This window comes from Rousettus aegyptiacus, unplaced genomic scaffold (assembly GCF_014176215.1).
Source record: "Rousettus aegyptiacus isolate mRouAeg1 unplaced genomic scaffold, mRouAeg1.p scaffold_m13_p_17, whole genome shotgun sequence".
Taxonomy (NCBI): domain Eukaryota; kingdom Metazoa; phylum Chordata; class Mammalia; order Chiroptera; family Pteropodidae; genus Rousettus; species Rousettus aegyptiacus.
The window spans coordinates 31,584,292-31,655,793 of record NW_023416292.1 but is presented as its reverse complement, the minus strand read 5'-3'; the positions used below and the strand labels follow the sequence as shown (position 1 = coordinate 31,655,793).

General features: G+C 48.9%; 1 protein-coding gene across 1 annotated transcript; it reads right to left on the bottom strand.

Annotated features, from left to right (window-relative positions):
* Window positions 1–20,799: 20,799 nt before the first annotated feature.
* On the bottom strand, window positions 20,800–69,978 carry NGF (nerve growth factor). The gene is made up of 2 exons (XM_016124409.2): window positions 69,860–69,978; window positions 20,800–21,718 (listed from the first exon to the last, which is right to left on the bottom strand). Exon 2 carries the CDS (start codon window positions 21,704–21,706, stop codon window positions 20,966–20,968), a length of 741 nt encoding a protein of 246 aa, XP_015979895.2. The 5' UTR covers window positions 21,707–21,718; window positions 69,860–69,978; the 3' UTR covers window positions 20,800–20,965.
* Window positions 69,979–71,502: the final 1,524 nt, after the last annotated feature.

Genomic DNA, 71,502 nt, shown 5'->3' with positions numbered 1-71,502 from the left:
AATCTAAACAGGCTCTCTGGAGCTGCTTTCTAAAGTGAAGAACTGTTTTCAAGTAATGTGACAATCCATTTCAAATGAATATCTTAAAATAGTTTGCATTTGCACAAAGAAGTCTTACCTGCCTGACCTGACCATGAGTCCTTTGTGGGGTGACAGAACTGAGCTATGAAAAGCTGGGGACACAGAGAACTGATTTTACTACAAAGGAGGAATGCCCCCACCAGCCCTTTGTGTCCACCCCAGGGGACCTTTCTCCTGCCTTCTCTCATCTCAGGGTTGACCGTATCAGGCTTCTGTGTCCCCGGTCCTCAGTGTTCATCAAGTGAAACAGAAAAACAGGGCCCAGGTCTCAAGAAGCGTAAATTAAAACTCAAATTGAGAAATTGTTTTACCTATATGAAGTGACTCGAGGATAATTGTAAGGTGATTAATAGATAAATAGGCCTGGCCATGGCAAAGATGGAGACAGACCATGCTCACCACCTCACATATCAATGCGATTTTTTGTCCCCCCCCACCCCCATATTATGGCAGCTTCTTAGGAAACACAGTTACAGAGAGGGGTAGTCCCAAAGTCTGTTCCATAAATCTCAGAGTGCCATGGCTAATGCAAATGCTCTACTTGGCTGCCGTTCCTCGGGAGGTAAATCAGAAGGGAGTGTCGAGGAGGAGCTTGGTATGAACTCGCTGGCGGCAGAGCACGTGTGTCTTGCACTTGGCTTTGAGCAGGAAGGGAAGCGAGACTATTTCAGACAACTGCATTCAGCAACCCTGGTTAAGTCATGCTTGTCAGATGAGTTGATATATATTGTCCTTCAACATTCATTTTTCGAGTCTCTACCTTTTATGGGCTCACATCTGCTAAGTGTGCACTGCTCGATTGCATGAGAGGTCTTACTCCTGTGGAGGAGACAGATTTGTGAACAAAAATTCCAATATGGGAGATCTAAAAAATTGACCCAGGCACCCCGTTTTCCAGTCATAGAACAAAAGAGATTCTCCAGGATGGCTGTGTTTGTCAGGTGTTGCAAGTAGAACCTTACAAGTGTCTTAAATTTTTTTTAACTTCTAGTGCATGGCAATTAAAAAGGAAAGGAACAAAGAGAGGAAAAAAATGGACAGGAGATGGTAAACACTGTGTCATTAATGGTTAGAAGAATGAAGAATGTCTCTTCTTTTTCTAGTAATAATTAGCGATTATGTCATCATTTGTCCAATTCTCATGAACTTCACTAATGACAATGCTTTCCATATAGTGAAAATTATGTAAAGAGAGGGAAACTGGACCCAAGACTCACCCTCTTAGCTCGGAAGGCTTTCTGCTGTGTCCCTTGCTTGAAGGGCAGGGGTTGGGAAAGGACGTTGGGTTTGGTTAACCAACGACACGTAACCATTATATTATGTTAAAGATTATAACATTTGGCAGCCCTAATCATTGTGTCCCTATTTGGGCTTCTTCTCCCAGAATTTTTTCCCTTTAAGTTAATGAACTATGATATATCAGTTTCTTTGCTCCCAACTGTGTTTTCACACAAGAACCGATTGTCAAAGAAAAGAGGGCTTTGGGGTGGATCATCCTTATCTGAGACCCTTTGAGTCTTAGTTGTCTCATATGTTAAGTAGATTGAAGGAGTTTAATGGATGTAGAGTTTCTTTAGAAACTACAAAGGCTATACAAACGCAAGGTGTTATTAGAATATTGCAAAGGCAAGAAGTTTGGTGTTTTTTTTTTTTTAATCAAATTCACATTACCTGGAAAACTTGGCGTCGTCCTTGACTCCCTGGTCACCTTCACCCCAAACTCCAGCATCGCCCCGATTCTCTTCTGCAGTGCCTAGTGCTTTTCTTCCCGTTGTCGCCGCCCTGGTCCAGGCTCTCTATTCCTCCGCCGTCTCTCCATCCACCGTCCGCTCTTGCCTTCTTACAGGCTCCTAGAGGAGGGTCCTCTCCTGCGGCCCAGAGAACACCTTACTGCCAGTCCCAGCATTCCCGCCTCTTCTTCCTCCAATGCCTACCGTCAACGGTTCCTAGACCCGCCTCTCGCCACCTCAGTTTTCCTGATTTGTCAACACGTGTCCCTCGCTCTTAAAAATATATGCATTGTAAATATATGTATATATTTGCAACTACAGGAATGTGACTTCAACTGTCTGATTTTGTATTCCTTTACCCCTTCCAGTCAACAGTGATTTTTTTTTTTCCTATTTCAGGCAGTGTGCTCTGTGCCAATGAGCTAAAGCTCTGTAAGACAGATCTTAGTCCCAAGGCAATACTGGGGAGCGCGAAAGATCTGGATTCGAATCTTAGCTCTGACACTGACCAGGTGTTTGATCTTGGCTAAGATGCATCAATTTTGAATCTCAGGTTTCTCATCTGGAGTTGTGAGGAGTAGATGAGATAATGTGCCTGACCTATATCATTGGTCTTCTGTAAATATTGGTTGTTTTTATCATTATTATTATTAATGAGCCAGGTCAGCCAACTCCTGGAATTCATTCACCATGAACTGCTAACTGCATTAAAGGGTGGGGGGGGGGGCTGGTGGCCCTGCCTGTGACAGACAAGAGGACGGTATTTGAGAGAACAGGTGAACTACTTCCTGCTGATGTCATGAATAATGGAGAAGAATTTGGTGAGCAATGCCAGTTAATTCTTGCATTGTGGCTGGTGTGGCTTGGAGAAGCACAGTCACACTCGAGGAGTGGTGATTTTCGTGATCCCCCGGCTGAGAATGTCAGGGCCACCTGTCTGCCTTCCTTCCCTTGCTGCCTGCTCCTACGTTTGCAGTCTGCTTCCCCGTTTGTACAACGTCCTTCTGTTTCTGCAGGGAAGCATAGCAGATTCGACTACGGTGTAACTACAGCGTAACTGTTTTATTTCCTAAGGTTTTGTAAGTTCCTAGAAGGCAGGGAATATTTCATTAATATTTATGCCTCCTGCAATGTTACAGTAGTAGATGCTCCAAAAACATGTTATATGTCTATTTAAACTGGACTTTAGTGATTCCCCATTGATTATCTTTTTTTTAAGTTTTTTTAATGGCGACATTGATTAACGAAATCCAGTAAGTTTCAAGTGTGCAATTCAACAGTAAGGCATATATACATTGCATCGTGTGTTCACCGCCCATATTTAGATTTCTTCCTGTCACCACATATTTGATCCCTTTTCCCACATCTGTCCCCATTGATTATCTTATCAGTTCCAAACTCAGCCCACAGCCAAAATCCTCCATCAGCTTCATCTTCCAGTATTTCCCAGGGCTGCTTTAGACAACTCAGTCTCATGGTTCTGGGAAAACATAATGCTTATTGATTTCCTGTGGTGGAGTAGAAAATTTAACAAGCTTTGGAGCCAAAGACACCTATGCTTGAGGCCCAGCTCTGTTTTTGGGAGAATATGCTTCATGGTCAATCGGAGACTCAGTCTCATTTATAAAATGAGAATCATCGACTGTAAAACTTTCTGTAAAGTACTTAAAACATAATTAGTTCCTTCCCCATTTTTCTCTGTTCTCGTCTCTTCCGGAGAAGGTATTTTCCTTTTCGTTCCTCAGACCTACTCACCTCCCCAATTTTAATGGTATGTCCATGTCCTATCTCTGTCAGGAAATCTTCCCTTATTATTTAACTTGCATGGATTTCTCCTTCATTCTCTAATGTATCAAACATTCATTTAACACTGTCTTCATTTAGTCCTTGGTTACATACTGTTTTATATTGTTCAGTTATTGTATGTATCTGTTATATTATAGACATTAGTCCTACTCATCGGTATTTCTGGTTCTCTTCCTTGTGGGGACGGTAAGGTTGCACTTCCCTACCTCTTGACGGTGGTCATGCCACATGACTTGCTTTAGCCAATCCAATCAAACAGATTTGATGAGTGTCACATTCAGGCAGAGCTGAAGAGTTAGTGCGTGACTCTCCTCTTCCTACTGTTGCAGTGACCTGCCACTCTTCACAAAGATGAGCCTCTGTCAGCCTGGATCCCTGAGGATGATGTGGAGCGGAGTCCTGCTCCCTCCGTAACTTATAAAGACATGTGGCATGAATGAGAATTTAAGCACTGATTGTTTTAGATTTCTGACATTAGCATAACTAAGTGATCCTAATCGACCCAGGTGTTTTTGTGTGAGTAAGGCTAGGCACAAGAACTGAGCCTTCACTTATTTCTGCATGTCTCATGTAAGTCAAGGAGTACAGCGCGCATATCAGGCTTTTGGTGTTCATTAAATAAACATGTTTTAATTCAATCATAGCATCTTGGGATTGAAAAGGATAACTAAGGTCATCTAATGACAATATTTATTTGTCTCAATCTCTTCTATAACTTTCCACCTGGTGTTTAGTTTGTTTGAACGATTCCAATGACAGGAGATTCACTCCATTCAAGGCAAATTGTCCATTTTTTTTAAAAAGAAAATCGTACTAGAAAATTAAGCCTTATGTTGATCCAAAATTGATCTCAGCATAGCATCCTGTCCCTGGTCTGAACTACATCTCAAGCCATAAAGAGAACATTGGCGCATGAGCCCTGCCACTCAGCATGTTGGTACAGAGGGGAGGGGCAGCTTCTTTTTACCTGAGAGAGCTTCACATTAGTGAACTCCATGACCCAGGATGAATTTTCCTCCCTGTTTCCTCAAAAGGCCCCAGGTCCCTCACAGAACAGCTTTTAGACATGTCACTGTGGCACAGACATCACATGAAGGGAGGCTTTTCTTTGGCCATCCTCAAGTTGCACAACGTGTTCGCAGGGGGTTGCGGAAAAGCCGGAGTGCTCTGTGATCACACATTGTGAGGACAGATAGTCGCTGTGTGCGATTACACTGATATTTCTCTCAGATGTAATAAAGCAACCCCAGCTGTTGGCCACAAAACCATGCAGAGATGCTCACTTCACCAGCCCTGACCTCAGCTGTGCTGTGTTTGGCCACAGACCCTACGCTTTCTGCAGGGAAAGTTTCATGACTAATACTGGAGCATAGGAAGGCTTTTGCAAGAAGACGTGGAGGACCCGTTCTCAAGGATGCTGCTGACATGGATCTGAATGGAAGCTGGGGAGACAGTGATTGATTTCTCTGAGCAGCATCGCTGGGCTCTGCGGAGGAGCTGCGTGTTACACACTCAAGAGCATTTGCAGCCCCAGAGCTGTTCCAGCCTCAGAGGAGTTTAGAAAGTTGAAAGCTCAGCAGAGGAAATAATATCACAAATGAAATGGTTTTGAACCATAACAAAATGAGTTTTCCTTGGAAACGGTTTTGTTTCTTTAAATCAAAAACAAAACCTCTCAGACTGCAGAAAAACATGACCCAGAGACTGAGGCAATTTGGGGAGCTCGTGTGCTCCTTCCTGCCCTTCTCCTCCTCTCCATTTGATGGGTCCAGGAGGGATGGGGCAGGGTCTGACTGAAAATGGGTGAGAAATGACTTCTTTGACACCTAGACAGTCCCCAGAAGAGCCTGTGACTTTCTAAGGACAAGAGGTTGAGTTTTTTTTCAGGTAGAAGAAAATAGAAAATATGATGACTTTATTCTGAGCCCGCTGCCACAACAATTTTTTAACCTGTTTACTTTCCAGGCACTGGAGATGTGGTGAGAAATGAGATTCAGTCCTTACCTTCAAAGTGGGAGAAATACCCTCTCGATAAATAAATATTGGTTTTGTTTTGTATATATAAAACAACCTACTTTGCATAAAGCATCTGTCTTAGGGACAACTGACATTCGTAGAATGCCACTATGTGTCAAGAATTCAGTATTTATCACTAAACCCAATGCAAGTGGAGGTACCATTACTGTTCTCTCTTTGTAGGTGGAGAAACCGAGGCATAAAGTATCTAAATAACATGCTCAAGGTCACACAGCAAGAGGTGGCACTATCACTAGATGCAGGCCTGTCTGCTTCTATCACCAATGGATTTTACCATGGAGTTATACACATTCTATTTTATTTAACACTCCTGACAGAAAATGGAGAGAGACAGATTAAGTAATAACTCGCCCAGGGTGTCACATCTAGTGAGTGGGAGGGCCAGGGCTTGCCCCCAGATTTGTTTCCAGCAGTAAGCTCAGGAGGACAGCCCTCGGCAGCTGCCCAGGACAGACCCATTTTATCAGGCATAGATGGGACTTTCCATATCGACCGGCACCCAACACAGGGCCTGGCGTGACCACCCTCTCTGTAGTTGTTTGTTGAATATAATTTAGCTTAAGCTCTACTACAACTTTCCCATAGATGAGAAAAAAACGGAAACTCAGAGAGGTGAGTGACTTGTTTCAGTTTGCATAGCTGGCAGATGCAATTAACTAATACTGGAGCGTAAGAATGCTTTTGCAAGAAGAAGATCAGAGCCTGATTGTTGTAACTGAGGTGAGCAGCATATCTCGTATTCGCCAAGATAGAGATTAAGTTATATTGTGGGTATTTGTGTATGTTTCTATTGATATAACCGAGTTTCAGTGGCTGAAAGGTTTATGAAACAGGTTTATTTCTTGTTCATGCTGTAGGTTAACGGGGGATTTAGCTCAACCTGGTCACTCAGGACCCAGGCTGACAAGGGCTTCACCATCTTACCATTTCACCATCTCAGCACCAAACTTTGGGGTTTGCCGCAGCAGGGGAGGGGAGCACGGAGAACTGCACACTGGTGCTTAAATGCTTCACCAGAACACGACCCACATCACTCCACTCACTTTGCACCGACCACAGAGAGTAAGCTGGCCACTGCCAAGTCACGGAAGCCAGCCATTGCAATCCTCCGTGGTGCCTGGAGGGAGCAGGGAGCTCAAAATCCTGAGGCTTTCCACATCTCCTCCCTTATTCTTTGTTCATTAAAAAATTTTATTATGGCAAAATACACGTAACGTAAAATTGACCATTTTCTCCATTTTAAGTACACAGTTCAGTGGCAGTAAGTGTGTCTACACTGTTGTGCAACAGAATCAACTTGCTGTGAACTCGAGTGCCAAGGACCCTAGTTTCTTTTTCACATTCCCGCTTATACAGAGCCTTATCTAGCAGCTCCCTCCATCCTTCTTGTCCAGGCTGTGGGAGTCACTCTGAAACACCACCCCCTGCTGCATAGGAAGGGGGCACTCGTATTTGCATGAGAGGATAATCATACCAAAATTCTTTCATGGTGATAGAAGCTGGGAGAACAAAAATAACTTAAGATAACAATATAAATTTCTATGGATTACATTTCTCTAATAAAATTGCAGATTAATAAGTCTAAATATTATCATTAAATATTTCCTAAGGCCTCTTGTTGGGAAGCCATTCTATGAACCTGGGTTTCCTGCTCACTCAGCTTTCTAGTAGTTCAGCCTCATGTTGGAATGAAATAGAAAAAGGGAGAAGAGAGGTCGACATGTGTCTGTTTTGGTGTTACACTGCAGTGGCTGTGCCATTGGGTATAATTTTTCTGTTGAGATTAGAAGTTGACATCTCAACAAGTGTAAGGTCTTTACAGCTTCCCATTGGGATGTAACAAGTAGGGTCACTCTACAAATGTGTTCTGTATCCAAATAGAACTTCTTTGGGAATCTAGAGATCATGGAAGGTTGGTGATGTGGAGGAAAGCTTGATTTAGAGAGAATCTATTCAGCCATTTGTTCAGAAAATTTTCACCAAGCACCTTATGCCAAGTTCAGTGTGGGATGCTGGAGTAGCTAAGTTGAATCAGATGATTCCTGCCCAGTAACTCCTGGTCCAGGGGGAGGACTCAGTCTCTCTGGGGATGGATGACCCTGCCTACCCAGATGTTGTGCCTTAATGCAGAGTGACCCCCACATCCTGGCACCACACAGCCACATCTCATGAGAAGATGCTCTGAGATACCCATGTCTGTTTGTGGAAAAAGGCCTAGACCTTTCTATTTCGTTCACATCTCGACCCCAAATTCTTGCTCTTTCTCTGCATTTACTTGGGACCTGATCTCCAATTGGATCATCTTTTCAGGCACAGGCCAGATGCCAGCTTCTTTTCTTGATATTCAAGTATCCTTCTGTGGTCATCGTTTTACACTCATGTCCTGGGTCTCTCCACTCTGCTCTGCACTTGGTCACTCCTCTTTTTGACTTAGTCTCACCTCCCTGGATCCCCTCCTTACTTTGATCATCCTGGCTGGTACTACCTACTTGCCCTGGCTCCTTCTCCAGGGGAGGGTTAGATAGCTGCACAGTCAGTTCTTGAATTATAAATTAATTTCCCTCTGCTGCTGAGCCAAAGTTGAATCTGCTTTCTTTCTACTCTCAGTAGCTGCGTGCTGAAGAGTACCGATATCAGCTCATTGTATTACTAGTCCAAGGAAGGCAATCATGGAAAGAGAAGCAAGTAGCTGTATCTGTGTCTAAATATGTCTTTACTGATGCTTTTTGAAGAGGCGCGGGAGCACTTTCTGTGCTTTATCTCCTTTGGGTTACCTATGAGGCCACTCTACTCCCTATGAATAAAATAAAGTATCATTTCCAATAATATGACTGGCAGATATTTTCCCTCCTACTTAACACCTACTAATACTTCACAGAACTAGTGTTCCATAGAACACACTCTTGGAAAAACTGAGCCAACTCTAGCTGTCTTTCCAGAGATTCTGTGATTGCCATTAGGTTTCGATTTGCTGTCAAACAGATCAAGGTAACACCATATATAAAATGCCAAATGGAGATGAGCCAACCAGTCATCGATGTCAGATGAGCTAAAATTCTTTTTGACTCTTAATGATTACACATTATGCTCCACATAGCTGCCTGGGTGATTTTTCTAAAGTACAAATTGAAGCTTCAGAGGCTCCCCATTGCCTGTGGGATAAAACCTAAATTCTGCAGAACAGTGTTCAAAGCCTGTCATGAGTGACTCCTACTTACTTTTCTAGCATCCGTTTTCTTACAGACATCTTGGACTCTGTCCACGCCACCTTCCTTCACATAGCCAGTACTCCACGCTTTGCTTTGCCTCTGTGCCTTTGCAAATGCTGTTTTCTCTGCCTCGGACTTCCTTTTGCCCTTGTCGAATGTTCTCGCTCAGCCTCTAAGCTCAAATGTTCTTACTGAGCTCAAATGCGCCTTCTGTAAAGGGCCGTCCTTGCCTCCGTACACAGAGGTAAGAGGTTTCTCTCACCTGGTGTTACCAATGTCACCTACCACTGATCGCATTCACATCCTTTCTATTTACTCACTACTTGGATTGTGTCTGGTTTTCCCACTTGACTGTGAGCCCTCAAAGGGCAAATACGCTTTCTTATTTATATTTTTGACCTCAGTGTCTGGCACATAGTAGGAACTTAATATGTGTTTGTTGACAGAATACATGACTAAATGAAAGAATGATCAGAGTAGAGGATGTTACTGCTTGGTTACAGATTTGCAGCTGGTGTTTAATAGTCCTGGAATAAAGGAAAATGGGCTCAGTGTTACTTGGTCACCAGTTGATATTTCTTACCTACAGGAAAAACATAAAACAAATGAAAAACGTTGCTGGATGATGTAATCCTTAAAGAACAGTGGGGCTATTTAGAGAAAGATACTAGGGAGGTGCCTGGTGTTTCCTCCTGAAGGACCTTGTTTCTCCCTCACATCCAGTCTTCTCCAGTACCCATTGCTTCTCCGTCTTTGACTCCTTCCCTGGGCTTTTAAGTATATTCAAACATCCCATGTTAAACAAGAAAGTCAAACAAAAAAGCTCTACTCACGCTTGAAGTTCTAGCTCTTATATCCATGATAAAACCACTCGGAGACATGATACTCAGATCATGTATTTTGATTTCCTAAAGACACTGGACAATGTAGCTCCTGAAAGCCTCGCAGACAGGACGGAAAAGTGGATTAAGAATTATTTGACGATCAAGTTTAAAGAGCACGGGTTGTGGATCGGCATTAATCTGGGGGCAGGTCTCGGTGATGAGCCAAACAGTTCTCTTCCGTGGGCTCATCTTGCTTCCAGCGACCTCCTCTGTATTCTATTGTTGCCAGGCTGGCTTCTTTCTGGCTTCCGGTACTTTCTGGGTTCTCCTCCCCACCAGACCTTTTCCAGAAGGTCACTGTCTCTGCCTGGCAACTTCTTTGCTTTCCTCCTTCCCTGGCCGGTCCCAGTCATCCCTCACCTCACCCATTCCTTTCTCCTCAGCCAGGGCAAATCCCTTGCTTGTGGTGCTCATGGCCCCACACACGTCTGTTTGTAGCACTCATCATGGTTGTAATTTCATTTATTTGTAGATTATCTTGCTCCATCATTGACTGATTTTTCTTGCAAGGTCCTATATAGCCTTTGGCTTAGATGAACAATTAAATGAATAAAAGTGCCAAAGTTTGAGTTAAACAAATGCAAGACCAGGATGCTGTGGGAGGCAGCCTGGGGTCCAAAGGTGGAGTTAGTGCTCAGACAAAGTGAGTTTGCAGTGATTTCCTTGCGCCAATATGCCGGTGTTTCTTTCCAAGGGTCCCGGTTGGTCTGAAGCTTCCTCAAGTCACCATTCTCTAACAGTCGAGAGGATCGATCGGTACGTTGGATTACCAAATCAAATTCAGATAGAAAGATGAGTGGTCATTTAGGTTATTGAGCATCTTGTTAGTCCCATGCTCTGACCTCTAGGGGGAGCTCAAGGCTGCCCCTCCTCCTCTCTCCAAGGTGACCAAAATAGAAGGGGTGGGGCTCTTAGCCTGAGGAATAATGCGATTACAAATGGAGCTGGACTGAGCAAACACTCTTTTATTCACCTCATTTCACAGTCTGATCTTTCCTTTCCTTTTCTTTTTCTTCCCTGCTATGTTTCCCATCAGATGGGCTTTGAATGAGTTCACAAAAGTCCTATAAAGGTCACAGTTCAGGTTGATGGGGTGGGAGACATTATAGGGGTGTGGGGGCCAATGCTATAATTAGGAGTGAAGACCGAGTGTTTGCCTGGTGCATTTCTGGTGCCTTTCATCCTTAAGCTGTCATCGTGGTGGGAGGCAGTGGTAGAAGACACTAAGAACACGTCAGCGAGCCAGGCGCTGTGCTAGGCTCCGGAATACCATGAGTTAGACGTCGTTCCTGCCCACAGAGACTTCAAGTCTCACCATTTAGTCAGCCACATCTCTATGTTTGACCTCAATCATCCCTGGCAAAAATAAAAGATGAAGGAGTCCTGGCTTAATAATAGTAAGAAAACAAAACAAAACAAAGCAAAAAAGTTATAATTTACCATAGACTCAGAATGAAAATCTAGAGTGATGTGGTGGCTGAAAAAGTCTTTATAATTTTAGGCTCTGTTAATAGAAATATGCTAAGTGGATCAAAAGAGTTAATAGTGCCATCGTAATTAGTGCTGGCCAGTCCACATCTGGAGTATCATGTTTCCCTCTGGACACCACATTTGAAGAGAAGAACATGGACAAATTAGAGTGCGTCCAGAAAGGGCTGACCAGGATAGCAAGGGGGGCTGGAGAGCCTCTCGAACCAGGGATGCTTGAAGAACCTGGGAATGATCGGCCTGGGAAATCAAAGACTTAGGTGGGGGCCATCATAGCTATTTTTGAAGATCTGTCGTATGGGAAAGAGCATGGGGCCAACTCCTCGTGCTGTCACAGAGAACACTTCCTAGGGACAGTACTTGGGTGAATGGTGAGATGTTGAGAAAAGGGTTTTAGTTCGACACGAAGAGAAACTTTTTGGCACCCAGGCTGCCCGGCAGCAGACTGGGCCTTCTCTTCTCTTAGCACTTTGCTTTCTTGTCTCCTTTCCTGCCTCTCTTTCTCAGGGTAAGCACTGGTTCTCAGGTTCTTCCAGAACAATCTCAATTCTCTGATCCTAATTGGTCTCCCTAATGGAAGGAAACCCTTGAGCTTATTTCTGTGTGAGTGGAAGGTAATATTGACAGCTACCACTATGCTAAGCACTTTAAGGTGATGATAGTGAATGCTGAACACAAAGTAAAAGGTAGATCTGATTATCATTTCATTTTACAGATGCAAAGCTTAGATTGCTTGCTCAAAGGCACATATCTAGTTCAATGGACTGAATGGTGTGCCCCGAAAATTCATGTGTTGAAGCCCTAACTCTCCATGTGATTGTTATTGGAAATGGGGCCTCTAAAGAAACAATTAAACTTAAGTGAGACTTCAACATCCTGGTAAGGACACTAACCCTCCTGATCATAAGGCTCGGGCTCTGATCTAAGAGGGTTAATGTCCCTATAAGAGTTCTTCCTTCCTTCTTTTCCCTGTAAGCCAGGAAGAGAGGCCTCTCCTAAAATCAGATGGGCCAGAATCTTGATCTTGGACTTCTCAGCCTCCAAAACTGTGAGAAAATAAATTTCTGTTGTTTAAGCCACCCAGTCTATGGTATTTCATTACGGCAGCTGGAGCTGACTAATAAAGCTAGTAAATGTGAGAGCCAGAATTTGAACCCAGGAATTCTACTTCCACAACTTACTCTCCTAACCACCTGCTACACTTGCCTCTCCTCTACCAAAATATAAATTCATGAACAAGATAAAACAAACCAGGTGGATTAAAAGTTGGGACCAAAATGGATTAATAGAGTAGGGTCCTCCTGCCCCGCTCCAGGGAAAACAGGGGCAAAAGCATAGGGCGGAGATAAATATGGAGCTTGCGTGGATGTGTCAAGGGTGGCGGGGCTCAGGGTGTTCCCTGGTCCTGTCACTCCTTGCCACCTGAACTGTGCACAGTGACTATTAAAAGAACACAGTTCTCAGATCTACCCCGTGGTCCAGATGGTCTGCACATGCAGCCAGGCTAAGCCCTCTTTGTTCAGTGGAACAGTCAGGATTCTGATTTAAATATTGCCTACTTTTTCTGACACTTTCCCCTCATTCCACTGGGATCTGAGTATCCCATTTTAATTGTGTCTTTATTGCGTTACGCAGGACAAAGCCTTTTATAATGAATAACAAAATTGAAAGGCTTTTTTTCTTTTAGAAACCTCTATGACTCACCAAATACACACAAACCACAACCCAATAAAGCCATGATTAAAGTCTCTGTAGAATAAATCTCTCAATGAGTAGAGTTTTGCATTCTGTTACCGCAGGCATCCAAACCCTTTGATGTATGTTGGGCCCTCTTGCTCATAGACCTCTGTCATATCATCGCTTTCCCAGCCATGAATCTCATGCCAGTGGGATTTCTCAGTGGAGAAGTCTTGTCCAACAGGAGGTACAAAGGGAAGGCTTCCTGGAACATGTAGGGAAAAGTCATGAAAATGGCCAAGTGAAAGGTAAACCCAGAAGGAGAATTTCATCAGCAAATAGCTTTCCCAGCTGGAATCCCTGCTTGTGCTAAATCCAGAGGCTGCTGGAATAAGTGAGCAAGACTGATTTAGAGGATATTTTGCCCACATTTTGGTCTTTTGGCTCTGTTCTGTATAAGAGCATGTGGTAAAGTAAAAAAAAAAAAAAAAAAATCCAAGTCTCTGAAACAAAATATTTTCCAGATATAAATTTATATTTACCGCCTGAGGCTGCGAGTTTGTGGCACGAAATACCTAGATACGAACCAGAGAGATTCACTGAGTTATCTGAATATATGATTCTGTTATACATATACAGCATTTACTTTGATTTTATTTCTTCTAGCAACTATTAATTCAGAGAGAACTAACTGGCCACCTGTTCTGATAAACTTTAGGTGGCTTGAATTCTTCGCAATTTTTTCTAGAAAAGCTTCTCTTAGTGGGCAGTCGAAAGCCTCCTAGGGGCCAGTCGAAAGCCTCCTTCTTTTGGTGTGTCTATGATATTTTCCTGAAAATAGTGATGTTTATACTTAAGAAATAAAAGAGAGATTGTAATTACAGCAGCAACTGTTGTAGATCCAGAAGGAGCCAACTAAAAAGAGAAGGACCAGAACTGGTTGTTATTTTTAAATGACATTCTTCAAATATGACAAACTGTAAACAAACTGTATATTGCCCTTGAAGGGTGAGAGTCAGAGGTGGAAATTCCACATATGGCCATCAAGGGATCTGGTTTGGGGTTTTCAAATGCTTCAAGACTCCTAACATGGTTTGGCAATGGAATTTATCTCCTTAAAGATGAAGGAAGACAAACTCTGAGACTCGTGGGCACTCCTCGTGTTACACGCTCAACTGTGGCGTTCTTCATTTTTACAACCACTGCTGAGAGTTATATCAAGTGTTATGCAAACTGTCCTGGGTGTAGTAAAAACAGCCCTTCCGGGAAATTTCAGGACAGTCCAGAATGTCCGACACTGCTGAGGGTGACTTGTCATCCCTCTGTTATCAAGATGAAAAAACTGAGGGTCAGAGAAGAAAAAACACTTGGTCGAGTTTATTTTGAGAGGGACAGACTCTGCACCAGGCCTCCATCACAGAGCTTTGCTGTTCACTGGCCCTTTTTCTACAAGTGGGACCGAGCCTGGTGCTGAGTGGCAGACGACTTTCTCTCTGCCTCACTACCAAATATGCCTTTGAGACCTGCCCTGCCCCCATGTCTGGCTGCCCTCTGGGATGAGTCTCTACCTCCTGGAGGCTTGGTTGCAGCCCCATCATGTTCTTCTCAATATTCAGAGAAGTCGAGGCTGCCCTTTCCTGACTTCTCCCCATCAAGGACAAGAGCACTGACCATGTGGGACACTGACCCGGGAGCATAGGGCGGTGGTCGAATTCCTGCCGGCTGGAGCGAGAGCCAGGGTCGTCGTACCCAGTCTGGCTAATCGGGACTTTGAGAACCAGAGGGATGAGTCTGGTCAAAGTTCTTAAGTGAGAACTGAGGCCTAGACATGGGAGGTGTGACTTCCTTCACAAGGAGATGTGACTAGGCAAAGTGGTGTGACTTTGCTACTCAAGAGCACGGTCCCAGGAGCAGCATCGTGGGCCTCACGAGGGCACTTATTAGGAAGGCAGGACCTCAGCCTCCCACTCCCCACCTACTGCATCGGATCCTCAGATAATTCAGGTGATGATTCAGGTTTGAGAAGCACTTCCCTGGAGAACCCAGGGAAGGCTCGGGTCTAGAGGCACGGGGCCAAGAGCTTGAAACTCAATAGGGATGAGGTGGGAGTGAGAGCAGGTCAGGAACAAGCCGGTGGAAGCCAAGGTGGGGACAGGGTGGTTGCTGCCTGGCCGTGCCCCAGAAGACCCAGGCTCCCACCTGGGTGTCGACCCATCAACGTGCCGTTTCCGCCAAAAGGAAAATGGACCTGCCGATTCTTGCCGTTATAGCTGAAAAGTTGGTGCCTAGATGCTGAGTGCAGAGCCTTGCTGCGCACTTGGGGAATCGTTACCGCCAGCCTCTGCAGCACGTCTGGAATGAGCTCTGTTCGCAGCAGCCTTCTCCTGGCAAGAGTTAATGCTAAGGTGCAGCCGAAGGAATGTGAAGGCTGGAGAGCCAGCTCGCGGGATTGCTATTGCAATCAGAGGACGCCCGAGTCAGAGCTCCGAAGTCCTTTGAAGGGATGCCAGCTTGGACACATGTTTCCAATTATCATATGCAATCTTGAGACAGTGTGCAAGTTGCACTTTTATTATGTCAAAGTGCAAAGAATGGTGAGGGCGAGATAAAGGGGGAGAGGCCGCCAAGCGGGAGGCCGCACTGAGCTGTGGCACCAAATGCGAGCGAGGCGTCCAGCAGACCCCCCGCTCGAGTCCCTCCCCGGAGCAGGGGCACGTGGCACCCTCTCTGAGAGCCTCTCTTTTTCCTACTTATTTTGGGGGTCAAGAAACGCAGCTGATACGGCTAGATGGAGGAAACACCATCTTTGAGAAGTGATTCGACCAGCTCTTTGGCATTTGGTCTGAATACAAAGATTCTGCAGAGAGCATATGGGCCCAGGGTCCACCCACAGGACTTCACGTGGTTAGCCGTTGCGTTTTCCCAAGATCCACCCTTGCAGGAGAAGCCAGTTCCTTTGCTAGCTCGTAGCTCGGGAGGAGGCGAGAGGACAGAGGTGGCTCTTCTCTCTCCCCCAGCCAGGCCTGCACAACCTCTGGGTTGCGTCTTACGTTGTTTTTAAATCTGGAAGAAGTCCCAGAACAAATGATAATTTCACTTGACTTCTTTTTCCAAACACAGTTCAGAAGGTATTTCCTTTGGGAAGTCTTCCTGGGTTTACTCTTCTAGCCTTCTTACCACTGTAGCCATCATGCGGAGTGTTTATTTGCACTAATTGGTTGTGCCTTGTTTTTATGTCAGTGTGTGTGTGGGTCCATTGGAATGAGGAAAGTCACCTCTTGCTGTTTCTTAGTGCTCAGTGGCTCTCTGTGTGTATTTATTTGTATATTGTGTCTATACATGGACATGTATGTGTGTGTGTGTATACACTTTTGTATATTTACACGTGGTTTATATACAATAATTCACTATGTGCCAAGCACTGGACTAAGTGCCCGACATCTCAACAGAGTGGGTTCTATTATTATCATCCACATTTTCCATCTCAGAAAACTGGAGTGCAGAGAGATAGGTCATCAGTCCACCATCACTCGGCCAAGATAATGGCCAGCACGGCAGCCTGACTGCTCTTCTCCGTGACACCACCCTCTGAAAGGTGCCCTGATGACTCCCACGCTGTGGCCTCAGAAAGGACCTTGTCTTCCAATCGGACCATTAACGCAGTCATTTCTGACACAATGCGTGCAGAGTGGGGATGGCAGTGGTGGAGAAAAAGATGGGAACTAAGTCTGTCTTACCTGCCCTAAGGTTTTGAGTGAGCGCCTGTCACTGGCAAGAATGGGTCCAGGTGCTGCAGAGACACAACAGAGGGAACACATCTTTGAAGTGAAAGAGCAGCCCTGGGTGGGACAAAAGGTTTTTTAGAGCGGCCACTGGCTCGGGAGGAGGGTGGCGGGCGCCCAACTTAATCTCGGCCCCAGGCCCCTGAGTCATCTCCACAAACCCAGGTGAACTTTGAAAAGGTCAGAGCTTTTCCTTTGCAGACCCAAGTAAATTGGAGCAAAACAGAGCCCACGTGCTCGACGCGTGGAAAGCCTCAGAGCCAATGGTTTATAAACTTGCCAAAGGCTGGGGGAGTAAACACAGCCCAGAGAACCGTGGAGCAGTTCTCTGGCAGTGATGCATGCAATCAGAAAGCGCAGCCCTCCAGCGCTCTCCCTAAGGTGGTCCGAGGTCTAGAACTCAGAGGCCTGCCCAGGCTGACCCACATCGACTGCTTAGGACCGTGCGGACGCATAGCGTGCTCTCGGTAAATGCTCATCTTCTTTGCTCATCATCTATTGCTTGTCACAGAACGAACCTATGCCACGTTTATAAAACTCTGTCCATGAACCTCCTTGCCTGTCGAAAGCTGTTCCACCCAGTCCTATCATCCTTTCAGGGTTTCTCAGCCAACTCTATTTTTCAAAACTGAAATGTATTACACACTTCTTAAGCGCCAGGCACTTACATGTATTTATGCACATTATCTCATTTATTTCCCGGCCGGCCCTCTGAGCAAAGAGCTGTTGTTATCCTATTTCACAGATGAAGAAACTAACACTCAGAAAAGTGAAGCAACTTGCCTAAGGTCACGCAGCCTAAAGAGAAGTATCTTGCTGGTCTGACTCCAAAGCTCATGCTCTTAACCACTACGGTAGAGCCTCTACAATCTAGGTGGCCTTCCTGAGCCCAGATTCAAGTCAAATCTGAAGATAAAGAGCTCTTGGCCTTGCTCTTACCCTTCTGAGCCTGGCTGTATTCCATCGTGTCCACTGGCCAGAGGCTTTCTCACGCCCAGTCGGCACATCTGCCAACAAACAATTGTTTAGCGACTACTAGCAGATTGTTACTCTCCTGCAATCAACACAGGGATGGTTAAGTTTAGAACAAATCGCTTTGCCTTCCACTTGCATGGGACGTGGCTGTTTCCTTTCAAACACGTGGCTTTGCTCTGTGTTCTGAACTCTGGGCTAGAGAAATGGTTATTTTCATTTCACAGCTGCAGGATCCGAGGTCGCAGAGCAAGCGGCGGCTCGCCAAGCCTTCAGGGATAGGAGTGGGGAGCTGGGCCTGGAACCTAGCTGTGCTGACGCCATGCCCAGCGCTTATACTGTCGTGCAGGCTGCCTCCTGGGCACCGGGGGGCCTGGGCTCCCCACTTTTCCATTCAGGCCTGTGTGGGAGACTCCGCGGTCACTGCCGAGTTGGGACCCTGTGCTCTGGAGAGCCCACACTTCCACTCAGTTCTGCTGCCCCAGCCTACCTGTCCCTTTTCTCCAAGCAGTGGAGAACATGTGGCCCAGGTGGGGCACACCCTGTCCCTCTGTCCTCTGCACTCCAGGTCTGGGGCGGACTCCCCTCCATCATGGCCGATGACGCCAAGGAGAAAGTAGTGAGACCAAAGGACATTCCTGGGTGCCATGGGAATGACAATGGCCATTTGGTTTGCTGCTGAACATCTGGACCCCCACTGCGGGACTTCTGTGAGGGGGAGAGCAGATGGAGGGGAGGCTGGGGCCCTGGCTGGAGAGGAAGGGTCAGAGGGACACGCTTGGAACATGAGCTAGTGTCAGGCACCGTATTGGTTGAAGCAGGAATTTTGCACCGAGCTTCGCTGGGAGAGCTGGGCTGTGTCGGGCCGGGGCCACTCAGGCCGGGGCCACTGGGGTATGCTCTCGTGTTCCCTTCTGTGCTGGGGGGACGCCTTCCAGTGACGGACACTGCTGAGGGGAAGGGATCTGCTCTGACCGCTGGGCTTTGGGGGACCCCTGGCAGGAAAACCTCAGTGAGTTGAGTGAAGGCAACATTGCAGGACGTGCAGCTGCTGCTCCACAGCAGAACATAACGGGCGGTTTTAAGCTTTTTTGTTGTTTTCATGTGTTCAAGTGTCTGGGGCCTGGTGACCCAGGCCAGCCTCTCGGGGCGGGGCAGCCTGGGTGGGTCTGGAAGCCAGAGCTGTCCCCTGTGGAGGAGCGGGGGCCAGAGTCTGAGCTGCAGTAATCACCGGGCTTGGGGTTGTTTTTGGACCACGCTGGCTCCGTTGAGCCAAACTGGTCATCCCAGAGGTGTGTCAGAACATTGGCTCCCAGGGGGTGACTCTGGGGACAGGGCCTAGAGCAAATGCTGCCATCGGGGAAGGCTGTGGTGTTGGGAGGGGGCTGCTTTCCCGACAGGCGGGCCAGGCGAGTCTGAGCCTCGCTTTGTGGGTCCCGGCATCTTGCAGTATGGAATAGCTTCCCAGACTCTCCACACTGGTGCAGACCAAACCTTCCAGCCTGGGAGCCTCCCTCGCCAGCCCTCACTCACCGCATCCGGTGCCCAGAGGCCTGTCCAGCTCTAGGAGGAAGGGCTGGTGAGAGGGGCCAGGAAGGTCAAGGCCCCTGGCACTGGTGCCCAGTAAAGAGCCGCAGGCTCAGGTCAGTGGGAGGGCTCCCTGCCGCAGCCTTTATCTGACCAAGTATCTCGGCACAGAATGTTCTGGTTGGTGTTTCTTTAACATAAATCTTTATTCCAACTGCAGTAGCTTTGATAGGAAAAACAGGCCACATTTCATCATGCTTTCACCTTAATCAAATGTCTCTTGTGCCAAAGCTCTCTATGTTTCTAATTTGCCCTATTTGGATTGGGTTGGGGGTGGGGTGGGCCCGAGTTAGAGAAATAAGTATGACCATTTGCTTTTTTTATCAGAGGGACAATTTGGGCCTGGTCTCATAAAAACTAGGGTAGACATTTCACCCTGGGGGGAATGGAATGGGTGGGCAAGCAAAGTTCCATTTCAGTGTAAGCAATCTCTCTGGGGAGGGGTCGGAAATTGTGCTTTCGGGGAAAATATAAAACCAACAAGAAAAGTTGCAGGGGAAGGTGGCAGCGTGCGGCTGAGTGGGGCCCCACGCCAGGCTCTACCCTGAAGTCCCTCCGTCACCTCCGTCTCTCTCTGAGATGAGATGCTCTTGGCATAGTCAGCGTTCTCGAGCACATCCCCCCATCAGACGGGTGCTAGAGGCAGGGGAGGCTGGCGCACCTTCCTCTTTCTGCTCCATGCTCCCCTCTCTCTCTCCTGTTCGTGTCCCCGTCAGGGAGGAGCAGAAAAGCCATTGTTCCCTGCCGGCCTGGCCCACCTTGCCCGGTTTATCCATGTTGGTTTTACTCCGTTTTTCTTTGTCTTTTCTTCCCCAACCATCTGCTCTGAGGGTCCCATGACATGACCCTGTCTACCTTTGGTCACTTGTGGAATAAACCGTGTTTCAAGGTTCTTTCCAGGGTGATCTCTGGCTCCCCCGAGTACGGGCTGACTGAGGTTGGGGTGGTTGGAAGTTGCTGGGTGGGGGGGAGGGGCAGGAAGCTGCTGGAGGGAAAGCTGGAGGCCCAGCCATTAGCACCAAGGCAATCGTAACATGAAATCAAGTAGATGGGAGCAGGCCTCAGGAGGTTATTTTGTTTACGACTCTGTCAGAGGGCTTTTCAGCAAAGAGCGGATTCCTGCCTCCCCGCCCAGAAGCGAGGCAGCCTCACAGGTCCTTGGTGGAGCCCCCTCCTATCTACAGAGTACATGGGTCCCTCCAGGACGAGCCTTCTGATGAGGCCCCACAAACGTCCCCAGTGGAGCAATCAAGGCTTGTGGATCCAGCCTGGGGGTAGGTAATCTAAGGATTAGGTGGTTTTGGCTGTGGAATGCAGAACGAAGTTGCAAGCCAGCTGACTTCCCTTCCTAATCACAGCAGCGTAGGCTAATGTCTGAGACCAGTGAGCCTTCCCTGAAGTCGTGGCCAGGCTGGGGTGGGCTGGGGCGGGCTGGGGCGGGCTGGGGGTTGCAGGCGCGCCTGAGAGGGAGCCAGGCGGTGCCGTGGACAACCTACCCTGCGTGTCTCCAGACTGGCAGATGGCCCCCCAGGGAAAATGACTGAAGTGCTGGCACACGTGATGCTTCCAAAAATTTAATAAATAATGATTTTTAAAAACTATATAAACTATAAATTACCATGCAGTCATTATAATTTAAAATAATTTACAGGCTGAGGTAGGGAGGGGCCCGGGAGCGTGTGGAGGGGGGCTGGGGGGTGGCAGCAGTGTGGTCATGCTCTTCTCCCGGTCTTCCTGCTGAGCACGCACACGCAGGCCGTGTCGATCCGGATGAACCGCCAGGCGGCCTTCTTGTCGTCCATGGTCAGCGCCTTGACGAAGGTGTGCGTCGTGGTGCAGTAGGAGTTCCAGTGCTTGGCGTCTATGCCCCGGCACCCGCTGTCCACGGGATTGGGGGACCGGCACTTGGTCTCAAAAAAGTACTGTTTGAACACACTGTTGTTGATGTTCACCTCTCCGAACACCATCACCTCCTTGCCCTTGATGTCCGTGGCTGTGGTCTTGTCCCCCACCCACATGCTGATGCTGTCGCACACCGAGAACTCCCCCCTGTGGAAGACGGGGTGCGTCTCTGACCGCTTGCTCCTGTGAGTCCTGTTGAAGGGGGCGGGGCCACCGGCCTCCATGTCCAGACGCTGTGCGGCGTCTGCGTCCGTGTCCGCGGTGACGGGAGGGGGCTGAGTGCTGAACAGCACGCGGGGCGAGCGCAGTCGCCGCTTTTTAAAGAGTTTGGGGTCCACAGTGATGTTGTAGGTCTGCCCGGCCACGCGGGCGGCTATTGGCCCGGCTGTGGCTCTGTGGGCTCTGCGGAGGGCTATGTCCAGGGAATGCTGGAGGATGGTCCAGTGGGCTTGGGGGCCGGCGTGTCCTGCTGGGACATTGCTCTCTGCCTGTGGTTCTGCCTGGATGCCCATCAGAAGAGCTGTAATCAGAGTGTAGAACAACATGGACATTACGCTATGCACCTGAAACGAAACAGAAACGGGGGTTACTCACGGGGCGCTCAGAACTGGCCCCCTACGAGGGTCGTAAGGAGATTTCGCCGCACGGACTATGGGCAGGCGACCCTGGAAGTTTCCACTTTGGAGCGTGGAAGGGGGTGCCAGCAGCAGCGACACGGGGACGACAGGCATAAACAGGGCTGGTCAGACAACCAGGAGGTTTGGTCGCCCTGTCCAAGGGCTGGGCTTTTCCATGAGGGGACAGAGCCCCTGAAACTCCGCCCCGTGGCCTGGTGTGAACTTGGGAGCATCACTCACAGGATCTTCCCAGCCCTCTGCCTGCCAACGGGGCCGCTGTGATACGGCCCCACAGATGCTCCTGTGAGCACCAGGGAGGCAGGTGGGGTTTGGCGGACAGCTCCCTCAGTACCCAGTCCCGCCCAGTGGCCTGACATCCCTGGAAGGCAGTGGGGAGGACTTGTTGTGAAGCCTTGGCATGAACCCACCCCCTTCAGACAGCAGCCCTGCCTCAGCTCTGAAATCCTGAGACTCTAACGCTTATCAGGAACCCACGGAGCAGCATGTTTGGCCAAAAAGCGTAGGACTCTGGGACCGTCTTAAGTCAGCCCATCTATCCAGCCAGTAGCCCTCACGCATAAGCACGGCACTGATAATGTTTCCCCTCTGTGTGATGTTTTAAAACCTTTCAAATGCGTTCACTTCTAATTTCTCATTAGTGTGTGAGTTAGGTTAGCATTTATCATCTCTCATAAACAGGAAAGTGATTCACAGAAAATTAACCAATAGGCTCAAAGTCGCTAATGGACACTGGAAGAGAAATAGAACCCAAACCTGATGCTCTGCTGACCCGCCCTACCCTTCCTTCCTTTCCTTCCTTCCTTCCTTCCTTCCTTCCTTCCTTCCTTCCTTCCTTCCTTCCTCTCTCCCTCCCACCCTCCCTTTCCTTCCTTCCTTCCTTCCTTCCTTCCTTCCTTCCTTCCTTCCTTCCTTCCTTCCTTCCTTCCTTCGTCACTTCCTCTTTCTTTCTCAAACACGTCTTTTCATTATTTGTTCTCATGTGAGTATAGACCAAATGGCATAAATCTTTCTGTCCCCAAGAGGCGGTATAAGTCCCTCTTGAACATGTGACAGACAGGGCTCTACATTGCGTACAGTTGCCCACCCGTGACCACCCCCTGGGTCAAGTGACTGTGGAACTTGCTCTGTCCTTGAGCTCACGTCTGGTGAGCTCCTAGTCACACTCTGGATATATGTCAAGTGTCGCCGCCTTCGCGAAGCTTCTCCAGATCTTCTTGGTAGGTTTAGAGGTATGCCTTACAGAGAGTGTTCAAACTTGAATTCCCTCGCTTCCCACATCGCTCCTCCCCACGCCCACAGGTCAATCTGCTCCTTGCCCACTTGTCCAGCCTGGCACAGATACCACCTTCTTTTTGAGGTCTTCTCAGCTCGCCCCAATCAAAAGTGATGTCTTTCCATTCTCAGCTTCAGAAGTGTGTGTGTGTGTGTGTGTGTATATATGTGTGTGGTGTGTGTGTGTTCTCTCCTACTAAATCAGTGTAATGGAAAGCGCTCTTTAGTGAATCTGGGGTTAGAAACCTTGTTTGGATTCCTAGATCAGCTACTCGTTAGCAAAGGGAAGTCACTTAGTTTTTCTGAGCCTCGGTTTCCTCATTGATGAAAAGGGGGGCAATAAACATCACATCACAGGGTTGTTGATAGGATTAAACAAGTGCTGACAAAACCTGAGTTAATTCTGAGTCACTCTGTCCTCAAAGGCTTTGTCTTCTTCAGTTAGATTGCTGCTTATTCACTCCTCGGGCACCCTCCACCCACATCTTTTCAAAGCACCTTGTCTTACCTCTAGCTTCTTCCAAAGTGTGATGATTTGAGCCTGCCTCCCTACTGGCTGTGAGGTCCCGGAGGCCAGAGCTCTGCCAGAGCAGATAGTCACTCTAACGCCGGGCATGCTCCTGCCTCCCTGGTCTTCGGTGCACCACCCCATCCCCCCTCCTAGTGCTGCGGAGAATCGCTTACATGCCTGTCTTCCTGAGAGCACCTTGAAACTGTGCCATTGCATTCAAATATTTCCAGCGCCATGTGCAGTGCCTGGCATATAGTAGCAGACCCTCAACAACTACGAGGAGATGGAAGAAAGGGTGAACAGGAGTGGCCAAGGATGCTCCCCATCTGCCTTATCGCCACCATGGTGCATGGCTTCTTTAGGATTTTGTGCACATGGCCAAACGCTGCATTCCTACTGTTTTAAAGTGATGCGTTCTTCTGAGCACTGTGCTTTTAGACAGCTGGAAAAAGACAGCCCTTTGTACCAAGAATAAAACCGCCACCTCCTTTTCTCTTTGGTTTCTTTTAAAATGCTCGTGTTTGCTCCAGCTCTCCAGCCCATCATGCAGAGGACCCGGTGGCAATCTGGGCTTTGGCCACCACTGGTCCTGTTGGCTAATGGCTGTGCAGATAAACGTCCATCCAACTGTTAGAGAGCTCATGATCCAGGGGGCAGTGAATTGAAGCCCTTTACTTTCGCTTCTGTTCCTGTTTTCATTCTTTCTGCTTCTCCGTATACGATGTCCCTTATCGGGTAGATGAAGGGGGAAGAAATGAAACTGATATTCATCTCTTTATCTCCAAATTCGTAACACTTAGAATTCAGAGAAATTGGAAAAAAAAGACTAAAATTTAAGGGTTTAGTGGTAATAAAGGACATACCGCTCCCTGTTTCCCATTTCCAGAGGTTTCCACCTCATTCCACAGTCTCCGCTTTGGTGCTCACATCACCTTTGAATTTCCGACCTGAAATTTCAGTGCACTCGAGGCTCGTACCAGGGTCTCTAGCCCAACTGCTCCTTTGAAAGCCGGTTATGAACCTCCAGCTTCCTGATGGGGAACTCTCCACAGATACGGACAGTTTACTAGCCAGCCGTCCGAAACGGAAGTCTTCTTACCTATGATCTTCATCAGCACCATTACCCTCTCCCTTCTCTTTACTCAACAGCAGCAGCGCCATTTAGGGCCGCTCGCTGGAAGCACTTCCACAGCTGCCGTTCTCCTACGAACATCCCTCCGCATCCTCCTAGACATGTTCCTCGCACTGTCCCGTGTCTGACGCTGGGACCACCAGCCCCTCGTTCACCGGCTCCAGGCCGCAGCCCACCACCGGACTCTGGTCTTTCCTCCGTGCCCTCCCTCCATCCGGCCCTTTAGGTTCCGGTTCAATAGCGTCTCTCGAGACTGGGATTTCCATTCTCACCCCTGTGGGGCCGGTTCAGGTCATGGAACCGTCTCCCAACTGATGTCCTGGACCCTCATCTCTCCACTTCCAGGGTCTACTATGCGGGCCGCCCCATTCCACTTCTCAAAGTGCTGATCACAACCCTGCTGAGAGGGCCCGCGGTGAGAGGCTGTCTTGTGAGCCAGTAGGAGCATCCTGCCTGCCGGCCAGGCCTGCCTTCCCGCTCCCCTCACATATTTTGCATTCCAGGCAGACGGAACTCCCCACGGGCAGCGCCTGCTCCATGCTTCCCCGCCACTAGCCCTGGTTCAGGCTCTTCCATACCAGGCTGCTCTTACCCGGACCTTCTTGTGGCTTTCCTGCTCTCCACCTCTGCTGTCCTTTCCGTTGTCTTTTGACACACATCTTAAATGCCACCTCCTCTGGGGAGCTTTTCCTGTTTCCAAAGAGACAAACCCTCTCCCTTCCCCACCTCTGAAAGGATTTCCTGAAAGCTCTCTTATTACAGCAGTGTTTCCCTCATGTCCTCCCTTCTGGAGGGCAAACTCCCTAAAGACGGAAAAGCATCCTGTTCATCTTTGCCATGTCCAGGTGACCCAGCATTCACAGGTAGCTCCTCCCCCTCTGTGCTCCGTAATTCCTTCATCTGAGTGGTAATGTTTAAGGGCATCTTCCAACTCCGACCTCCTTTGAGTCTAAGAAATTGCAGGCGTATCTTGGAGATACTGCTGGTTTGGTTCCACACTACCACGATAAAGCGAAGTACTTCAGTAAAGCAAATCACACATTAGTTTTGGTTTTCCAGTGCATGTAAGTTGTGTGTACGCTATGCCGTAGTCTATTAAGCGCGCAATAGCATTATGTTTAAAAAATATACATACTTTAACTTAAAAATATTTTATTGCTAAAAAATGCTAACTGTCATCCATCCGAGCCTTCGGTGAGTCGTGATATTTTGCTGGTGGAGGGTCCGGCCTCGATATCTATGCAAAGCGCAGTCCTGCCTCAGGATCTATGCCTAGCGCTCTGCTGGTTCTACTGACCCGCCTTCCCTCCCTTCCTCAAGTCTGATGCTGCTTCTCAGGTCACTGTCAGGAGGGACCGCGTGGACCCTGGCGGCTGTAATCACAGTGCGGATCTGTACACTGACTGGACAGATTGCTTCATTCAGATTTGAAAATGTTGCAACTATATCTCTTATCTGGATTTCAGATTAAAAGGCATTTTTTTAAAAAAAAATTTGACTTATCATAGAGTGTCCCTATTATCTTTTTAAATTAAAAAAGTCTTTTCAGAAATCATCAGTACATAAAAAAAGAAAAACAAAACAAAACAAGGGTGTTTTCTGTTTTACTGACAATGCACAACATGTAGTTTCCAAAAGAACATTCTTCCTAGTTGAAGTGAAGCCGGCCGGGGGGGACTCCTGTGGAATTATTTTTAAAAACCACCTTCGAAGCCTCTCTCCTGAAGAGCTGCCATCCTCACGGTGCTGGGGTGGGGGTGGGGGGCGCTTCATTACGCAAAGCCCTGTGAGCTGAATGATGACCCGAGGAAGCTGCAGCTAGGGGCTCACAGGAAGGAATGTGTCCTGTGTCGCGTGTGAATGTTCTGTAACTGCTGCTCCTACCACAGTGGAAGCGAAATGACTAAGTGCTGGGACCCGCCAGGTGCCTTGTATCCAGCTATTACTGGGATGCCTGAGTCTCTTGCCCTCTCCTGGGCCAGTGGTCCATTGTGTGAATTCCCATTCGTATTTCCAAACACTCCAATAATAAGAGAAACTTCTTGCACCAGGCGAATGATCTTTCACAGAGATTGTGGTCTCACCAGAAGAGGCGACGAAGGTGCTGGACAGAGCTAAGCAACGGGCCCAGAGTGTGTCCAGGAGGGCTCGTGGCCCTGGGAGGCTTGGCAGATTGCCTTCGGAGGTGTGCCGTGAGGGGAACAAGACCTCCCCTGCCTCCGTGGGAGAGGCGCCAGGAGCTCTCAGGGATTCTCAGGCTGGAGATTGGATCAGTGAACCCGGGTCACTAAGTGCGAGGGAGAGAGGACATTCTTGCGGCTGAGGAAGTCCAGCCTCCTCCTCGTCCTGCACCTCTCGCCACGTTATGAGAGTGGGCCAGGGGTCATCTCTTGTTCCACACTTGCTCTCTGCTCTCCATGAAACTGCCTGCTGTCTTCAGCGGTAAAGGCTGACACTCTCAGCTGTGGGGGCTGCGTGGAGTGTGAGACGGACTCTGTGGCTCCTCAGCTCCCCAGGGAGGTCCAGCCCGGAGGCTGCAGCACGGACAGGCGCCGACAGGCGCCGACGGCGTGGAATCCGGCGCCTCTGCTCATGTCCCAGGGAGCGTCATGGACCAGGAGGGACGGCAGAGCTTCTCATGCCCATGCCCAGAGGTACAGTGCCTCGGGATCACCTGGAGAGCTGCTTAAACCACGGGCTGCTGGCCCCACCCCCACAGTTTCTGACTCAGTAGGTCTGGGGCGGAGCCTGAGAATCTGCATTTCTCACGAGCTCCCAGGAGATACCGATACTGCTGGTCTGGGGACCACATTTCAGGAATTGCTCATCTAGCCCAAGCTTGAACTTTACAGAGGAAAGAAATAGGATTTGAGAGGCTAAGTGACCTAGGGTGATGCAGGTTGTGGGTGCCAGGCTCCACGTGGGAGCACTTGATGTTGGTCAGCACTTTCGAGGGTACAGCTCCTGTCCCCTCCCCCCACATTGTAATTGATGGTCCTGGGCTGTGTTTACTCAACCCCCAACATCAAAGTGAAAATTCTGTTCAACAGACTATGAGTCTTACCATCCTTAGGCCACATATCCAGATACCAAGGAACATTTGAATATTTAGTCATTGTTAAATCTAGTTTATCAGGTTTCTGGGCCTCGTGTAGACTTGAACCAAAAGCTCTTAAAATCCCCATGGTGAAAATATGCAGCCAGGAAGCACTAGCAGGTGCCTGAGGATTTGCAGGTCTGCTCCAGGGCAGAATGGGAACAGAATCTACAGGTCCTCCTTCTTAGAGACCTACCTTAGAATGAATGAGGCGAGATCCTAATTAACATCTATTGGGCATAATTGTCTTATTAACCATTACTACATGCCTGGGAGGGAGCTAGGCTTTATTGTCCCCATTTTATAGAGGATGACACAGAGATGCAGTTAGATGCAGTGAGAGTAGATAACTCGACCATGGGCACACACCTGGTAGAAACGGAACTCGGAGCTGGGCCTCTGTCTCCAGATCTGGAGCTCTCCCCGTGCTCCGTTCCATGGCCAGGGACCTTCCATCTCACAAGGCTGCCTGATCAGACAGACCAGGAGCTGGGTGGAGGGTCTGAGTGACCCTGTCGGTCTGTTCGAGGCCCTCTACTCTGTCACTTTAGAGGCGGGGGCCTCAGGGTCCTAGCGTGCTCCTGGAAGCCATGGGGCCAGCCTGAGAACACCAGGGACTTCCTCTCCCAGACGAGCTAGGAGAGTCACCTGTGCTGGCTCAGTAGGAGCCCGCCCAGGTCCCCACTGATCAGCAGCTGGGTCTGATGCCCCTTCCTCAGCCTGGGGCCCATTCCCTATCCTGGCAGCTCCGGAGCCAGGAGCCTTGGGGAGGCAGATGCCCCTCAGGCGCTCAACTCGGTGTGGCCAGGACGGAAAGCTGCTTCCTTGGAAAAGCCGTTATTGGGTCTGGACGCTGAGCTGAGCTTGGGTCCAGCATGCCATCCAGCCACCTGGACTGCACGACCACGGGCCAGGACTCTGTGAGAGGAGACAGCTGGCATTACATGGGCACTTCCCCACATTCTCCGGCAGGCAGGAGGGGAGGGCCGTGCCAACAGGACAAACCCCATCTTCCTGAGTTCTCGGATTTCACCAGCATCGGGGCCCAGGAAGGAGCGAGGGCCCATCCACCGCGGCTGCCAGGGACCTGACCTTGCCCGGGCCTGTGGTGGCATCTGCCTTTCACTCTTGTGCCAAAGCTCTTGGTGTCTGCCTGGCCAGAGTCTACAGCTGATCTGACGCTCAATGTCGGCACCTCCAGTCCCACACCAGAGTCCTGCTCCAGCGGACTCCTAACCCCACATCGAAATGGAAATCATTCTGTACATTATACACGTACAGATGAAAGAGACCCGACTCTGGACCAGCCTAACCAAGAAAAAATATAGAGAAGAAGTAGTCCTGGCAATTGAGAACAAGTTGGTGCTTTAATGAAAATCCTGGCAAATAGGACAAGCTGATCACCTGACCGATAACAGAAAGTTTTTACGGAACTAGAACAGGAATCTTGAGAACCACGCCAAAAATCAAATTTCAGGAATCAGAAGCTACGGAGATCATACCAAGGAAAAAATTCTACTCAATTTTAGGTCGTAGTCCCTAGAAACAGTGGAAGGTTTCTGTAGGTGTTTCATTCATTTATTCAACAATTTTTCCTGAGCACCTACTATGTGCCAAGCACTGTTTTAGGTGTTGGGGACACCACAGTGAATAAGACAGACAAAGTCTCTGTTCTCACAGAGCTTATAGTCTTGTGTAAAGAAAAAAGAGAGCTCTTCAGACTCGTCACATGCCATGAAGGAAATAAGTGGCGTATGGCCGTGGAGAGAGACTGCAGGGTGTAGTGAGGGATGCTCAGTGAAGAAGAATTCTCTGAAGATGTGGTCTTCAAGCTTCGATCTGAAGGATGAGAAGCAAGGAGGGAGAGATCAGTCCAGGAGTAGCAAGCGCAAAGGCCTTGAGGCAGAATGAGAACTGCTGAGCTTGTAGGGAAGAGTCCTAGGAGATGAGCTGGAGGTAGGAGCCAGGTCTGCAGGGACATAGCTGGGAGCTACGGTTTTATCCTAAAGGCAATGGGAAGGGAGTAGAGGATTTTAAGCAGGAGCGTGATGTGACGATTTTTATGAATGAATGAATGAATGAATGAATGAATGAATGAACCGTTATGTCTACTATAGAACTTGTTATAGGGTGGGGTACTACCACTCCCTCCCCCTAAAAAAAGTTCTGGAATGGCATCATTATCCTTCCTGTCTATATTCCATTTGCAACTCTCAAAACCCCTTTCGCCATCCAGTCTTTTTCCAGTGTGGACCCCCACCAGCTTTCTTTCATCAACCCCCTCTCATCTCATGCCATAGAAACAAATGTCAGTGAAGCTCCCATGGCCTTAAGCCACGGACAGGAAGGAGGAGCCGGAGGACAGGAAGGGAGAAAGGACCCGCGGAGTGGGTCTGCTTCCATGAGTCATGAAATGAAGAACTGAGGTGTTTCCATTTCTCTTCCTTATCCATTGGTCAAACACCCTTTTTGCATCTAAAGTACCAGAAACCCTTCCAATACTCAGTTGGGGTTCAGGCCTAGAGATGAACACTTAACTCAAACACCCTAAAAAAAAAGGTTAGATTCCGTGGCAAAGAACATCTTCATGTTTGCTCAGGGTTGGATTTAGCACAGGAGAGCGAGGATGGTTTGTCCCTCGGGGTAAGAGGTGGGCGTCGTGGGGTCTGGTACCAACACTCGTGGGGAAGAGGGCCTGATCTAGTCCACAGACTCTTCATCTAGCTGTTGGGCCCAACCTGACTGCTTGTGAGACTGGAACCCACAGTGATGAATTCCGGTCCGGTTTGCTCTAATTCTTGGGTGAGTCACTCAGTATCTTTAAGCATCTCTGAGCCTCCTTCACAGGACAAGGAACTGGAACCAGTGAATAGCAAAGGTCCCCTCGAGCTCTGATTGTCTGTGATTCTATGAGCGTCACTGTTTTCCAGCCCACATCCCTACTGGGTACTTAGGGAATCTTTTCTCCCATCTGAGCACTGGAATTCATGTATTTCATTAATTAAACACTAAACTTGCAGGTGCTGTGCCAGCCACTGTGCTAGGTGCTAGGGGCATGAAGAAGAAGACATAACACAACTTCCAAGAGCAAATGATGTAGGGGTGAGGAAAGGCAAGCACAGGAATAAGCACTTAAGGCACAATGTGATAAGCGTGATGTGTATCGGACATAATATAGAAACTTCGTGGAAGGAAGAATTCGTTTTATCTGGCCAGACTAGCCGTAGGGGATGTAACATCTGAGCAGGGTTCTTAAGGATGAATAGGAGTTGATCAGGGAAGAAAGAAAGGAAAGGCATCACAGAGCCCTGGAGTTCAAGAACTGGCAAAGGTCTGACATGACTTAGTAGGGAGCTTAGGGGGTGGAGAGAGGAGTATGTGATGGACCCTATCCACAGTAGGTGACTATGAGCTTGAGCTAACCGCTGTCGCTTGCCTGCTGACTGTAATGTGCTATGTGACACAAAAAGCCTTCACTTCTAGTTTATAGAACAACTGAGGAAGGAAGGAAGAGTGATTCTCTCTGGAAATAGTCTAGGTATCCCACTATAGGCCAGGATGGCCTCCAATCTGGGTGATTAGACGGAGAGAGTAATGGGATCTAAACAAAAAAGATCTGTGACCTACAGGCCAACCTGCCTTCTTGGGAATCAGCTCTAGACCAGGCACGAAATGTCCTCTGCCCCACGTCTGCAACCTCTGGGCCAAGCCTCCTCGGTGTTTGCCAGGGTTCCCTGCCAGCCACGTCTCAGTGCCTGATTGTCACATCTGAGGCCCTGCCACGCATCTCCCATGCCTTTGGTGTTCTCTTGTTCGGCGTAGCTACAGGTAGTTTGCACCTAGAAAAGCAACTCATGGAATACTGAATCAATATCATGGTTTTCATGATATTGCTGTCATTGTTTTTAGCCTCATGCTACTAAATGTTGGGGCCCTACAATTAAATCTGATTTAAACATTACCAATTTCTAATGCAAAAATATCAGGAGAAGACAACCGAAATGCATTTTTGCATATCCGTTTTTATTGCCCTCTATGTATGTTCCATGGGGTCATCACTTAATCAGATGGCTCTCATACTTTCATTAATAAAAATAAATCACAGCTCATCTCAGGATCATGTTCTGTACCTTCTTGGAATACTGTTGAAGTCTGAAATGTCTGGTGTGCCTCTTCTAAACCTGGACAACCCTGTCCTATCCTGGCTCGCATACTTTAAAGCGGTAATTCTCAAGGCGTGATCCATAGTACGATCAGCAATATCTCGGAACTTGTTAGCAAGGCAAACTCTTAGGCTTCATCATAAACCTGGCAATGCCGCTATGTGTTTCAGTAACCCCTGCAGGTGATGGTGATGCACACCTACACTCGAGAACCACTGCTTTCGAGGGTCTTACTCTGGCCCTCCTCCAACTGCCATCTGCCCGTGGGGTGAGGGATGCAGGACTGAGAGAGAGTGCAGACCCAGGGTCAGTCTCCTGCTGTGGACGGCCTGCCAGACCATAACTTTCCATACTGCAGTCAACATTCTGCCTGGACCACACTCCCAGAACCCACAGTCCCAGAACCCCTGCTTGACCAGCCTTGGCCGGCTCATGCTAAAGGTTCTGCTGGAGACACCCTGAGGATAGAGCTGTTCGTATGGCCCTCTCAGTTGATGCTTGCCTCAGCATCCCTTTCACTTTCTTAAGATCTCAAATGATATTTTGGTTAATTTCAGCAAAGCTTAGATTAATGGCAAATTGTTCAAATTCAAATAATATATAGTTTAAGGAAACCGAGCCTCTGCTGATGGTTTATCATGAGTGAAGGGATCAGCTGTAGCTACTCAGCCTGCTAACTTCAATCAGCATCCTCCAAAGCCCTCCATGCTGGAACTTCGTGGAAGATTCCATCTACCTCCTGGCTCCCCCTTTCTACTACTGCCCCCCACCCCCACTCCCCCAAATCCTCTACAGCAGTGGTTTTCAACTGTGGACACACACTAGAGTCACTTGGAGGTTTAAAAGCTCCTAACACCTGTCCCACCTCTAGAGATTCTGATTTAACTGATCCTGAGTGCTGCCTGGGTCTCAGTACCTTGCCAAGCTCCCAAAGTGATTCCAAGGAAAAGCCAGGGCTGAGAACCACTGCTGTACAGGATTAAGACAACAACTTGACATTGGCTTTAATGAGCTAGAAACTGAGAAAAATTATCAAGAAATCAAGATATCTCAGAAAATGTAAAGTACAGGTGTGGTCACATTATAGACAATAAGAAGGCGTGAGAATATAGCTTATGCACCCTATCTCCCCTGCCTCTTCACCCCCCCCCCAATTGTCTAGATATAATTGGCATTTGTGAATTAGAAGGTTTTCTTTTTACTCTTTGCATGCCACTTAAAATGTTTTTTGGTGTTGGAACTATGGTTAGCTTATTGGTAAAGCCCAAGGATTACTGGCCGACATTCTTCGTACCGAATATTTGACCAAAACGATCTCTCGGACGACTCCTGGCGTGTACTGGGAAGTGCTGGCTGTTCCCCAAGAGCAGTTTACGCCCCAGCAAAGATGCGAGAGCAGCTGGTGTGAACCCGGCCTCGCTTCTCCGAGCCGCCACCTGCCAGAGTTCTGAGAGTTAGGGAACCTCACTAATGATGCTGAGCGTTAAACACGTGTTGTCGAGGGCATGACAGCATTTGCGGGGCGGTCGCTGTGATTCTCCCTGCCGCAGCCGTTCCCCTGAATTCTCTCTTCTCTCCGTTCGTTCTTGCTCTGAGCCGACACACACACACCAAGAGAAAATTTGGAGTCTTTTGTGTCGCAAGTCTGTTTTCCTACTTTTTAGCCTAATCAGAAGTTTTCTATTATGGATTATGACTGTGAGGGTTGCTGACTAGGAGCTCTTTTTTTTGGGGGGGGGGGGCGGGAATTCAATTTTGGCCATTTCAAGATGATTTGATGCGTTTTAACTATTTAGTGGTTTTGGCACATCCAATAGGAAAATAGTGTGTCTGGCATCAAGGACTCAGGAAGACGTTAAGGTTCAGGAAAACCGCTCTGCTCTTTGACTCAGAGCTGCGATGCTGACAGTCCTTAAGGGCCTTGCCACATTCCCCTAAGAGAGGAAGGATGCGATGGCTCCTTCGGAGACCCTGGAGGTCAAGTGCTAAACCTTTCCTAGCATTTCCCCAGGGAGTCAGGCATCTTGAGGGAGAAACCATTGTGGCTGGTTGACCTTGAGCTTCAGAATCAAAGAGCATTTGCTGTGACCCCGCATGACCTCACGGTATAGGTGGTGGGCCACAGTCTGTGCGTATTTACGTGACTGGATTCATGAGTTGTGCAATGTCAACACCACGGAGAGGTTTTTTTCATAGCGTAGGTAATTATGACACACAGCAGCCTTCCTTCAGAGAGCCGAGGGTGGTAGATGTTTACAGGAATATACTGTGAAATAACAGTCCTTGTCGTATAGCCCATCCGCTTAGTAAATGCTCATGCTGTATCTACAATCTACACTGGGTGCCAAAAACAATCCAATAGTTTTTCAAACTTTTCTGCGACCCTAAGAAAACATCTCCTTGGTTCCAACTGGCTGATCCTTAAACCACAAGAAAAAGATCCATTTCAGCTCTGTTTTTGGCATCTGCCTGTCGTTCCCATATTTGGGACTGAGAGCAGGCAGAAGTATAGGGAAAAAAGGGGGACTCTCACGTTGGCTGGAGCCAACGTCTCTAGCCAATAACAGCAGCACCTAGTGCGGTCTCCGGCCTGCTGCAGACCCCAGGTGACCACCTGGGATGGGATCTGTATGTGAATGAAAACAAAACTCTGCCAGTGGATGTGAACTCAGATCCAAGCCCTTTATTCTCTTTGTTTTATGGGATTAAGTGTCCTCAGCTCTTCTTCAGCTAACCTTTTCCTCTCAGTGTGTGGTATGTTTTCTAAGCAATAGGTCAAACAATGTTACGAGATGTAAGTCTGTAATGCAATGCAGATGTAACTTCAGAAATTCAGACAAGCTAAAGATCCGCAGCCCTGAGACAGACCAGGAAAATCCCGGCTTAACAGACACACAGGGTCCGGGAGCTTTTAAAATGGCAGGCAGTCCATCCTTCAATGAAAGAGGGATAAGGGACAAGCTAGGGGACCCAGAGGCAAGGATCTCGGTAAAATGCCACCCTTTCTTGTGTCCATGAGATGAGGCCATTTCTATTCGAGCAACTGGACTTCAGTTTCACTGCAAAAAACTCCTGCACCTCAACCAGCCTGCATCCAAGAAAGCATGGCTCACGAGTAGCCAGTGCCGACCCTCCCCAGGGGGAAACCGAGTCCCAAGGACACATCAGATGCCTTCTCACTTCACACCTCTCTGGAGCGATAGCTGCCGCCGTATCTCCAGCTCCCTCGTTGTTCTGTGCTGACATTTCCTGGCTCGTCTCCTAACTTCACACCCACAAAAGCTGACTTCACAGCATGAAAGAGATAACTCAGCCTGGCTTTGCTCAGGCATGCAGCTCGGGCAAATCCCAGGTAACCCGAGGCTAAGATAAGAGGTGGAACTGAAGAATTTACCTCTGTGTGAATTTGTCAGGGGGCTTTGTGCTGTTGTGGCGACTCCCTGTGTACGGCGTTAACTACCCCAGTCCCAGTGAGCCTGGACCACGCGGTAACACACATGCCTGATGGGGGAGGTCGGGATGTCAGCAAGGCGGCTGGGTGGCGTGGAGGGCTCATCCACGGGGCTTTTTCAGCTTGTTTCTAGGAGTTTCGTCTAGTTCTTTCGTTATCTCAGGAGGGACAGTCAGGTGGGATGGAAACCTGTGTCCCTTCTAAAGTCACTCGAGTCACATACAGTTACATTTCAGAACATTCCCAACCTTCTTCTGTTTCTCCATTTACATTTTACTTGACCATGATATGAACAAAAGAAAAACTCTGTATTGGGGAAATTCACCCAAGTGCTAACAAGAGGCCCACGGAATACACCTGTCCCCAGGCACGCAGAACACTGTGCGTTATTAGACATTCAAAGGTGAGGGCAGACGGTTGTCCCCACTTGATCGCCACCTTTGCACTCCCCGTACCCCCACTACACACACAGGAAGAGAGAGAAATCACTCATCCTGTTGCTTCTAAAGAGGTAAATGTTGATGTTTCAAGATACAGAGAAATAGAAACGAATTAACTTTAGAATCTCATAATTATAGACTTTGGTGCTGTAAAGAAAGGATAACTGAGCCCAGTCGCTTCCCGTGCTACGGGGGAGAACCAAGGCCCTGATTGCGTCTCAGCCTCACCAGTTATCAGCTGGGTGACTTTTAGCAAGTGACTTAAGCTCTCTGTGCCCCAGTGTCTCCACTCGAAAATCGGAATAACCACATCTTCCACATTGTTGTATTGAGAGGATTAAATAGAGTAAGCATTAGCCGAGGGCTTGGCACCTGTTTGGTGCTATGTAAATATTAGCTATGCTTATTAATATCATTAAAGACATGCGGCTATAATCGGGCAGCGAGTTACTGGCAGACTGGGTGCGGAATGGAAAGCGATGCCTCGTGGCCATCCCATGTTCCCCGTCAGGTTGTCTCTGGCAGGAAGAAATCCTGCTTCACATCCCAGTCGCGGTCGGCACGGCTGGCGGTGCACGGGCTCAGTGGCCCGCGCTGAGTGAGTGGGGGACGCTCGGTCTGCGCTGTGGGGCAATTATCTGCCATCGTTTGCCAGCCAAGATGCCGAGTAAGGGACTGGAACATTTGTTTTTGAAACGGGCCGTTTTCTTCAGCCATGTCGCAGGCAGAGCTGGGAGGCTGCTTCTGCTGAGACTCTGGTTAGGGGAGCTGGGTGCTCTTAGGGCATCACAAAAACTTGCTGGGCCCTGTCAAGTTAATAACATCTTGGCCTAGGGTGATTAAGCCTTACAAGGAGAAGGTATCCTCATGGTTAAACTTGTGTTCAGTTATCCAGGGGTTTGGGACAAATTTAGGCGTCTGCTGGATGGCTAACTTCTCGAGGTTTAGGTGTTTTTCTATCCGTGGGGCTGTTCCAGAGTAGGCACTTAATGAATGTTTACTGAACAGAATTGAAAACTCTTCACACAGCTGCACCAGTTTATTCAAAGCAAACTGGTGATAGTTCACATGATATTGAGAAATAACAAGTGGTCCCAATTTATATTCTTGGATAACTGGGTCACTTTGGCAATGCGTCATTTTCTTTCAGAAAGAGAGTGCCCTGTCGGCGGGCTGACAGGTGCACTGCTGAGGAACTACGAATCTCCGCGCTCCGTGGACCCTCATCCCGCCTTCATTACAAGCGCTAACACACATACACACACACACACACGCACACACACACACAGGTGTGCAAAACCGGCTCCTCCTTGTTTCCAGCTTGCTTATTTTTCTTTGGAGAAAGTTATGCTCTAACCCAGCTGCTGGTAATGTCGTGCAATCCACTGCGATGGCGATCACCCCATTGTTTAGCTACAACCCATGGAAAGATGAAGAAAAAAGAGAGAGAGAAAAGCAGAGCGCGCACACACGGGATGAGGGTGGAGGCTGCGTGGTGATAATGGAAACCATTTGTTAGCATTTCACTCCTTTCTTTGTGAAGCAGCCGAGGCGCCGGCACAGGCCTCTGTCTGTGACGAGAGCTGCACCTCCAAAGCCTTGCAGGGACTCATTCTGCCATGCCTGCTCTAGAGTGTCACCTTTTGTCCCCGGGAAAGAGGGCGCTTGACTGATTGCCCCAGCCCCCTCTGGGCCACAGCCACCAGGCCTGTCTCCAACTCCCCCTTCTGCCTCGCCCAGGGCGCTTACCCATCCTGCGTGATTACGCATCACCTTGGTCCTTTTGAGCTCCGCCTGAACCACTTTGTCTCTGTACGAAGGGCTCTTCTCTTGCCTGCATCGCGTCCACCTACCTATGTCCTGGACTTGCAGCCCCAGTTTTCCTTCCTACTATTCCTAGTTTTTCTTTCTTTCTTCAGACCTGCTTTCCCTATTCCCAAAATATAGACTCGAACATCGTTTAGGATAACAATTTCAAAATAGAACAAACAGAAAAATGTCAGCAAATAAAACCCCCCAAATTCACACCCAGGGGAACAGTAAATATTTGCCTAAGCATGTTTGTTTCGCTGGCACCGTCTCAGAGAGAGAGAGCACCTCGAAGCTCCGCGCAAGGGCAGCACAAACGCTCTGTGCCCTGCGCTCATCAAGTCCTGGTTCCTCCGCGCCTTCCCCCTCTGCCCGCTTCTCGCATCCCTCATGGCGTTTACACACGCCAAGTCCCTCGGCCAGACGCGCAGAGCATGGCAGCACCGCCCCCCGCCTCCGTCACCACGGCCACCCCTGCCCCACCGTCACTGCCTGCACCGCCACCGTCCTCCCCACCGTCCTATTGCCCACTCGTTACCACCACCCGCTCACCACGTCTACCATTTCGCCATCGCCATCGATACCAGTGTCACCATTATTACCGTCACCGCTATCACTTCCACCACCGCCACCGAAAGAGTAAAGAGCTTCCCGACCACTGCTCCTCAAGGCCTCCTCTTAGACTGTCACTAGAACCAGGAGCGCCCTGCGAGAGCCAAGCTGGGGGGTCATTTAGTCTCTTCCAGAGTATTCAAGGGAATCATTCAGATCCGTATAACTCCTTATTGAGTAGGGTCTATTCACCGCTCTATTAACCAATGAGAACATTGCTTTTCTGTATATTCCATGATACTATTTTCCAGCACCCATTCTGGAAGCTGTTTTTTTCTTTTTTTCTTCCTCCTGAGATTTTTTTTTTGTTATTAACTCTGTATTTACAATAATGTACGTGACAACATTATTCATTTTCGATCTTGATAAAATACTCTCAAAAGAGGAATATGTATGACTGTCACGACATTATGTATAGACACACTCGCATACACACATGTGCGTACTCCAGAAGATGCATAAGAAATTATGTACCTTGGTCCTCTAAAACGAGGCAGGTTCTTCCATTTACCTGATGCGATGTGTTACGGATAAGTGCACAGTTTTTGCCAACCCTCTTTGAGTTTTCCTATGTCTCTACCCCTCAGCATCAGTGGACTTTGTGCTTAGGCCTCTGCTGCGAGGGGAAGCTCTCCCTGACCTCCCCTCAGGCTCCAGAAGGAGGCACTCCTCCGGCCAGACTGATTCCGGGGCAGTGATTGGCTCCCGCTTGTACCACAGGTTTCCTGGGAGTTAAAGGCCCAGCCCTGAGTGTGGCTCTCTCCTGGCCCTTCCCTCCCCGCAGGAGAAGGGGCCCAACAGCTGTCCCAGGAGGAGGCCTGGCCAGCTCTCTGGCATGCTTTTCTTCACAACTGTTCAGACTGAGTGGGAAGCTTCTTCCTTCTGGACCATGAGTGTGAGTGTGCCAACATTGGAAGTTTGAGTTTGAGGTTGGGAGAGAAAGGGTGGGGGTGGGATAGAAATCCCCCAAAGAGGCCTCTCCCTGAGGCTGTCTGAGAGGCAGTTATAGGAGAGAATTACTTGTATTTTAGGTGTAAAGTTAAAGATAATGTAATATGATGTATTAAAATAAATTAAGTATATCACTAACTTAAACCGTCAAAGTGGATAAAACTACTACCACTAATGACAACATTTATTGTGTATCATATAAAAGACTAAAGGCTTTCTCTATTAAAATACTTAATAATAAAAATCTTCTGAGATCAGTATTATTCCCAATTTACAGATAAGGAAATTTCAACTCAAGCGTGAAGAGGGGAATGGAAGGTCATCTTGCTTCGGGGGCGGGATGATGGCCAAGTGGGTGAGATCCCCGGCCATTCTCTGTGGTCTGCTTCTCTTCAGCTCACTCTGTGTTGCTCACAAACATGATCATGCTTTGGCCTCTGGGTTCTATACTGAGGGTTCATTTCTGGTTCTGGCATGTAGACAACGTATAGGTAGGACTCTACGTATTTTCTATTCTAGAATTTACCTCGTTTCTTTTTAAAATCTAGTGTTGATTTTCTATTATGAAATGCCTTGGCTTCTCCACTGATCCATCATAAGATTCTCCTTGTTTACAACCTTGAGGGAGCCCACAGATCATAACTCCTCTCCCAGCACCGCCCCAGTTAAATACTTTAACCCCTGAGAAACGGATTCCGGAAGGACCCTCTATTCTGACAGAAATGGAGGCACAGAAGATAGATGCTTAGAATGCAGCTGTGTCTTACTGAGCAATTTATACGTATTAGAATGTGTCTATTCCATTTACTCTCATGCATTTTCTGGCTAAGATTTACTCTTAATTGTGAGACCATAAAAAAAAAAAAAAGCCCACAAGCAAGACAGGAACTACTCATTTTAGGCTGAGATATGATTCTGTGTTGCTTGGCTTTTTGGGTGTGAACACCAAGCCAGAGGTTGGTGGAGCCAAGTGGGGACTGTTAATATTTCCATTCATGGACATGCAATAGAAAACCATCTCATACATTTACAGGAAAACACCGAATATAATGTCTTTGTTGAGCTTAATCAGAACCAGAGTAAAATTCCACTCTCCAGGAATAGAAACTCACCCTAATGATTTCATTTTCAGTCCAAAACATACAGTGTTTTCTCTGCCTCCTCTGTTTGTCACTTTCTAAAACAAGAAATTACCAAGCCATGACTTTGGTTTGAGGGATGGGAGGCAAGTAGTAAACACAGCAGAAATGCAAAGAGATTGAATGTCTAGGGTCCTTGATGGATGAGCACTCAGAAGTGAATCCAATTTGTGAATCGTTGATCTTTCTTTCCCAGAACCGTGTGAATTACTCAATCAGAGTTCCATTGTCCAGGCTTCATGCTATCAGCATTGAGTACTTCATAAAACAGAAGTGAATCAAAGGCAAAGAAGAAGAAGTTGAGTTGCCATCAGTGTACTTTTAGGCAGACATTGTTTGCACTGTTAGCAGGTGAAATGGTCTTTTCCTAGAACAGACAAGAGAATCATCTCCTTCTGATTGAACATTCTGAATTGAGTCAATGGTTAAATTTTAGGAATCATGCTGCTGTGCGTGCAGCATATTGGTGGTTTTCATTTTAAATTCGGGGTGAAAATCTGGCAGTCTCTTTAGCCCACCAGCCTACTGGCACGAGAAACTCTCTTTAAGAGAGACAGGGTCGCTGCCCTCTTTTAACTTCTCAAGAGTAGTGTGAGTGGGAAGGGGCAAATCATAAGAAGCTCTTCACTGGAGAGCAATGGCCGTCACCTACAGGATGACAGTGACATTTTGGCAGATGCGTCAGAAGGACACGCTCTGGCCATCCCCACACAGCACCATGGGGATCTGAGTAATGCTGGCACTGCAGGTAGCCCTGGCTCCGGTGCAGGATCTGCTGCTTCTAATTAAGGGCCACCCTGGGGCAGAGCCCAGGGAAGGGACACAGGGAGAAGCACCTATCTCATTTCCTATCAACCTGGAACTGCTTGAATGTTTGTGGCATGAATGGATGAGTCCGGAGCAGATAGAATCAGACCAACTCAACGCCTGTAGGCATTGGAACAAGCTACATGAGCTGGGATCCCGCCCTGCCCTTGGGAAACCTGACGTCATCCTCGAGGGAAAGTGAAGAAGTGGAATGAGGAAGATGGAACTAGAGCAAGAAGCCATTGAGAGAAGAGGGGAGTGGGAAAATGGACAGAGGCCAAAGGAGCAACAGCAAGGTGAGGGAGAACAGTCCGAGAAGACAGCCAGAGAGAGGAAGTGGTAGGAAAAGATGGAATTTGGGGAGAGACTCTGACGGTGGCTGTGGCCTCAGCTTCAGCGAAGAAGAGGAAATCCTCGTACATATCACAGACTCACACTCCTCAGCCTGTGATGGGGAGATGTGATTCCTGGATTTCCCTCGAGAAAAAGCCCAAGCAACTAAACCATTAGCAACTTCCCCCACGGAGAACCCAGATTTTATTGACCTGGCTTCTGGTAACCTTACCAGATAATCCTGATGATGTTTTACTTAGCAATCTATTAGAATATGATTTTTTTGTTGGAAAAAAAAAATCCATTTGAGCCCAAACCTAGGAATAAGATTGCCTTGGCAGAATGACACACTGATTTCATTCTGTAGGTTAGGACAAGGCTACATCCCAGGGTACACGACATCTTCGACCAAAAGTCCTTCCTCACAGAGCTGCTGTGCTGGGCGTGCCAGACTGGCGCTTGAAATAAATGAGATCGGATGACCTCACCATTATCAGATTCGGAGAAAATGCCTTGGACGAGAAATTTTAAGTGAAAAGGACAGAAGGACAACATCAAGGGAATCAGGGCTTCCCATTCATGCTCAGATCCAGCTGGACTTTGTTATAGTGTAAACACTGTTTAATCAAATCCTCTGCCATTAATAAAACGCCGAACCAAACCCAAACACAGAGAAATGATGATGTACTTGGATTTCGCACTGGGCTTGCATCATCACTTCACCAGGTGCCACGCATAAATCTGGGATGCAGGCCGCTGGAGCTGCAGAGGGAGTCTTGGGGATGTCCTCCCGCCATTCCACTGGTGCCCCTGCCTTTCTGTCACGACTGCTCAGTCGGTCAGGGAAGGCACTGAGGGAGGCCATGGGCTCTGCCAGACCCACAATGCTTCTCTCCTCCGTGTGTCAAGCATTAAAGGCAAGCCAGGAAGTTAGGCACCTGGAAACCGCCCCGTAACAAAATGACTGGATGGATTAGGGAGGTTACGAATGCAGGAACCTGTCACAGAGAGAGGGAGAAAAGGCGCTCTCCATCGTTCCAGGAGACACAACTGGGACGAATGGGCAGAACTGGAAGAGATGCAGGTCTGACCTCAACATGAGGTTGCTGATGGTACCCAGCAAAAAACGGGCTGCCTACTGAGGCAGAATTTCCTGTCATGAGCTATGTTCAGTTCAGGCTGAATATCTATAATGGCCTCTCATTACAAGAGTATAAAACTTGTGTAGATTCCATTATAAGCAATTAGAACAAATACAAGGAGGAAGGGAGGGAGCAAAGAGGGAGGGAGGAGGGAGGAAAGGAGGAAGGAAGGAAGGAAGGAAAGAAGGGGGGAAGGAAGAAAGGAAGGAAGGAAAGGAGAGAGAAATAATAATTTAAACAGCGAGAGTGATCCTTCATGCTGTTCCACCAGGTGAGGTGGAGACTGGCATAGACATCCTCCCATTAGTGTCAGTTCTCAAGCGCCTCTCATTCTGTGAGCATGTGCGTGAATTTAAAGATTTGTATGTTTTAAACAACATGGCCCCTTTGCAAGACAACTGCTTCATCTCGTGCTCAACTAAAGAGCCTTCCATTTCTGCACTGGAGGGAAAACTAGCTGGTTGGACTTATTGAGAGGCATTTTATTATCCTCTAAGGTGGGGCCTTCCTAAGGGGTTGTTGAGGGTAAATTTGGCTACACTTTCTAAATCTCTTATATATCGATTTTAGAACCCAGCCCTTGCATGAGGTCAGCCAGACTCCATCTGATGGGAATGTAGGGAAGAGTCCTGTGGCCAGGGAGGGGAGAGAGATGGCCTCTAGGAGAAGGTGGATGATGTGGAGAGGCCGCAGGGGTCCTGGAGCGATCACGGAAGCCCCCGAGCCATCCCTCACAGTATGCCGACTCAAATTACTCGGCTGACTGTCCTCACCGAGGCTAGCACCATACATCACTGCTCATTTAGGAAGCCTAGTCTTGGTAATAATAAAACTTATTTTAAATACATGACTATATTAAAGATAGATATGGGGGGGGGAGACTGGAAGAAAATACAGCAAATGTTAGCAGTAGTTGAGTTAAAAGATTATGGGTGATTTTTGTTTTATTCTTCATACCTGTCCATATTTTCTAAATTATTGCAGTGAGCCATGAATAACTTTTATTCGGAATCATGCATTTAAAAATAATTTAACACTATTATATTTAAAACTGTAGAAATAGTCATAGATTTTATCTATTAATCCCACTTTTCAGACTTTATCCTAAGAAAATAATCCTAAAAGGGGAAAAGCTCTACTCATGCCTTTTTTTTTCTTTTTTTGCTAAATGATTTATAAATGCAAAATCAGAAGCCAAGTATTCTTCAATAATGGGGTAATTAGGTGCTTTGTGGAAAATCTTTTTCAAGAACTTCTCTATAGTCATCAAATATGAAAACTGTGAAGACAATAAAAACCAGGAGAAACACTTGTATCTAGTGTGAAATGGGGGAGAAACAGGTTAGAGATGACTACATATGAAAGAAATTATTTCAGCCAAGGGAAATTGTATGTGCATAGGAAGGAATCAAGCCTGGAAGTCAATAAAGAAAATGAAAACACTTGTATTGACTATTAGAACTCTGGGTGAGCTCCAACTCTCCCCCATTTTTCAAATGGCTCGTGCTGTTGTTATAATGCCTTTGTCATGAAAATAACGTCCAAAACCCTCTCCATATGTTCTTTCCGTAAACCCCTCAGGTTTCAGGTGATACCAGATGTCCCTATGTTGGTGACTAAGCCACCAAGTTTACTCTCTGGCTTTGGGTGGGGGACACACTTAGCCTGTGAGCAGCCTCTTTACTCAAGTTACAGTTTTATCACACTGAACAGAGAGTGATGAATGGTTGGGATGTGTGTGGACACACTCCCTGTATTTGGCAGTTCTCGGTCCTGAATGCAAAGGATTTATGAGTCTACTCTAGCTATCGTTGACATAGGTGGCTGTATCCTCCAAAGCTCACATAAGGTTTGGATATAATGTCAGCTTCTGATGATCTGTTATAGAGAAGGAAAAAAATTGGAAACAAACCACCGAGCTGTGTGTAACGTATATTGCTTGTTGTGTTCATTCCGGGCTCTGCGAAGGAAGAGGAGGAGGGGAATCACTAACGTTTCGTACGATCCTGCCACTCGCTAGGCATATTATACTGGGGGCCTTTCAGTGTGGGGCTCACTTACGTTTATCAGATAGACAAGGGAACCGAAACTCTGAGAGGTTAGGGAACTTGCCCCGGCCATATGGGCTGGAAAAAGGAATTATCTAGTCCCAGAGCACGGTAAGCACATACTAACAGATAATCTACAAAATGAAACAAATCGCTTCCCATTAGTCTAGATCTGACTTTTAATTATGAGGGGTTCTTTTATCATCAATGGTTCTCAACCAGTTGGAAACATCTGGAGACATTTTCGGTGTTGTAATGGGGTGGGGCTTCCTACTGGCATCTTGTAGGTAGAGGCCACAGATGCTAGTAGACATTCTATCATGCACAGGACTGCCTACCATAGGAAAAAAATCATCTGGGCCAAAACGTTTGGGAAACCTTGCCATATCATAATAGAACCCAATGGAACTTACCCCACTAAATTCATTTCCTGTCACTTATGAAATTAAATTTTCATCGTTCTGAACAATTCTCAAATATATAAAGCATTCGAGGTGTTGTTTACTGATCATACAATGAGGAACCACTCAGCACATGCACATCAAATAAATGTGCATAAAATCTGAATGACAACGCCAAGTCTGAATGTAAAATTTGTGAAGTGAGTTTATAGTGAAATTGCCAACAAGAAATTAACAACTTCCCAAGTGTTACCAATTGTGGCTAACCCTAATCTGTATTAAATTCTACAATGAATAGCTAAACATTCACTTGAGCCTCAGGACTCCCATATGTAAAATCAGAAACTTGGCTGTTCTCCGATGACTAGGTCAAATCAGTAAGTTTTAACACTTAAGCTGTGTCTATAAGCAGAGAAGAAAATCGCTTCAGTTTGCTGTGGCTTGCCTTTTTGGAGAGACAGTGCACATTAATTTTGTCATTTCTATGGCATAAATATGGCCCCTAGAAAACTAGAGCTAATGAATTATTCAAGACTTGTTTCGTTCGCCGTAATTTTGTAGGCACAAGATTGTATTAGTATTTGAGAAAGACTCTTAGAAACTTTGCAAAACTAAAAAGGACTCAGGGATCATCTAACTTACTCTTTAATCCATCAATTATTCATTGATAATATTCATTGGATGACCTACTATGTGTCAATTCCATAATCGGTACCATAGAGAATACTAGACAAGCATAAAGCTTGAATTTTGCTTTTAAGTAATAAACAATATGCGGAGGAGATGAGTGCACAGGAAATAGTGAATAACTGGGTTCTACAATTGTGTTGTCCAGGCTGTCAGCAATGATGGGGTTCAGGGAAGGCTGTATCACGTGAAACTGTTGATATTTATTTGCATGGCCTGTGGAAGCCAATTTCATAATAAGCTAATGGATGGTCGCAATAGGAAGCAGACCTTGATCTGGGCCTTGAAGTTGAAGGAGGGTCTCAACCAGTGCTTCCCACCCCTAGGATGTCAAAACAGGTCTGGAAAAACAAGGGTGCCATGGCCAAATGCATTTGGGAATCATTGAGTTAGAAAGAGCTTTCTTTAATCAGAGCTTTCCATATTCCAGTATGCATTAAGAAGCTCTAGAAGGAGTCACTGATTTGAGGTCAGACTCATTTGATCACGGAAACATTTTTTACTGACGATTTGGCAACATAAATTTGACTCGGGATACCAAGAAATTCACACCGAGGATAATCAGTTCAAACTATGCAAAGAACCAGTCTTCTCGAATTGGCCAATGCTTTGAAAACCAGCATACTGGAGCCCATGCACTTATAATTTGGGGGTGTGATAGGGAGGGTTAAGAGGCAGTCCTGTCCTTTTAAGCCAGGTCTGCGCGAAGAAAAGACTGGGACACTTTTTCTGCTGCCCTTAAATGGCTTTCTGGGACGGCCTCTCTGCAGCTCTAGTTTTGAGAGTCCTCGCTTTGGCACGTTGTAATGGTTGGAGACTTCGATGCGTATTTTTTTTTTTAAATTGGATAAATCTTTACTTAATATTCCCAGTGGGCTTGTACTTTTATTTTTCAAATGTCTTTTGCCCTGAATTACTCAGTTGGAGTTGATAATTTCTCAGCAGACTGCTGGCCACAGAGCCCCAGGTGACCGGAACAGTGGCTGTTTGTAAATCCGCACTTGCTTTGATTTCGGTGGGTTTCCTTGCATAGTTTTCCTGTTATGAGGATCACTTAAGGGGCACAAACCCACTAAAAAGGTAAAAGCAAAAATATCTATTCTATTGAGTTTCTTTATGAAAACCTCTTCGTTTTTAACTTTAATATATGTTTCAAATGTACAGTTGTTTTTCCTTTTCTGGTTGACTTTCGAAACAAGTCTTCCAGATCCCAAAGGGCTTTTATTAAAAGAGAAAGCAGTTTAAAAATAATTGATGGCAAACCAGGGAGTTGGGTAACATTCTATTACCGTCAGGAGCAAATACAAACAGACGGCAACACATTTTGTGAATTATTTCTATTTAAACATTTGAGCCTTAGGACATGGTTGAGACAGAACTAAATTCATTTTTTTTTTTTTTTTGCAAGTCGCTTTGATTTTAAAATAAATTTGTTAAATGGTTCCTAGCACACCGTGTCATATTCTATTCCAGCTTCTGATCATGTGTTTTGTACCTGAATCCCTTCCCAAGGGGCCGGGTAATAGCACAGCCTCATGATGCTGGGCGGGTCTGGGAGCACAGGTCTGGAGGATGGGTGGCATTGCAGAAATGCCCCACCTGGTCCATTACTGCAAATAAGTGGACGTGATTCCAAAGCCGAGGGACAGAGTTGTCGGGCTCTGTGGAAGTGTGACGGATAAGATGCGCGAACACCTGTGCGTGTCTGACTCACCAAGGTCTGTCTACACGGTGCTGTGGTGAACGTGGTATGCCACCCGCTCCGGGACAGACCCCGTGAACCTAGCGGCTCAGGCCTGATCAGCCCTGTGGTCACATTCGCTTGTGCCGCTGTCCCCGGAGCTGGGTTCTGACGGCTCGGGCCTGGCACCATGTCGTTGCACACAGCTGTGCCGTGACCGCACCTTCCTGTTTTCTCTGTGTGCGCTGCTCCCTCCTCCCAGAGTTGCTGCCTGCGTTCTAATCAAACGCTGGTACCGTCTCTGAGAAAAGTTAACAGACCCTTTGGGCGCAGCGCCTCTCGTAGATGATACAAACTCGGTTTAAGCCACATAATTCATGGCTAGTGCTGGCAGTCGTTCAGCTGAATTCAACAAACACGTGATGAGCACCTGTCTCATGCAGGTGCACCATGCGGGAATTATGAGGGGAACAAGACTGGTCTAGGCAGGGTAATAAGAGAAGTACACAAACAACTAAACTGAGGCACAGAATGAAAGGATATTGTCAGCTCCCTTGTTTAGCAAATATAGATTGAGCACTTAGTATATGTCAAGCACTGTTCTAGGTATGGGAATACAGTGGTGAGCAGAGTAAACAAAGTTTTCTGCTCTTAGAGATCTTAAATTCTAGTGAGGATGGAGAGAAAAGACAGAAGAAATAAGCCACAAAAAGTCAGTTGGTGATAAGTGCTGGAAAAGACAAATCATGGTGAGCGTTTGGGATTTACAAGCTGGGAAGTGCTCGTTTGATCAGGCAAGGTTTTTCAGACGTGGTGCAGTTTCCAGAGACCTGAATGATGTAGGTGTGAGCGCTCTGCTCTGGAGATGGCCAGTGTGAAGGGCCTGAGGCAGAAAACAGGAACCACGCCTCTGTGGCTGGGTGACCGCCAGGGAGAGTGGCAGAAGATGAGATCTGCGAGGCGCCCGGGGCCAGCTCTCGGGAGACCAGAGGCATGCTCGCGAGGGCTTCGTACTTTTTTCTAGCAGAGAAGGGTAGCTCAGCAGAGAAGTTATCGAGCGGGAAAGTGATGTGACTTGGTACGTTTTCAGGGGAGCACTCTGGCTGAGCCGACACCACGGGGAGCAAGAGCAGACGCAGGAAAATGGGTCGGGGGGCTCCTGTCATAATCAGGGCGAGAGGTGGTGATGATCTGAGCAGGGATGGCAGTGCGGGGGAGGCGAGAGGATATCGTAAGTGGGATTTATGGAACGCGTAGGGTGAACAGAATCCCCTAACTGACCGTGATGCGGAGGCGTGAGGAAGAGGGGAATCAGGGACGACACCAAGGTTTTAACATTCAGCTGGACGGAGGTGTGATTTACTGAGCCGGAGAACCCTGGGAAGTGGCGAGTTGCAAGGGCAGAATCACAAGTTTAGGTTTGGACATGTTAAATCTGAGATCCTTATTGGAAATATAAGCGGAGAGTTTGAGTAGACAGTGAATATAGAAATTTGGAGTTAAGGGGAGAGGTCAAGGGCTGTAAGTGTAAATTTTGGAAATACCTAGCTTTGGAGCTTGTCTGGGGTAAGGAGCATAGAGAATTAGTTCACTGAGGTGTATCATATGGATCGATTTCTGACCTCGTTCTTCTGTAGATGAAATTAAACAAGTCTCCCCTCTCTGAGGCACCCTCCCCCGCACTGTGCCTTCCCTAGAAGTTTCTAGAAGCTCCGTGAAAGCAGAGACTCTGTCTTATTTAGCTTCCTACCCCTTCCACTGCTGAGCATGCGCCCGGCACATCAGAGGCCACAGCCCACTGTTGAGCTGGCTCAAGTTGGAATGCCACCTACTATGTGCCAAGACCGCGCTACACGCCGTGTGATATTGGGAGTCATATAAGGCACCAATGGGGAGTCAGAGCCATTGAACATCAACCAGTAGAGAAACCGAGAGACTGTCTGTCAGAACGAAAAGCGACCCGTAAGTGGCCAGGGCCCTAGGGTTTAGCCTTGTCTCTGTTACTCTGCGCCGCTGGGTAAGTCACCACACCTCTGGGCTCAGTGTCCTCATCTGTACGGCGGTCTGGACGGATTACCTCGAGGATTCCTTCCAGTCCTGATTCTTGCCCCACCAAATGAAGCATTACTTGTAGGGGTAGCTAGAAGGAGTCTCAGCCCTGATGGGGGGGGGGGGGGTGCAGAGCACTGGATATTTGTTTCACACTCACCTAGCTCAGGTAAGTTCAGAAAAGAACACAATTGATATCTGCTCATTTGCCTGGTTTTTTTTTTTTTTTTTTTTTTTTTTTGCAGATCTTGCTGCCACCTTTTAAGGAAAATAAAAATAATATATATATACTCATTCATTCAAATGAGAATATATATTTAATCTCTCTCGATACAACTAATTACAGCTAAGATTTAGCAAATACCTTGTATGTGCCAGGTATTGTGGAGAATACTTTAAATGAATTCTCTCACTCAATGCTCATAATAGCTCTATGAGTAGTTACTTGTTTTTTGCACAGAGAACTGAGGCTATATATACTTAGGTAAATCTCAAAAAGTGAACAACCAACAAATTCATTCTAACTTGATGTTATACCCAGATTACATAATTTTAACCTAGAAAATCGCAAAGACCGTCAATACAACTGAGATTAGACTTTTAAATCTTAGAGCAACGGCAAGAGTTTATTAACTAGCTAGCCTCTTAAGATAATTTTTCTCGGAGAATAGTGCATATAAATAAATATATATATATAAAAGATTCCCTCATAACCTCAGAATTTGTTCATGACAAGTGAAATATTATTTAGGGATTGAGTGTAATTTTTTCAAACAAGTGTGCCCATTTAACAACGTCTCCTGGAGTCAACACAGGGTTATCCGATTACTCCACCAAAGTGCACGTGGTCTGAAGATGAAGAATGCTTTCCTTAAAGCATGTGCTATTCTGTTTATTATTCCAATCCCACTTACTCGGAGATAAACCAATGTTAACATGTAGGGCGCATTTTTCTGGCCTTGTTTGTGGCAGTCAGGCTTTTGTCCTACTTTAGCTATCCAGAAGCATTTTATCTTGACAGGAGCCTGGCTCCTCAGAGGGTGTGATGGAGAAGGTAAGACCTTCCTCTTGCCCCGTTGGTAAAAATGGAGTTTCCCACGGCAGTGAGGGGATGGAGTCGGGGCTCGCGTGGAGCCACCATCTGTTTGCAGGGCGGCTCCGAGGGCCAGCCATCTGATTCCAATAAGCCTGGAGAGCGGCTCCGTCCGCAAGCACATTAGCAGGCAGGCACATCTGCCGTCTCCGCACTCCAGAAGCCAACAGAAAGCTGGCCTTGTGGAGCCGCGGTCCAGCTCGGCAACTGGACAGTAGCTGCTGCTGGGTCCTGTCCAGTCCCTGGAGAGGTCAGGTTTTGACCCAGAGCCTTCTGGAGCTTCAAGGCCAGGCTGGCATTGTTCTTCATCATTAGTTGTGTCGTTTCAATTAGAAATAAATTTTAAAAAAAACCCGTGCAGTCTGGATGCAGAATTCTCGAGTCTGGAATTCCGCCCACATATAGAAAACAAGACTCGCTCAAGGAAACAATGCCACTGTGTTTGTCACCCACATCCTTGAGGATCTGGCCACAGAGAAAAACCTGCGCTTTATCCGGGCGCTGTTCACCTGGGACTGATGAGGAGCTGAGCTGCCGTCAGAGGACCCCAGCCAAGTGACCGTGGGGCAGCAAGGTAAACCCTCGGTCTCACTCTCTAACTGGAAACACAGCCCTGCCGCTGGCCGGGGTCCCGTGTTCACTGCGACATTTGGATAATTATCAACCAAGATGGCTTATGTAACAATATTTAGACGATGAACATCAAAACACAAACAAGTTAATTATTTCATTGTTAATAAAGAAAGCATCCCTTCATCTTCACAACACATGCATTTCGGTGGAGTAAACGGATAACCCTCTGCTGACTCCAGGAGATGTTAAGTGGGTAACCTTGGTCTGCACCTTGCCGTCCCCCAAAGGCTGCCCTCCCCCTTTCCATCCGCTCTGGGACCTCCCTCCTAGGGCCCACGGGGGCGTCCCAGGGTCAGGATGCAGCTGGGCCATACAGAGCCTTTGTCACATTGGCAGAAGGTGACAGGCAAATGAGCAAATGAGCGGCTCTGTGTCAGGCGATAGTCGGTGAGCGGAGCCCTGACTCATCCCCCTGGCGAGGTGCCCTGCACAGGACACAACCTGCGCAGCCGCCGGGGAGACTGCCCGCGGTCCCTGTACCTGTGAGTGACAGGGCCCTCCGGAAATCCTCGCTGACCGCAGCACCTGGGCCCGGACCCCAGATTCCCGCATGTTGCCAGTAGGGTTAGGAGTTACCCCCTGACCTCCACGGCAGGGTCAGGGAAGGCGCAGGGAGGGGACATAGCTTCTCTGCAGGGCAGCTGCGGGTCATCTTCACGTCCACCTGCCTTTCCTCTTCATTACTGTGGGTGGCTCGCCCTGCGCCGACCCTTCCCCCCCACCACTGCCTTCCGTGACTTCTAGCCACCCTCTCTCCTTTGCCGTCTCCTCTACACTCTGAATACACAGCACCTGCCGACAGCAGCAGCTCCAGCATGCCACCCTCACCCCCCTAGCAGCCCACCTGCTGGCCCCTGCCCTCCGGACCACACTTCCTCCAGGAGCCTTCCTCCAGGAGCACGCCCCCGCCCCAGATGTGAGAAGCTGGTAGAGCCGCCCTGGCCACTCTTGGTTTTGCTTTTAAGGGAAGCCTCCTGGGACCCACTGTCACTCAAGCAGTAGTTGCCTAGAGTGGGGGGTGGGGAGGCTATGGGCAGAGATAATGTTGGGGGGCTTCACAGGACCTCCCAAATCAGTCCCTGCACATTCATGCCTGGCTCTCACTGAGAATCCTGGCATCCCCCAGCTTTCAAATATGATTCGAGGTCAAGATGGTAAGTGTTTGAATTGCCGTAGCCCAGAGGGTGCCTTCCCCAGCCAGGACACCGAGTCTCGATCGGTGACAGCCACTGGCTCCAGGAGCTGGAGCTGGGAGACGATCAGAGAGAAAGGGGTAATTCTCTTGATCTAGAGTGTCAGCTTCTTTTCCCAACCAGACCCCATGGCTGGTCTGTTCCTCCAAGATTCTCCATCTCACCACCCTGCCTGCTACCTCACCATCACTCTGCGCTGCTGTCCACACCACGGTTTATTCCCCCCATATTCTTCGGGCACAGCAGACATTACACACACACACGCGCGCACGCACACTGGAAAAGATACTTCCATTGAAAAACCCTGCCTCTGGGCTGTCCACCCATCCTCGCTTCCTGCCAGTTTTTGTAAGAACTCAAAAACTTACTTTTCTGTTTGGCAGATCTCTTCCGAGAACAGTGGGGGTGCAAGAGCAGTAGAATCTGTTGTTTTAAAACTTGATTAAATCGTACATATTGTGAGCTCTGACCTCCACTCACCTGGTATTTCCTGAGCCTAGAATCGGACTGGGGAAAACAGCAGCGGAGCCATCTCCTACTCTCCTGCCCTCAGCTGGGCCTTCAGCCCTGGTTCTGGTGCCCTGAGCAGCCCGAGTTATATTAAGGAAGAACAATGTCAGCCTGGCAGCCTCAGCCAGGCCCTGAATTCCTGAGGGGTCACAGCCTGACTTGAGATCTGCCTGGCCAAGTGTCTCATCCAGCGCTGGGCAGGCGTAGGCGGTTGATAAATTTCATTGGATGGCAAAGGGGTGATGAAGACCATAAGAAAGGGCTCTTTCTTACTTGCTTGCTACTAACTTGCTGGGATGTCCTGATCCCAGGAGAAGCCAGATGGCCCAGTGTCTGAAGTAAACAGCCCAAGGCCCAAGTCACTTGTTGACAGTGCCTTTCTGGGAATAAGCTATTGGTAGGGTTTCTGCAGAAAGGGGACTAGGCATCTGGCTTGAAGGACAGGGGCTGTGCTGCCCGCAGCTCAGAAGCAGGTAGACTCTGTGCAGCTAGTGCCCTGTTGGTAAAAATGTGACACTGGCTGCATATGTGGGGGAGGTGGGGAGCCCTGATTTGTAGCATCTGCTGCTTTCTGAAGTTTAAGTTCTCCCACCCTGGCCAGTTTCAAGCTGCCAGTGTGACCTCATGGAGTGTGGAGGTGGGAAGAAAAGCTGATGGTGGAGCCTGTATGAACCAGCTCCAGCACCCCACTGTCTGAGGAAGGAGGACCGCCCTTTATCTTTGGAGCACCTCTCCTCCTCCTGTCTGCCTTTCAGATCTCAGATGAATCGTGCCTTCCTCTAGGAAGCCTTCCTAATATACCATCTCAAACAATACGTAGCTCTCTCACGTAGGGCACTGATCAGAGTGTGTGGTTATTGATCACCGTCTTCCTGACTCGTCTGTGTGCCCCGTGAGGGAGGGAACTAAATACGGTTTTTGTCCACCCTGTATCACTGGTGCCTGGCACAGCTCCTGGGATAAAGTTGGTGCTTTGTAAATAGCTGATCAAAGAATGCTAGCTCTGCGATTTTAGACAAGGCCCTTCATCCGCTACCTTTGGTTTTCTTTCCTTCTCTTTTCCCCCTCATCATATACATATTTTTAAAGGACTGTGATTCCTCGTGATTCTTTCATCGCTAAGATTCTGTGGATCTTCGAGACAGAGGGCAGTGCGGGTCTTCATTGTTTGCAGCTGCCTGAGCAATGTATCCACTGTTTTCTGCACGTGTGTGTGTATATGTGCGTGTGTGCGTGTGTGTTGGAGGGGAGACGGGGCAGACGGCAGAAATATGGAGAAGGGGAGAAGAAGCTTTCATAATGAAAGGTTTTTATTTCCTTTTCATGTCTAAGGCCACCAGGTCGCAGAAGCATCCGTCTGACAGCCAGCTCTGTGGTATTAGATTCAAGCCAGTGATTGATTCTTTTGCCGAAAGGCTAAAGGCTTCCTGGGAATTAAAATGGAAGTAAAAAGTACCAGTCCGCTCATAGGTTTCTTGTGGGCAGATCTAAGACTTAACCATCCTTCATGCAGCTAAAGCCCAGGACCGTGCAGTGAAGCGAAAACTGAACAACTGCTGAATAGTTCGCTTTAAGACAGAGCTCAGCTTGGCAGTAAGAGCTGGTCCTAATTAACAGTTTTGGTGGGACTGAAAGTTCTTCCATTTTTGTATGTTTGCTTAGGGACACATGGGAGAAACAGCCTCAGAACATTTTATAAGTGTTGGTAGCTTTGATTGCAAATGAGACGACCCCACACCTTACTTCCCCCGAGTCCAAGGAAGGTGGAGTGACTTGTCTTTAGATTCCTTTTCTGTCCTGGTCCAGCACTTCCTGGCAGGGCCAATGGCAAAAGCTTAAGTTCTGGGCACCGTTCCCTTTTGCTGGTTGCTGAATAAATTCCTTTCGGGGACCATGGCTTTCTTGTGACCATCCCAGGAATGAGAGGCGAGAGCCAGGTGGGCCCACCTCCAGACCCCTGATCAGAAGGAGAAGGAGCTGCTCCCTCTCTATGCATAGCATGACATTGCCTCTACGTGTGACCGAGCCACACGGAGGCAGCGAGGAGTGGGTTCCCGAAATCTGCAGGAGTGATTTTTAGCTGCCTGTCAATGCCCTGTGACAGGGACAGACCCCATGGGTGGGCAAGCTGTTCCGGGCTTTGTTCTAGAATAGTGCTCAGGAGCCCAGGTTGGACCTGTCTGTCTAGAGCTGACTTGAGAGTTGATAGCAGAACTAGCATGCGGAAGATACGTTGTAACAATAGCAAAAGTGGCACTAAGTTTTTTTGAAGCCTATGTACCTGGTGCTATGTGAACTGTTTTATAAGCATCATTAAATTTAATCATCACAGCAAACTTATTACCCCCAATTTAAAGATGGCTTAACTGAGGCTTCCCCCATGAATGAGTGGCAAATCACGGTGACACCATGACATTGAACTTCTGCTTTCCTTGTCTGGGGATTTCCTTCCAGTGTTTTAAACTCCATTCCCTTTTCCTCTCATTTTACAAAGACTTCAAGTTCCAAAATATTTCCATGAGTCATTGACTGAAGTCTGAAAATTTACTTTCCAAGATTTTAATAATATGTTGAGAATAGCTGCCATTTGTTGAACAACTTTTATGTGCCAAGTACTGTGCCGTTACAAATATTCTCTCATTTAACCACTACTTTATAAGGAAATGTTATTATTATTCCAATTTTACAGTTCCGGAAACTGAGAAACAGGAATTTACGTAATATATTTAAAGTCACACGATCAGTAGGAAAGAAAGTCCAAAGCTAGCCTTTTGCTTGTTCTCTTGTCTAGAGAGTAGTCTAGTGCCTTCTGACCAACTTTGATGGCTGCTAAAAGCATTTGCCTCTGGTATCAGCAGCCACCTGAGCCTTTATCAGCCATGCATTTCTTAGTATGAATGACGGCTCGGCGATCCCTTTTGAAGGATTAGACGTTTGAGAGCATCAAACCTTGGAATACCAAGAAGAGGCCCCAGTGACCAATTGGCAGACAGGTTTTGTGAATGAAAAGTCAAAGCGATGTGTCATTGGTGCTCAGGGGGAAGCGGAGGGGGCATGGTGATGTCCGAGGCCGTATGACAGACAACCTCGTCATCTTCGCCCGGCCAGGTGCCCGGGGCCAGGCACCAATGAGACGATGTCTGCAGGGAAATCTGTATTTCTGGGGACTGAGTCAGGGCTAAATCAGACATCAGGGTAATCCGCCACCTATGAATGTCATCATCATTGTATCATTCTTCAGACCTTGTAAATATGCAAATGATATTTTTGGTAGGTTGGAGTAAGCTGTCTACATCTGAGGTGTATTACTTTAAACCTATGTTTACAGACTAATAAAATGAGGTATTGGCCAGGTCATCTCCTGTAGTCATCGCCTCAGAAGTATCCAGGCGGCAAAATGAGCTAGAGTTACGAGTAAGTGTCCCAAGGTGGCCCCTAGGGCCTCGACCCTGGCCTCACCGTGTCACCTGGAGGAGATGTGGGGATGGCCAGAGCTGTGTACCTGGGACCAGGCGTCCCGTCCCACAGTGGCCTCCATGATCTCCATACCCTGGAGAGCTGAGACCTTGGATAACGGTCCATGATCCGTACCCCCTCCCCCATCATCTCCCTCAAGAAACTGGACATCAACATCCTTACCCCGAGGTGACACCAGGGGCTGACCCGGGGTGGTGGGACCAGCCGCTCCTCACCTGACACGTGCTACACACAGGCTACATATACATTGTCACACGTGGCATTACAAGGATTGCTTTTCTGAACTGAAGCACAAGACCAAGGTTTGAAAACGGGTCAGTGTTCTAACGCAAGACTGTCCTGGAACCATGATTTTCATAATTATCTCACACAGCACCAACTAGATCCTGGTCACTACGGCCAGCGAGGACAGCCCCTGCCTGGCTTCGCGAGGTTCAGTCCCCAGCCCCACGCTGGCCTTTCTAGTGCCCCGAAGCCAGATCACAGCCCCCTCACCCAGCTCCTGGAAAAGAGATGGTGGAAGACACTCCTTGGGGAGGAGCCACTCAGAGTCTCCCCCGGAGGTGGCCGCTCTCGCCTCCCAGGCCCCTCCGTCCCTCCCTCCCTCCCTCCATACCGAGCTGCGCGCCTGATCGGAACCCACCGGGCCTTCGATTTCGCCTTCCCGCTCCTGCTTTTCTCCCACTCGCGTCTCTTTCCTGACTCCTCTCCACTCCTCAATCCCGCGTCTCGGGCCCCTGAGCCCTCCAGCTTCGCTCTCTATCCTACTGAATATTAAAGTCCGTAGCCAGCTCCAAGCGGTGAGGGGGCCCCCAAGTCTGTTCATGCCTGAGGGGAAGCCAAGCCTTCAGAGCCCCACCCCGCTTCGGGGCCAGTCGGCTTAGCAGTGGGTTGGGGACCCCAGAAACTCGCCGTGTGGCCCACGTCGTGCCTTCTCCAGGAAGCCCACCCCAAAATGCTGCATCCCACTGGTCTCCTCCTTTCCTGACCTTCCATAGTATGCACATCTGTGCCACACTTACCAACTGTTATTCATTCAACAAACACTAATTGAGCTCCTACTAGGTGATAAAGCGCGTGATGAGCACAAAAATTCCTGCCCTCATTTTTACGTTTTACATGCTTGTGGAGGAGACATGCACTAAAACAAGAAAACTAATAGAATGAGGCGCTATGACATAAATTTGGGTCGGGGAATAGCGTTTACTGGTGGCAGGGTTTGGTGGGGGCGGGGTAGTTATTGTAAATTAGGGTGTCATCTGAGCTGACCTAAATGATGAGCATAGGCTACCCATGTGAAGAAGATCTGTGGGTCAGAGTGTCCCAAATGGTGGAAGCAGCCGGCGCAAAGGCCCTGGGGTAGCAACAAGATTGGTGTGTTGAAAACATAGCGAGATGGTCAGTGTGGCCGCCACACAGCGGGCAAGGAACGACGCAGAACGTTGGGGATCACGCGAAGGCGGGGCTCCTCTACCTCAACTCTGCTGCCATTCTGAGCCAGAAAAGTCTTTGTGGTGGAGAGCTGTCCTATGCATCAGAGAATGTTTAGCTGCACCCTTGAACTCCACTCACGAGATGTCAGTATCACCTCCCCCCCCCCCGCCCCACCCCACCCCTGGCACACACACACACTTGTGACGATTAAAAATGTCTCCAGATGTTGCCAGATGCTCCCCGGGGGGAAAAAAGTCATTCCCAGCGAAGATTCACTGAAATCAGGCCACGGCCAGAGTATGGATTTTATTCTACGTGTAACTCAATGCCATGGGAGGTTTGAGAGCTGGGAAATCACGTGGCGTGATTTACATTTTTAAAGGGCACTCTTACTGCCGTTGGGTTAGAAGGCTGTAAGGGAGCCAGAGGCGGGGAGATGCACGAGGAGGTTCCTGCAGTCGCTGAGGGACAGGCGACAGTGGCTTGGACTGAGAGGCAGTGGTGGGATGCTGAGGAGTGATGGATTCAGAACTTATTTTCAAGCCAACAGGACTTATTGGTGAATTGCATATGAAGAGGTGATAAGGAAGGGAGAATTAAGGATGATTTCTAGATTTGGGGTCTGAACAACATGGGAACAATGGTCATTAACTAAACTGGGGAAGACGAAAATAAGACTTGAAAGAGAGCACGTAGTTGCGGGGTAGTTCTCAATTCGACATATCTATTAGATATCTGGGTGGATGTGGCAGTAAAACATAGAGCCTGGAGCCCAGGGAGACGTCCAAATGGGACGTCGACGTCCAGAAGTCGTCAATCATATTTAATGCCTGGGGAGTATGAGATCACCCAGGAAGACAGTGGTATGGAAAGGCGAGGAAGCCGGACTGGACTCTGGGACACTCCCGTGTTTAGAGGTCAGGAGAAGAAGAAGCTGGCGGAGGCTGAGGCCAGTGAGGTGGAAGGGACGTTAGGAGAGCTTCGTGTCGCCAAAGCATCTTGGCCCTGTAACTCCATCCACTTTAGACTGTCCTCAGCTAAGTCGCCACGTAGTAGGAGGGCTCCTCAGGCATTCATTTGTGTTCAAGGTCAAAGACATTCCAAAACCAGGTTCTGAACCACCAAATGACTTAGTGGAAGTCACACTATTTGATCCTGATGCTAAGGAGTAAGTGCTATTAATCCCATCTTATAGCTGAGGAAACTGAAAATCAGAGAGCTGCAGTAACTCACCCTCAGCCATGTGTCTACAGCCCTGCTCCTGGGCCTAGAGCCCCAGAGAGTCTGCTTCCAGTTTCCTGCTTTTTCTACAGTGCCCTTGGCCTCTGCCTCACAGGGGCCCCTTCAATGCCTGGCACAGGCCCTTGTCCCCACTGCGGCGGGAACCGCTCCTCTCTGCCTGGGCTTATGAGAGGTGCCTTCACATCCGCTCCTGCAGGGGAGCGGGCGGGCAGGAGTGAGGGTCGCTCATGCAGGGCAAATGACTGTCAAGATCCCTCACCCACCAAGGGCACAGCCGCACTGGCACCTGGAGTCTGACATCCCTTGTCCGGAACTCTCGCATCTTAACTCTACCACCTACAGTTACGGTGTTTCCTCCACTGGCAGCCAGATTCAATGTGGCAGCCCTACCCAGGACACAGGGGTGATGTTAGTTAGTATTCTCCTTTTACAGAGTAGGAAACAGAGGCTCAGAGACGTTCTGTGATCCGCCCGACTTACACAGCTAGGAGAAGGCTGAGCCAGGAATAAACCCCTGGTTCCTGAATTGCAGTATTACTGAGTTAAAATTTAAAAAACCTATACCTCATTAACCATTATTCTTTCTTACCTAACTACTTTCCCAATCCATAAAAGAATAAGCTTCAGGCAGGTTTCGTGGGATTTTCCCAAGCACAAGTATTGCCAGTCAGAATTTTGTCCATAATCATTTAAGAAGTTGAAATAACTAGGAGGTGGACATTTAAAATTTTAAATTACCTTTTTTCCTTAATCATAAGGTGCTTTAAAAAGAGCCTTTGAAAAATATTTGCTCCTTTAGTAAGCCCTCCACTTTCTGACGTGCCCCACTATTTTTTAGAAAAATTCTACACAACAACACATAAAAGTCCCGCCTCCCAAATATTTTCTTTCATTTCCAAGATACAGAGATGCTGACACATGGCCATGAAATGTGGAGCAGGTTTTAGTGTCTGACCTCCTCAAAAAGGAAAATGAAAACGTTTTTAAGTGTTCACACTTTCTCCATCAAAGGACAGACACGACACTCCTGAACCCAGATGAAAAGAAAGGTAATTCATTTCATGCCTAGGAAACATTCCTGGTGCTGTGTCGTGTCCTGGGACAATTAATTCCATTTGTCATTGCAAGTTTCAGAAAGGAGGGAAATATGCTTTTAATTTTTTTTCCTTTTGGGCACAGAAAGAGTAAGTCGGCATTTGCTTTTTCCTTAAAAAACAAAACAAAACAAAAAAAAAAACAGACAGACCAAAGAAAAAAGATGCGACAGTGATAAATTTAAACAGCTTCTTGGCTACTTTGCTTGGTTCAACATAATCCACCTGCTTGGATGAGAAGGGGCTGGGTATGATGTGACAAGTGTCTCTCTCCTGCTATAAATGTTATTTAAAACGTGTAACTGGCCTGGTAACATTAATTTTACAGGGAATAATGGCATGAGTGGTGAAGTAGAGAGAAAGACACTCAGAGAGATGAAAATTAGACTAGAACCAAGTCCATTTTCTCCCCTCTGCCCCTCTGCCTGGCGACCTCCAATAGAGATGTCTTAACTGCCTAGAAAAGAGCGTTAAATCTTCGCTCTGGACAGGAATTCAGCATTTGAGATGTCACTAATAATCCTCCCTGAGTCTTAGTGGTGAAGATGGGGCCCTGTGGGAGGGCATGTTAAGAACAGAGAGTTGGAATGAGCCCCAGGGGAGCATGGGAAATGCAGAGAGGAAGAGGTAAAACTTCCTCCTGAAAGAAGGCTGGCAGCTTGTCATTGCTGATCCGCCCTCAGGGGCTGCATTAGGCAGGCTCTCAAGAAAATTGGGACATGTCACCTCTGTGGCCCCAGAGTAGAATCTTGATGCGGGTCACCCTCTCACGTGCCCTCTGCCCAGGAGGGAAGGTCTGGGGTCATTGACAGATTGCAGGCCATGTTGGAGGCTGGAGCTGGGATGAGGGTTTGGTTTGCGAAGGTGTCAGCTCCAGTGTCCACACTAGAGGCTTCAAGCTGTCTACACCAGGGGAGCTTAAACCCTGCGCATCGGGGCGGCTCGAAGCCTCGCTCGTGAGAAAATGTTAGGCTCTCCACTACAGACAGGGACTTCTTAAGAATTTGACAATGTCAACATTTTAATGGTATCTTAGCCCTGTCGTTCTTATAAAAATATACTGAGGGGAAAGGATGTGATTTGTGGGAACAGAAGGTCCTTCCAGAATGACCGCACCCACACGAGGACCAAAGCATTTATCCCGGTCACAAGGGCAGGAAAGGCAGTGATAGCCTTGTGATGGTTCCCAGTGACAGGAGAAGGATGTCTTGTGCCCCTTTGGACAACTGCTGTCATGGTCACGTCTAGAGAACAGAATCGCAGAAAGAAGGCTCTGCAAGCATGAATTGGGAGAAGGATGGGATCGAAGTTGGGGACAAAGATAGGATATGGTGGTGGTTGTTTCTTTGCCGGGTTTGCCAGAGAAACAGCAGACCTCGAGGTTCAACACAGTCAGGGAAGTCACAGTTGTGATGAGGTCGAGGAGTGAGGCCCAAAGAAGAAATTAAAGAAAGAGGAGGGCGGGAGGAGGAGGGAGGGGAGGACCGGCGATGACAGCAGCTCTCACTTGCTGAGGGCCTCCTCGGTGGCGGGCACAGTGCCAGGCACTTTGTACATCTTTGCCACTTAATCTGCACAACAGCCCTTGGAGGGGGGAGTCGGTCTGACCTTACGGATGAGGACACTGGTGCTTAGAGAACTTCAGTTACCCAAGGTCATGCAACTAGGAATCATGGAACTGGCATTTTAACCCCAGATTTGTCTGGCTCCAGAGCCATGTCCTTTTCTAAACCATGTCGTTGTCTATATCAGTAGCTTTTAAGCTTTTTTAACCATGACTCACAGTGAAAAAAATACATTTTCCATCATGATTCAGTTTGCACATGTATACGCGTAAACATACATACAACTAAAAGAGAAGTTTCATGAGTATTTTCCCTTCCTATGTGCAATAGACATTATTTTTTAAAAATTTTTTTACTCTGCTTTCATGAGAGAGAGAGAGAATGAGAGAGAGAGAGAGAGAAAGAGAGAGAGAGAGAGAGAGAGAGAGAGAGAGAGAGAGAGAGAGAGAGTTGTACCAGTAAATTGATTACGTATCTCCGTAAGGGGTCTCAATCTGTACTTTGAAAAACATTTTCCTCTAGTCTATGATAGTCGGTTAGAAATGTTTTCAAGTTCTTGCTTGGTCCTGTTGGATGCCGGCAGCATCTTTGCTTCTGAGGCATGCTGCTAATTGTGCATGCTGGACCATTCCTCTGGTGAGGGCCCATCATTAATCAAATATTTCAGAAATTACAAATATCTGACAAAGCCATTTATTTGGACAAGAGTCAGTCCAGGAAACCATCCAGAAAACATAGTCGCTGATCTCAGGCACCGACTAATAATAATTTAAGCAGTTGATGCATGCTATTGCAAAAGCAATGATTTTCTCCGTTTTCAGAACTTAAAGGTCTCATCTGTTGTGACAGGGCAATGCACAGTCACCATCTAACGGTGGATGCCAAAGGAAAAGAAAGTCATTAGGGGTCGTGGGGAACCGATCGATCCACCAGCAAAAACTGTCCCTCAGTTTTTGGGGAGCACACCCAGGATCTGGAATCAGATCGCTGTTTCAGGGGTACGTGTATGTCTCCACGCCAGTTTGGGATGTGGGGTAGGATTTTGTTTTGACAGCTAGGGGCAATGACAGGGTTGGCTGAATCAGATTTAGGTCATGGAAAGTAAAGTCCAGATCAGGTGGCTCGGCGCGAGTCAGCCCTGACCGGCCGCGGACTCGGTGACTTAACTCCAAGCAATGTGCACACTAATTGAGAAAACATGTGCCTGTGATGGCCTCATGCAAAAATCCAGATTTACAAATTTTCTTCTTTTAATTCCTAAGAATTCCTTGAATATTTGCCGTGCGTGTCCATACAGCCTCCCCGAGTCCTTTTCCTTCAGACTGAGAAGGGTTGTGTTTTTCTGCCGTGGCCCAGGTCGGGTTTCGAAAAGGGTGGGATTCTGACACGTGGGCACGCGGACGCAAGCCTTGGGGAGGAGCGGGGTGAGGGCGGGAGAGGAGAAAAGTAACCCACAGTCTCCCCTGGGGCGGAAGAACGCAATCGGACCGAGTCCTTGAAAAGCTCGCTAAAGCCCAGTGAGGGAGCTTCCTCAAGCCCCTGCCCCTTGATTCTTAAGCCCCCTGGGCTGGCTAAACCCCCACCCACCCCAGCATTAGGCACAGAGCCCAGGCTTACGGGGCACTGCTACATTCCAGGCTAAGTCAGGGCTTTCCAGCATTTTCTCCACTTACCCTCACAGCTGCCCTCTGGCACTGTGAGTCCCTTTTACATGTGAGGAAACTGAGGCTTAGAGGGATTAAGGAATTACTCATAGCACCAGTAAGAGGCAGAGCTTCGGTCTGAAGCTACTTCTGATTTTGTGCCAGGGCTGCTTCTGTAAAATCTACCAGCCTGCAGGACGCCCCCTCCTCCAGGAAGCCTCCGCGGAGGGCCTCGCGTCTCTGAGACCCCTCCCTCCTCAGAGCTCTAGCACTTCCTCAGTCGCCCCCCTTCTAGTGCTGCTCTCGTTTGCTCCAAGTGTGTTAATCTAGACGAGAAGGTAAAAAGGCCCGCCGATGGGCTTCGTTTGGTCTGCACGAATGTTCTGAAAGTGAAGGAACTTTCTGTTCTAACTCAAGGTTTTGACTTTTCTTGAAAAGTTGGAAGGTCTGTCCTCATTGAACGTGCAACTCTGCAAAGCAACAGATGGCCTGTCCCCTTTCGATGGGGCACACCTCCTGCGGTTTACCACAGACCCCTCCAGCCTGTGACCTTCCTTCGTTCACTCTGACACCATTTTAATTTTGGTTCCTGAGCAAGCTCCTTGGGTTGTGCCTTGCTTTGTATCTATAATGATTCCCCCTCAGTGCCCAGTCCCCCAGGAGCCGGTAGACCTACCCCACCCCCAGCGGGGGCTGTCCCCACTTTAACCATTGGTTATGCGCAATTCACCCACAGCAGCTCAACCCTTGACCCTTGGTGTGCCCTGCTACCATAGAAAGTTTGGAGCCTCCTTCTTCCTTCCCTTGTAAACTCGATAAGATACGAAAAATCCTAAAGACACCAGTCGTTGTTGGAGGAGGATTGTTCTGTGGGGGAAGGAACCCAAACACTCAGAAAGCTGCCAGTACAAATGGCATTCTCGAGAAACGCTTTATTTAGAGAGCATTGCATAACATTTCTGAAATAAAAGCCCGAAAAGAAGTTTGCCTCTGAAAGAAAATTACAGGCGAATATCCACGAGTCTCCTTTTACCCGGATATTAGGGGGCAAAGAAAATTCAGAAGATGAAGAGTTTGGGTTAAAATTCTATCGAAATGAGAATGTTAATTAGCGAAGGTCAAAATATAGCCATAAAAAGTGCAGAGATGGTGTTGTCTGACCTGACTTGGAAAAGTGTGAAGAAAGGACCCCCCGTGATCCGGCCCGCCGTGGGAGATCACAAGGGACAGGGCCGGGTGTCTGGGGAGCGCCCGGTGCATGCGGCCTGTGTGGATGCTCCACCTACCACATCTTGCCATGGGGGGGTGGGGGGGGGGTGCCGCCCGATGCAGGAGGTTCTGCTGTTACAGCTTTACAGAGGGGAGCCAGGTCTCCGAGGCGCCTTCCTGCAGCTCTGCCCTCCTGGGACTCATCTCCCTCCCCTCTGCTCACCTAGCTCAGCTAGCTGCCCCTCTCTTCAGAGTCACAGTCCAGAGGGGGCCTGCCTCCCTTGATATCTCCCACACACTGTGGGTCTTCAACACAAGGTCATTGACAAAGATGAGGTGGTGTCCCCGTGTGCTGGCCTCTGAGCCAGGTCTGCTCGGGTCCAGACATGGGATGATGGCATTTCATCAGACCGGGCAACTGAGACATGCAAGTCACTGTAACCACACCTCAGACCCAAGCGATGAGGGGCTGAGACAGGACCGCTCTGCACACCCAACCTGCGCTGAGCTTTCCTGGCTCCCACCAGGTGGTCCCCCTGGGGCTCACTCCAGAACAGCATGCAGCAAGCAGACAGCTGATATATACCGCCACCCCGGCCACTGATGGAAGAGCCAAAGGAAACGGGAGAACCAGCCCATCCGTCCCAAACGGCAAATACTCTGCAGTGCCTGGGACAGTGCATGTTGTGGACCGCACCAGCCCTCCATGTGGCGTGGCTTCCGGGGACACTCGGCCCCTGCGCCTTCCGACTTCAGACCGGATCCTCCCATCTGCAGGGCTGTCCACCTGCAGAGGCCACCGCAGGCAGTGCCAAAACATCTGTTTGGCCTGGTGGTGACTGCCCGACTCTGACTAATACGACTACTAATGAAAAGAGTTTCCACAGTGAAAGAGGTTGGCCAAACGCGGGCAGTTCAAAAAGCAACTGCTAGTCGCCCCCGATGGATGGCATTATCAGACCGGCCCCAATCTTCCAGCTGCACCACCTCGGGAGTTTTCTCTCCGACTGCTTGGGGGTGAATAGCAAGTAGGTTTGTCTGTAAGATCCTACAAAGATATTCATTTTGGCCCTTCGCACTATGAATACCCAAAAGGTTCTATTTTTCGTCCCCAGTAAAACCTTGGAGCAGCGGTAAGGATAGCGTGAGCTGTCCTCCTTGAGAACAACCCAGTGCCACAAACACCAACCCTCCACGGTGGGACTGCCAGCCGATCTTTTTAAATCAAATGTCACATCATTGATTCCCATTGATTCTCACAGCTCGGGCCCAGTTGTGTTAATCTGATACCAACACGTGTCCATGTTGTATCAAGTGCTGTCAGTGCAGGGAAGGGTTCTGCTTCCCTGTTCTCTCACTCAGGGAAGGGACCTCGTGGTCCCAGAGTGCGACCCACTTAGTACAGGGGAGAAGGCTCTCCCCCAGCACTGTGGGCAGAGGCAGGCGGCCTGCCTGTGTTTTTAATAACATATGGCACAGGAAGGGGCCACCATGCTCCAATACCACCTGTCCCTTCCCCCGCTCTTTCTGGTTTTTGTTTGTTTGTTTTCATGTGGGTCATTTGTAGTCAGGCTCCACTGACAAAAGGCAAAGGATGATGCCCGGTGGGACCACAGCACTGATGTTCCAGCCGATGGCTTCCTGGAGCCTGAAATGCTGGTTCTTTGAGGATTAAACCCAGGGCTGGACTTCCGAAGGCCCAACTCAGTGATTAAATAGATGCTCGACATTGGGGTCTGGAAGAAAGGGCCTTACTGGAAACTTCCAAAGGATTTCTCAGCTAGGAGAAGTATTATCCTTTTAATAAGTATGCAGCCATAAATGGTGTGTTGGCGGTGGGGGGGAGGGGTGATTTTGGGTTGTCACCATGACTTCTGGCATTTAGCAGGCGAGGTAGGGAAACTAAACTTCCTGTATTATGCAATAGGTCATATTTAACCAAGAATTGTCCCTAACTTCCAACAGCCCCACTGAGAAACACTATTAATTCGATGCACTTATCCTATAGATTGGGACAATGTAGCTGAGAAGGTTCGTGACTTGCTCAAGGTCACGAAGCTACTTCCCCTCCTGTCTCAGAAGTTGGGAAACTACCGCAGTACGTTTACCCAAAATACAAGAGATCATCTTAATGTTTCGGTCTGATTCCTACCCTGTCACAGTCTGAGGCCAACAGTTACAGAGACTCCTCAGAAAGATGAAAAATAGCCCACAGAAGAATAATGAAAACGTCATCACACATGAGAAACTCTGCACGCTGTCAGTATCCTGGCCTTGGCCGAAGTTTGCAGCTGAAGGGCTGTCTTCCTTGATCAAATAGTGACAATCCCTGTGCACACTCCACTGGAAGACCAGGGACCCCCAAGCCTCGGTTTCACTGCTACTTGGAGTTAGGATGCAAACTGCTCTGCCACTGTCGGGAGGCAAGGTCTCTGGGCATGGGGTGGGGAAGGGTCTTCCTTCTCCATGCATTTGCCTGATGCCACCGTATGCTGGACTGTAAAACTGGTCCAGCACAGAGTTCATTTCTCAGGACGGGTTAAGCCTGAGAGCTGACGGCTTAACTGATGGTTTGCAAGATCAGAGGTGCCAGTCAAAGAAAGAGAAGCCCTCTGGGAACATGGGTTGTTTGCTCAGAGATGTCCAGAGACCTTAAGTGAATCCTCAGCAAGCCTGCCATTGCTTTCTGAGAGCAGAGAGACTGTTTGCCACCAGCAAGGTCTCCAAGACTTGCCTGCTCTGGACCCCTAACTCCCTACAAGGTCTTACTGGGGGAAGATGAATGGCTGGGCCGCTGGTCCTTAGTGTGGCACTGATGTCTGCTTGGGGTTCCGGGCCTGGCCCTGTATCAATGCACGGCAGGAAGGAACAGCAGCTCTGCGTCCTCCGTAGTGGCTCTGTGGCCCCCATGCAGCTGCCCCCGCCACAGTCGGGCACTACTCCACGAAGGCACTGCAGCAGCTCTCAGCAGCTTTCAAAGGCGAAGTTGTGCAGATTTTCTCATCAGTTTAATCTCAGTAATGATGAGAAACTTCCCTCGGGCTGCAGCCCTGCCCTGCCCTGCCCTCCCCTCCCTGCTGATGTCGGCAGCTGGGCCCCCTTCCTCCCCAAGGCAGAGTTCTCCACACAAGAGAAGCGAAGTGTGAAGAAGCTTCACCCCCTTCTCCCTCTGGCTCTCCGCATGAGAGGTGCGGGGTGGGCCATGGGAGGAGGCGAGACCCTCGCTCCTTGGGAAAAGGCTCAGGGTACAGAAAGAGTCGCCAGCACTAGGAAGACTGTCCTGAGTGGACCCAATGTCCTAATTCTCTAGTGGGCCGGGGGCTGCTTCAGGGGCAGGGCAGCTGCCGGGGAGGGTGTGCCCCCCGCAACAGGTTATACAATCCTCTGCCGTACTCCCTCGGTTCTCCCGATAGCCATGTCCCCAAGTCCCCGAGACCCTGGTTTCCCACTCGTGGTGCCTCCTAACATCTTCCCCTTCAAGGCTGCCTTTTTTTTTTTTTTTTCATCTGCACTCAAACGTTGAGGAAAGGCTGGGGGGAGAGTGTAAGCAGCATGTGCCATTAGCCCTGTTGCCCTCCAGTGACCCAAGCATGAGGGACAGTCATTCCTTCCCCGAGTCATGGCCAGTCTCAGCCCCCAGACCACTCACTCGCCTCCTCCCCTTAGTCCCCAGTCCCCCGTGACTCTCTGCCCACCGGTGGAGCTGGAGCGGTGGAGCGGGAGCGACATCTGGGTCGCCCGAGCTGACTGACTTAGAGACCCATGCAGTCTTTCTAGATTCTCCTCTGTGGCTCTGCAGAGGGAGGAAGTTTCAGACATTCGGCAGGAAAGATTTCCCTTCTGCAGACTCAATTGACAGCTTGGAGAGTTTGAAGACGCCCTGGAGGGAAGTTACTGGTAGGCTCTCCACCACCTTTTCTGAGTTTGCAGATCGCAGCTGGCGGAGCACGTGGGGGAGGAGGGGCTGGCATTGGCAGTGGGTACGCCCAGAGGATGGAGCCAGGACAATTAATCAAGTGCCTTTTCTCCGGGATTTCCACTGGCTTCAGATGACAGCCGGGGCAGAGACACCCAGGAGAGCACTATTTTGATTTCCAGCTGGGAACGTGCACCAAGTTTTCCTTAATACCCAAAGCACCCAAAAGGCTTTGCTGTAATACAGTTTAATGCGTGAAACACCCATAAATTATCCTTCAAACTGTTACAACTTCCAACCTGGAACAACTTGGAAAAACCAGCCTAGCAAGCAGGCTTTTTTAATCTCTCGAGTCACTAGAGAATAGAAAGTTCAAGCAGAAAACACCTTCCATGAGGATTTCAGAGTGCATGCGTGCGTGCGTGCGTGCGTGTGTGTGTGTTTAAGAATAAATGCTGTAATCAAGCCTCTCGTTTATGTTGGCTCAAAGATGTCGCTCCCTGACCTTTGGGTCCTGTCTCTCCCCTCCGTCTTTGCCGCCTGGATCCGGGGCGCTGCCCGCGCCACCCCTTCCTGCCAGCTTCTCCCACAACTGGCAGCAGACAGCTGGAGGTGAGGCGTGTGACCCAAGTAGCCGGCTGAGCAGTGGCGACTGAGGTCCGGCGCGGGCTCCGTGGAGGTCCCTTGGCGCGCGGGCTTCCTCCACCAAGCCCGAGGAGTCCTCACTCCGGACTCCCGGCCCTCCAGCAACGAGAAGGATACCGAAGTCCCTTGCCCCGATCCCGGCACCAGATCCAGCGCGCCCTGCCCCGCTGGTCCCCGCACCCTGGGGCAGCGCGGCACTTCCCGGGCTCGGGGCTCGGCGCTCCGCCCAGCCCGCGCGCGGCGCCTTCGCCCTCCGCGGCGCGGACCTCCGCTCCGCCGGCCCCTGCGCGGTCGCCGCCCGCGCATCCCTCTCTCCGCACGCGCCCTCTCTCCCTCAGGCGCGCTCTCCCCTTCTACCCTCGAGTTAGTTGTCCCTGGCACCGCGTGCAGATGCTGCAGGCACCAGGGTGGCCTCCCGGACTTGGGGCCGTCGGAAGACCGGGAACTGGAAGACCGGAGCGCGCGCGGCTTCCCCGGACTCGCCCGCCCGCCAGGCTCCTGCGCTCCTGCACCCCCTCGGGACACATCCCTCCCCGCCGCAGCTCGGCCCGCGGGAGCCCCGGGAGCGCCGCGAGACCTGGCCAGGCCGGGATCCGTGCACCCCCTCCCGAGAGCTCAGCCCCGCCGGCCCGCGCCCCTGTCCGCCCTGCGCCCCTCTCAGGGCTCGGCTCGGATCTCCGGACTCACCCAGCGCTGCGCTCCCCTCCTGCTCCCGGCGCTCTCTGGCGCGCAGGAGCTCGGAGAGGTTTTAACACAGCTTCTGAAATTCTTAGGCCCCTCCTCCCGGACTCCTCCGTCACTCCAAATCCGTCCCGCACTACAGCGTTCCGCAGCCCCGCACCTGCTCTTGCTGGGCGCGGGCGCACGGCGCTGGGGGCTTCAAGGAGCTAGGGATCAATCGCTCCCGGGAGGGCTGGCTCGACCCAGGCAGGGAAAGGGTCAAAGCCCCTGAGGTCAAAAAGAACCACGGGGATCGGAGGGGCTGCGCGCCCCGAGCACAGGCGGGGATTTTCTGGGGCACCAGGCGGGGAGGGGGGGGGGCTGGCCCTGGGCCACTAATGGGCCATCAGTCTGCAGGTGGGCGGGGTCGCGGGCGGCTCCCGCACCTTCTGGCCCTTCCCCAGCCCTCGTTTGCCCTCAGCACCTGGGGGTCCTCCCGGCGTTAACCCTCCATGCCTTAGGCTTGGCAGCTCCTCAGAGTCTAGCGAGAAAAGCCAAGGGAGCTTTTTGCCTGGGACGCGTCGCATCACCCTGAGAGAAGCAAGCACCCCGGGGAACCCCAAAAGATGCCGGCGCTCCTCTGACACAAGGATGGGCGGCAGCTCTGAGACCCAGAACCAGCTAGAAGGCCCCTGGGCATTGGCGAGTACAGCTTGGAGACAAGGGACGGAGGAGTTAGGCATCAGGACCTAGTCTCAAGGCCTTAACTTAAGTTCTGAAAGTTTCCTGGGGGTCCCTGAACCCGCCGAAATTGTAGGGCAATTTGTACATCTGTGTACAGTGTGTGCATTTTTCTGGATAGGGGGTCCGCAGCTTCCATCAGCTTTGCAAGGGGCCCCTGGCTCTAAACTGACCCACACAGCTGGCCTTCTAAGCCAATCCCCAGCCTGCCCAAATTCCTCTTAACTCCACGGTGCAGACTGTAAGCGAGGAGGGAGCTCCCGGCTGGCCTTCCAACATCTCTTGGGTTCCACGGACTCAGAGCCCGACAGGGGAGCTGGCCCCGCCCGCAGCCTGCCCTGTCCCACTCCAGCCCCACACTAGCAAGTCTGAAATATCCCTTAAGTCAGACTCTTCACCAAATATGCATCGTTAATTGTAATGATTTTTTTTTGGGGGGGGGGTGGGTTCACAGATCTTTCAAAATTCACACCCCACTTTCTCTGGGGTTGAAATCAGTCACATGTGTATACTTCTTCCCTGAGCACACCGTATGCTGAGCCCCTGCCCAGTGCCTTTTGCCACCAGGGAGGAAGGGGTATGGAGAAAGACCAGGAGAGGGAGAGGCACCAAGTTTCTTTGTTGGGGAAGCCACGCCGGCATAATTCAAGCAAACAGGGGTTCCCGCTGTACGTGCCAGGGTGGCCCCCCATCTCCCGCTGGAGGGCACCTGCGCAAGGCGAGGCCCTTCCTAGACGCTTTCAGTTCCCTTGGCCCAGATTGGCCTGCGGTCTCCACTTCTTTCTATTTTCACCTTTGCCCCGCGCCTAAGTTCACCCAATTTATGCATGTTCTGAGAAGGATGAGCGGGAAGAAATTTCCCGAACCGGAAGTCAGCTTTCGCTTCGGCACAGCCTTGTCATTTCCCAGCAAAGGTGCGCCCTTTTCTG

Bases quoted from the DNA above. Each gene is read 5' to 3' on its own strand.
- NGF (XM_016124409.2), bottom strand. From the start codon at position 21,706: ATGTCCATGTTGTTCTACACTCTGATTACAGCTCTTCTGATGGGCATC.